The sequence below is a fragment of the Arachis ipaensis genome, chromosome B07 (genome assembly GCF_000816755.2).
Source record: "Arachis ipaensis cultivar K30076 chromosome B07, Araip1.1, whole genome shotgun sequence".
Classification (NCBI taxonomy): domain Eukaryota; kingdom Viridiplantae; phylum Streptophyta; class Magnoliopsida; order Fabales; family Fabaceae; genus Arachis; species Arachis ipaensis.
The window spans coordinates 47,892,817-47,964,905 of NC_029791.2; the positions used below are offsets into that span (position 1 = coordinate 47,892,817).

At 37.3% G+C, this 72,089-nt stretch overlaps 2 protein-coding genes, 1 long non-coding RNA gene and 1 pseudogene across 3 annotated transcripts; 1 reads left to right on the forward strand and 3 right to left on the reverse strand.

Moving 5' to 3' along the window:
• Positions 8,404 to 9,681, reverse strand: LOC107608301. Its single transcript, XR_001612798.2, has 2 exons — positions 9,382 to 9,681; positions 8,404 to 8,889 (listed from the first exon to the last, which is right to left on the reverse strand). It is a non-coding gene; the product is annotated as an uncharacterized LOC107608301 (long non-coding RNA).
• Positions 26,293 to 27,504, reverse strand: LOC107609324 (protein EXORDIUM). The gene has a single exon (XM_016311238.2). The coding sequence runs from the start codon at positions 27,410 to 27,412 to the stop codon at positions 26,465 to 26,467; it is 948 nt and encodes a 315-aa protein (XP_016166724.1). The 5' UTR covers positions 27,413 to 27,504; the 3' UTR covers positions 26,293 to 26,464.
• On the reverse strand, positions 31,477 to 32,794 carry LOC107607193 (annotated as a pseudogene).
• On the forward strand, positions 57,422 to 60,188 carry LOC107607195. Its single transcript, XM_016309170.1, has 5 exons — positions 57,422 to 57,640; positions 57,727 to 58,219; positions 58,514 to 58,698; positions 58,942 to 59,017; positions 60,028 to 60,188. Exons 1-5 carry the CDS (start codon positions 57,422 to 57,424, stop codon positions 60,186 to 60,188), a joined length of 1,134 nt encoding a protein of 377 aa, XP_016164656.1.

The window sequence follows — 72,089 nt, forward strand, 5'->3', positions numbered from 1 at the left end:
TGTTGTTGTAGGCGCATAAAACAAAATAATAAAGAAAACAATAAATAATTCACGTAGAAATAATAATGAGAAATCAGTTAAGGCTTTAAAGATGCTTTATCTTTCAAGATTAATACTTCTTACCAACCATTTTAACAATGAATGATTCATTCTATGGCAAAGCTGTAAGTGATTAACGCCATTGGTCATGGTCAATTAATCTCCCCTAATCCATATCAAATGCCATTGTCAATGGTGTTTTAATATGAACGAAGATGAAGCTCATGCAATTCACTCTCACTTGATCCTACTTAAAGTGTCACAGACAAGGTCAGATCTTTCGAATCGGAGAATAAAGCTCAATATTCTAGCCTTAGCGCCACAGGAACCTCATTACCCATAACTAATGAGATTTTATATCACATATCCTAATTAGCCCAGATAAGTTATTGGTTCAGGTGATGTATTCTCAAGCTGTAGCTCAATACTATCCGGGTCAGGACTTACAAGAACTCATGTAGAATAAGGAGTCATACTCTCGTTCCACCCCAGATTCATTAAGATGAAGAACGACAATATATCATAGAATGAAATCAAATATATATTAAAGGAGAAAAGTAATAATATTAATCCATAGGACAAGCAGAGCTCCTAACCTTAACATAGGAGGTTTAGTTGCTCATAATTTACAGAGAAAACTTAGATGTCTGATAGTAGAAAGTTAATTATTTATCTAAGTGATCTCCTCTTTAAATAGGAGATGCTAACCCTAAAAGATATTAATTTAAAATTAAAAAGTACAAAGATAAATGAAGCTAAGCTAAGGAGTGCTAAAATCCACTTTGGGCCCACTTTGGTCATGTGCTTCATCCAAGCCTAGCATTCAACTTGGAGAACTGGCATTGAGCGCCAGTTAGGGGGTGAATGTGCTACTCCCTTGGTCCCTTGGTGGCGTTGAATGCCAGCTTTGGGTGTTCAATGCTGGGCTTGGTTCTTCTTGGGCGTTGAACTCCAAATATAGACGTTCAACGCCAGTTATGGGCAGTGATCTGGAAGATAAGTATAGACTATTATATATTGCTTGAATGCTCTAGAAGTTAGCTTTTCAATGCCGTTGAGAACGCGTCAACTGGGCCTCTTCAGCTCAAGATATGCTTGTTGGAATGCACGGAGGTCAGGATTTGACAGCATCTGCTATCCTTTCTTCGTCTCTGAACAAGGCTTTGCCAAATTTGCCAATTTCACCCAAAAATCCCCTAAAATTGTAGGAGAAACACAAAAAATCAAAGTATCATCCCAAAGATGAATTTTGCACTAAAACATACTAAAACTTAATAAAATATAAGTAATATATAATAAAATGCTAAGAAAATGCAATGAAAAAGCATATAAGATATCCACTTATCACAACACCAAACTTAAACTGTTACTTGTCCACAAGAAACCAAGAACAAGTTACAACTAAAGAAGAGAAAAATACATAAGGTTCTAGAATTGTCAATAAAGCTCAGTTCCAATTACTGAATGGGGCTATTAGATCCTTACTTCTGAATAGCTTTGGCATCTCACTCTCCTTTGAAGCTTAGAACATTGGCATCCTTTGGAACTAGAATCCGGATGATATTAATGATTCTCTTCTTTTAGTTTTTCTTGATTCTAGAACACAACTTCTTTTTGGTGCTTTGCACCTTTGAGCCTAGCCGTGACTCTAAGCGTTTTGTTTTCAAGTATTACCACCGGATACATAAACACCATAAGCACTTAATTGGGGGAACCCTTTGGATTCAAATTTAGCTTTGCTTAAATTCCTAGACAGTGGTGCTTAGAGTTCTTAAGCGTACGCTTTTGCCTTGGATCATGACTTTAACTGCTTAGTCTCAAGCTTTTTACTTTACACCTTCACACCACAAGCATATGGTTAGGGATAGCAACTCATTTGAGCTTTTTAGGCCAATTTTGACCTTCCTAACCATTGATGCTCAAAGCATTAGATCCTTTCTCTCGTCTTTTTATTTTTCTACTCATTTTTATTTTTAATTTCTTTTTGCTGTTTTTTTTTTGCTTCAAGAATCAATATCTTTGATTTTTTAGAGAATTCATAATACTTCTCTAAATTCACCGTTCTTCAAGAGCCAATATGCTCAACTTCAATATCAAATATGTACAGTTAATTCATACATTCAGAAAGTAAAGATAGGGTCACCACATCCTAAGTAATTGGAATAACTCATGATATAACTCAAAACCTTGTGTACCTTTACTGCTTCTTTTTCAATAAAATTTTCTTTTACTGCTCCCTCCGGTGAATCATCTGGAGTGTTTGAGTTCCTCAATGTCTCGCCCCTGTCTCAGCTGCTCCTCCCTCATAATCCTCCGCATGACCATTCTTCAATCTCATGAAGAAAGGTTAAAACTTCCTTTGGAGCTAGGAATGTGAAGATGCCTTTTTCAAATTCAAAGAAGTTTTGTCCTTTCCCTCTCTATTAACTAAGCCAATGCCTAGGATGCCACGAACGAGAGCTAAATACCGGTTTAGAAAATTTACAAGTTTAAAAAGATCAAGTTTTCTCTAGTTCTAAATTAGCAATTAACACTATCAAAGTTTAGTTTAAAATGTCATAATTCAAAATAATAACCGGGAGTTTAATCCCAGGTCGTTCTCCCTTGAAATCACAATCGAGTACATTATCATTAATTATGAGAGATAAGGAGTTTGTTCGCAATTGATGAAAATGTAAATAGCAAGAAAGTAAAAAAAATAATTAAAATTTAAATGGCAAGGAACTTAAACTAAAAAGGAATCAAGGCAATTAACTAGAGGAGAAGAAAGTAAATTCAAGTTCTAAAAGATCTTGACAAGGGTTGAGGGTCTAGGATCACTATCCTTGTCACTAAGCACAATATGATAATTACAAAGAGAAAACCCAATTCATCAACTTTTACAAATTGAAGAAAGTCAATTAGACTTAATTAACCCTAAATTATAAGTCTGAACTAATTTACTAATTAAATTAGTAAAAGATTAGGGTTAGTAAAAATAAGATTATTTAATATCTCTAAATTATCAATCAACTTAGACATTAATGACTCAAGGTCACCCAATTTCTCAATCCAAGCCAAGAATATAAAATCTAGTCTATAACTAAGTGAAACATTTCATTAAACACTAAGTGTGCATTAAAATAAAGCAACATAATTGCAAGAATAATAAAGCTACAACTACTCAATTCAAGAAATCAATAACATCAACTCAAGTAAGCAACAATGAAGCATAAAACATCACATTCATTCATGAAAACATAAATTCAACAAGAGTTCATAAACTAAAATAGCAAACTAGAGGAAGTAACAAGAAATTCTAAGAAACTAGACTAGCAAAACAAAAAAAATTATAAACTAAGAACTATAATTAAACAAATTAAAACCTAAAAACAAGAGATAAATTCATAAGATACTCTTGAATTCTAGAGAAAAGTTAGAGTTTCAATATCTAAAACCCTAAAAAAAATGAGTATGTATGTCATAGTGTAACCCCTTCTCCATATCTTGGCTTCCAAATATCATCTCACACAACTATTGGGGGCCCTTGAGAAGCCCAAAATATGAATACACATGCTTCATTAATCAAGGCACTTGATATGACCTTGCACACGTGATGTATCTGCATCTTTAGTAGTTTTTTCTCATAATTTTAGTTTGTAAGCTACTTGTTATTTTAAGTAATCAATTCATTATTTAGTGCATATTACTTTGAGCGTGTGAATTTCTTTTGTTATATGAGAATCTTGAAATAAATCAAGCAAAAACAAGAAGGAAGAAGAGCAAGCAATAGCAACAAGCAAGACAAGAATAGAAGGACTAAACAGAGGAGTCTCTGAATTAAACAGAGAGCTCCCAGGGAACACCATCAACCCAAGGTGTAGTGCATGCACCTCACGCCTCAATACAAGCACCTCACACATCAGCACTTGTGCCTCACGCATCCACCACTCTCACTCCTAGGGGCTTCCCTTCCATGCTGCGCCTCACACCTTCCCTACTGCACTTCACGCAGCCATTGATGCGCCTCATGTGGCCATTATGCGCCTCACATAGCATCACAGATGTAAAACCCAAAAAATTAGTAAATGATTAGCCAGTAAGTTAATTATTAATCTAAGAAATTAGAAAAAATAAAATTTTATAGTTTAATATAATAGAGCTAATTAAAAAAAAATTTTGACACTAATTTTAAAGAATCTGGCCCAAGATTGGACCAAACAGGCCGAACCGGGCGAACTGGGTCCGTATTGGGCCCAAGGCCCAACCAATACCCATTAACACATATAAATATTAGCTTTTTCCCCCTTCCTTGGTGGGAAACACGCTGAAGTAGCCTTGGGAAGGAAAGAACATAGAGCACCAACACCAAACTCTTGGTTTGATTTTAATCCAACATAACCTTTCACTCCAAGCTTCGATCGCGCATCGTTTGCGATCACGCGACCACAGCGTCAAGCTCTACAAAGCCTGGTAAGGAATTTGGTAAGGAAGCCACGTTTTTATTTCCAATTTCTCCTCCCCCAATTTCGAAAATTTGCATGTTATGAGGTATTGAGACCTTTGAATTTTGATGTTATAGGATTTGATTAGCTTGAGAAATTAGCGAATTTTTGTTAGCTTGAGGCATGGTTAAGGTAAGGATCCTCAATCCCTAGTGAATCCATTAATTTATTGTAATTGAGAATTGATTTTATGCGTATGGATGTGGTATTATGTGTTAGGTAGTTTATAAATGGATTTGGAACACAATTGAAAAGGGTGGAAGCTTGAGTGGGAGCTTTGGGTGCTGAATTGTAGCGGTGGATATTTGGATCTTGCCTAATTGAGTTGCCTTTGGGTTATATAAGGAAATCAGCCAAGGTATGGTTTTGGTTTCTCGTATTTAATATATAATATTTCGTGAAAACTTAGGTTAGATGACTATAAGATAAGTTGAATATGTGCTTGGAGCATGTTTAATGATTTTACTTGTCTATATATGTTAAAATGATGAGGTATTTCTAGATTGATGATTTATTGATGTGAATGTGGTTGGTGTTGGTAAAATTGATTGATGAATGATGATTTTGATGCTAATGAATGAGGATTATAAATGTGAACATATGGATGTTGATAAATTGATAATTGTGGTTGTACATTTAAGGATTTGTGGAGTGAAGTGGTTCAAATTGAGGCAAGGTTGGTTGTGATTGAATATGGAGTTGTGTTGGGTAAGTTTGGAATCATTTTGAAATGTAGAATTTTGGCTTTGGTAAAGGAAATTGGTGAAATAGAGGTTTAGAAGTCTTTGGTGAAAACTTGGTTTTTGACTGAACTTCAGCAAACCATAACTTGGCTTTCGGACGCCCAAATTTTTTCAAACTTGTTTTATACAAAAATTGAGTCCGTGAAGTTTACGCTGTTCGAAGAACGGATGAAAATGTTTTAAAACAAACAAGTTATGCGCGTACAGAGGGACTTTCCATGGTTAGCTACCAGGACATGTTGGGCTGGCTATGTAACCGACAGTTGATATCAACAGTCATAGGACAGGCATACATTATGTGCATATTGTTTGAATTACTTGCTTGTGCATTAATTGGGATTGCCTAAATGATTTTAATATGTTAATTGTTATACTTGCTATCTGTATTAATTGTGTTTTAATTGTGTTTGTCTTCGCTTGTATTATTTGTCTGTGCTCTGGTGAATCTGGAGGATTGGAGGAGGTAGAAGGTGAATTGTAGAATTAGAGTTTCATGAGACAGTGAGTGTATTATAATTTGAGAGATTAAGTTAGGATTGAGTTAGAACCTTAAGAACCTTAGATATTTACCCCTACTTATAGTTTCTATTTTAGTCCCTTAAGATTTGTAATCTGAGTGTCGGAGTTCTAGGATTACCTCTGGCTTTCCCGGGACTTTATTTATTATATATGTAGGCACCTTAACCATACTGAGAATCCCGGTTCTCATCCCATACAATATTGTTGTTTTTCAGATGCAGGTTAAGAAGCACTACTATGTATTCTGGAGACATTGATGAAGCGAAGAACTCTTGGGACTCAGGGGCGTATTTTGTTTATATTTATATATGTATATAGATTATCCCCCTTGTATTTTATGTTTGTCCGTCTTAGAGGTTGACTCAGAGAAACAGGTTGTCGGTTTTCTGTTTTGGGTTACTTTGGAGTGTATATATATGTATATGTATACTCTGATCGGTCTTTACTTCGCAGGCCGAACCTAGAGCTTGTTAATTGTATTTTTTGGAACTCCGATCTTATATATTTATATTATCTTATCCACCTTTCTACTTTTATTGCTTCGTGAGTGCTGTGCTTTTCGATTTAACGATTTTGCTTTTCCCCTTTTATCATAAGGTTCCTAGTTATAAATCTTTTTCACTATATTATATATATAATTTTATTTTTAGAGGTCGTAATATCTGAATCTGTTGTTGGGAGTTCTAGGATCGCCTTCGGCTTTCCTGGGACATTATATGTTAGAGATGTGGGCATTGTTACTATGCTGAAAACCTCTGATTCTCATTCCATAATGTATTGTTATTTTTTAGATGCAGGTCGGGAGGCACCCTTGTGAGCATTTGGGACTCGGGCAAGCAAAGCATATTTTTGGGACTTATGTTTTATATTGTATCTTGTACTTCTACCCTAGATTTCTCCTATATGTATATATACTGGTGTGTCCCTCTTAGAGGTTGATGTGGAGAAACAGGCTGTTATATTTTATCTTTTGGGTTGATATGGGTATGTATATATATGTATATATGCTCTGGCCGGTTTTAACTTCGCAAGCCGGGTCAAAAGCTTTGCTATCTGTACCTTAGAACTCTTTTGTATATACCAATGATTAGTGTAGTCATATCTTGCTTCGTTTATGTTAACCTTTACGTGAGTATTGTGCTTTTCGATTTAACGCTTTTGTTTAATATCTTCCTTCAAAAGGCTCCTAGATAGAAATTATTTTCAACTATTACATATATATAATTTTACTTTTAGAGGTCGTAGCAATGCTACTTTCACATCTCCCTAGATTGGGGATAGTGAAAGATCCAAGGGTCTCGCGTGAAAGCCTTGATGTCCAACGTCCATTTTTCTACGTACCATGTTGAAATAGGGGATCATGCGTACGCATGGGTCATGCGTACACAAGGCTTCAATTTTGGTGTTGCACGCCTATGCTCCCATGTTGCACGTTGGAATGTCTTGTGCCCCTGGGAGGGTATAATTGATTGGCGTGGCATTCTTACCCTCCCAGGTTACACGTGAGGCTTAGTTTCAATCTAGAGAGCTCTCTAGATAGTCCAGAGAGCTTTCTGTTTGCTTCTCTCTTCTTGCTCTTTCTTACTGAAAGTGATACTTGGCCTTCTTTTCTCTTTAATCTTTGCCAATTCTCTTCTGAATTTCCTGAAATTAATGAATGCGCACTAACTCAAAGTATTGCTTAATAAACCATGAAATCGTTGTTTAACTTGCAATAATTCTTAGTTTATCGAACAAAATTCTAAGAGAAAAACACTAAAGATGCGAACGCATCAGTTTCAAACCTTTTTAGCTAGTTTATATCTTCTATCTTGCATAACTAATTTCAAAGTTTCTTTGTTGCAGTTGCACTTTATATGGGGCCCTGAGCACGATCTTACCATTAGAAAGATATTCGGCCATATAATGGGTCGCCAGCTCCAGCAGATGCTGGATGATGTTCGTCAGGGGCGGGACCAACGAACACAGTGGCTCCGACCAGACATAAAGAAGGCTCTGTTTGTTCATTGGGAGACCGATAAAGGGTTTCGGCATCAGCGTCTCACCAACAGAGCTAACAGGGTATCGTCCAGGTCATCCAAGTATACTGATGGCTCAGTGGCCTTCGTGAAGACAAACGCCAGGCTGGTATGTAAAGTGGCTTTAATTTTGTTAACAACTTTCTCATATTCTTCTGCATATCAACACTAGGCAACCTAATCATATTGTTTCAATGCAACATGTGTAGTCGAAGTCATTGGATCGCGAGGTGACGTTGGTGGAGACATTCAAGTACACCCACATGCTGAAGGAGAACAACGAGATATTTGTTGATCACCGGTCTCAAGACCATTATGTGAGTAAATATACATATGATTATCTTCTGCTATAAAATTATTAGAGGTTAAATGTATATCTATCGGCATACTAATCACAATAACTTGTATTAATCAAGGTTGTGAGAACCGGACCGGTCAATGAACCGGTAAGGCAATTGGTTCACTGGTTCAATGGTCCGACCGGGGTTCAACCGGAGTTCAACCGGTTTAATTATATATTAAATAAAATTATTAAAAATTAATGTATGTAATGCTTGATCACTATCTAGTTGTTCTATCTTCAAAAATAAAAATTTCTAATTAGTAATAACTACAAGTTACAAACACAAATTTACACAAATTAAATTCAGTTACAGCCAATGACTAAATATTGATTGTTGAATAGATTTACAGAATTTCTAATCACATCAAGAAGCAAACAATACATGCAGCACCAAAAATTCAAAACAGAAAATTATCAATTACATTCGACATCAAAAGTTCAGAAAACAAATTCAGAAGTCATAATCCAAACAATTAGACAATTAAATCAACAATTAACAAAGGGAAAGAGAGGGCTAATTCCATAATTTATAGCTTTGAAGATGCCCACAGCCTCATCAAGAAACTTAGCAAAGAAAGAGAGAACCTGAAGAACAAAGGGAAGAAACTCGACTGCTCAAGCATTTCACAGAGGTGAAAGCAAAGTCCCTAGAATACGCTCTTGTGAAAGTTAAAAGAACTCCTCCTTTGAAATAAGAACGATTATCCGGCTAACCCATGCTCTTGGAAGAAGAACTAAAAGGGCTGGTGCAGACAAATACATCAATTCATACAATTCATACAGCATTCAACATAATTAAATTCATCAATTCATCAGTTAATTCACCAAACTCAATATAGCAGAATTCAATACAACAGAATTGAACTTATATAGCAAAGTTCAAAATTTCAAAATTGAATTTACATCAAATTTATTCAAAATTACAAAACCTTTAATCCATATAATTAACAAAAAAAATTGAAAAGCAGAATAAGAACTCAAAAGAAAAACTGAAAAACTCTGCATCTGCCATCTGAAACTCTAAACTAAAATCTGCCCTAAATTCCTTACTGAATAAAAAAATCAATTGAAAATAAAAACCAAAAAATCCATGAACTCAATAACATCAGCAAGTCAACAACCCAGTTCATATAGAGAAACAAAATTCAGCAAGTCAACAAGTCAGCAACCCAAACCAAATAAACAAAATTCATTGAAAAACAAAGATATTATGTTAGAGACTTAGAATACTCAACGCGGAAGAGCACAGCCAGACGACGACGACCAGATGCCCGACGATGACTAGACGATGCCGATGACAAGGATGACAAGCCGACGACCAGATGCCCGACGATGACTAGACGGCCGACGACGACCAGAAGATCCCTCGTCTGCGACGGTGAAGCTTCGATCAGGCGTTTGTTGGAGGTGACAGTGGCGTTCCAGCCTTGGAGGTGGGGATTGGCTTCGAAGAGGAAATTAGGGTTGTGAGTTTGTGACTTGGGAGTCTGCGAAGAGAAGGGGGTTCAAAATAACCTCATCATAACAAATAACCTCAGGATTAGGGCTTCGTTGCTTTCTTCTTTTTTTTTCTTTTTTTTTTTACTTTCAAAACGACGCCGTTTAATAGTTTAATTTTCAAACCAAAAACCGCTAAAAAACCGAATGGTTCTCCCGGTTCATCGGTTAACCGCCGGTTTGACCGGTTTTTTACCGGTTTTTTGCCAGGCAGTTTTTGACCTTACCCGGACCGGCTAAGTGACCGGTTCCCGGTTTTTCCGGTTGAACCGGCCGGTCCAGTTCGGTTTTCAGAACCATGGTATTAATTACACAAGAGTCCTAAACACAGAGACTAGAGGCTATGAGTTAGCAGACTCAGCAAGGTGGGGAGGAGGCCACTGAAAGAGCTGGAAGATCGATGGTTTAGAAGTTATAATAAACTCTCGTTGCAAGTATAGTTACTAAACCAAGCAATCAACCTTTGTTACAAACGTTTTGGTTGTCACAAGTAACAAACCCCTTTTAAAATTGATAACCGAGTATTTAAACCCCGGGTCGTCTTCTCAAGGAACTGCAAGGAAGTATGTTCTTACTATTGGTTATGAAGATTGTAAATCGGGATTTTGAAGATGGGAAACAAGTAATTTAAATTGCAATTAAAATAAGTAAAAGACTGTAAAGTAAATAAATAACTATAAAACATACTTTTGGCAAGGTATGAGAAATTAGAAGTCCTATCCTAGTTATCCTTATCAATGATGATGAAGATTGAATCTTAATTCCACTCAATTAACCTTTACTAGAGCAAGGGAAGGTCAAGTGACTAATTACGTTGATCTTCAAATCCTAGTTAATTCCTAGAGAAAGATTGGGATTATTGAAGTTCAATTCAATTAGCAAAGATAACAATTATCAATCACGTTGAGTTTGATAACTCCTGAGTTACTGATTTCTTAACCAAGACCAAAAGAGAAAAAGTAAATCTACTGGAATAAAAATATCTTCAGACAGGAAGCAACAGTAACATAAATAAAAGAAAGCAATAATAAACTGAAATACCTCAAATAACATTAATTCAAAGAGTAATCTGTAACATAGAAGAATTCATAAACTAAATTGAGAAGATAAATAAAAAGGAATGTTTAACCTGATAAAAAGAGATAATCCTGAAAGCTAAAGAAATCCTAATTCTAAATCCTAAAAGAGAGAGGAGAGAACCTCTCCCTCAAAACTACATCTAATTCATGAATACTGACTAATTGGAGACTCTCCTCTGAATGGATGCATTCTCCCACTTCATAACCTCTGATCTGTGCCTTCTGGACTTGGATTTGGGCCAAAAAGGGCTTCAGAAATTGCTGGGAGCGTTTTCTGTATTTTCTGGTGCGTGGCCTCTGTCACGCGTCCGCGTGGGTCACGCGGTCGCATCATTTGGAGTTTTCCTTGCCACGCGGTCGCTTCAATCATGCGTCCGCATCATATGCATTTCGCTCAAGGCGCGCGATCGCGTTAATCACGCGGTCGCGTCACTACCATTTCGCGCTGGCATGCGGTCGCGTCATCCATGCGATCGCGTCATTGCCAGTTTCTTCAAAAACTCCGTTTTGTGCTTTCCTTCCATTTTTGTATGTTTCCTTTTCATCCTTTAAGTCATTCCTGCCTTAGAAGAGCTGAAACTATTCAACACACGAATCACGGCATCGAATGGAAGTAAAGGATAATTAAAATAATTACTTTTAAAGCATAGGAAACATGTTTTTCACATACATCACATAATAAGGAAGGGAAAGTAAAACCATGCAATTTATATGAATAAGTGAGTGAAGGATTGAATAAATCACTTAAATTAGGCACAAAATATATCATGAAATATGGGTTTATCAGCCACCAATGGATCTGCAGATACAGTCGTCGATCCCGATGTATTTTGGCGTGAAACAGCCTCAGCACCGTACAAGAACTGCGTATATGGATCAGGTTGTTCTTTGCAAGTAGCCTCCGCTCATCCACGTTGAGGCCGTCGTCAGGTCCTGCCGCCAATCGAGTCATCGAGCTCGAGGAAGGCGTGGATTTGAGGTTGCAGGTGCAGGAGCTCCAATGCAGCCTTTAGCAGTAGGCTCATAAGCTTAACGATTATCGGGAGAGGTATAAGGAGATCCTCAACCACGTCATGTCTACTGATAAGCTCAGGCTGGAGTTCTAGGAGTCGTGGGGCGAATGCAGCGTATGAAGGCTCAGATAGAGGAGTACTAGGCCTAGATGCACGCCACTGTCATCGACCTTGCTGGTGGCAGCGGTCCTGCTACTGGTGGCAGCGCTCCTGTTGATGGCATACAGACATTACCACCTTTTGCGCCACTGACTCAGAGCCATATAACCGACGACGACGACGTTGACGACTACCTAGATCTGTAGTTATTTATTTTTCATTTTATTGCTTCATTGTACATATTTGATGTAGTTGACTTTTAATATATTTGAACAGTTTATTATTTATTTTAATTAAATACCAGTTTTTCATTATTTATGAATGGAGTGCTAATTGTGTGAAAAAAATTAAATTTAAAATTAAAATTGACCATTTAATTCAAATTAAAAAATAAAAAATTGAGATTACCATTGGAATTACCGTAGGAATAATCTGATAGTAACAATGCGCGAAACAACATTTTTTGGCGCCAACAATATCGTCGTAAAAATCCGCCAGTAACCAATTGGTTTTTCAAGACGATAATCCGTTGCAACTACTGTCGGACAAAAATAATACGACAAAAAATATTTACCAGCGAGATTTATACCGTCTGATTGTTTCCGACGGTATTTAAATTACCGTCGAATTTTATTCATTTTTTCCAACGGTAAATCCTTCGGTACTCATTGTTTTTCTTGTAGTGTAATTTGAATTGTTCTATCGCATTTTTATCAATAACAGCCACTTCATCTAGGGTTATTTTCTTGACACGAGAATTCTCTGCTTCAAGGGAAATAAGTTTCTCTTCTACAACCTTAAGCAAAGCCGCAAGCTCAACAATCCTTGTTTCAACATCAGTTTTACCTTTCTCCAAGTTCTCACTCTTGGAGTCAAGGTTCTTTGTTTCTACAAATTTGTCAATCTCTACAGATTGGTCCTTCACCATTTGGTCTAGCTCCTTACATTGAGCATACATCGAAATGATGCTCTTATTCTTTTCATTAATCTGTTCTCATAAAATCAGGATCTTATCAGTCTCTCTTTGCATATTTTTGTAGTAAACAGGAGATCAAAGCATCCCTTGAACTCGGACAATGCTATCATTAGTTAGGATGGCTTCAAGTAATTTCTTTGTCTCATTATTTATTTAGTGCGAGTTAATGAAGATTGAGGGGTTGTAATCCTTTGCCAAAACACTTATCGAAAAGCCACCTTCGTTAACACCGTTCTTCCCATTCTTTTTTTTCTAGCGTTGAGGAGAAAGAGGTTTTGAATTGTTCACGTTAATCAACTTGGGAGTTTTCTCCCTTTCAAAATTTTGTGCTACATGATCTATTGTAGGAGTAGTGGACAAGTCGGCTTCATTAAGTTTAGAGCCTCCTTCTTGTGGTGCAGGCTCTAATAAGATTTTATGCCTTAGAGAAACTAACATCATGAATACGTCAGCCATTTCCATTGCAGCTTACGAAAATAAAGGCAAAATGTTAATGTTTATCAAGTAAAATTTATAAGATGATAAAAATTAAAGAATAATAATAAAAAAAAAAACTCTAGTTGTCTATGCTTTGTCAAGTAGCATACTCACCATTATGGACTAGCTTTAGATCTAAATCTTTTTCTTACCATTTAAATATATCAAGATGATAAAGACCTAAGAAAGTTAGTTAGCATGAATTATTGGCGATTCTGAATTAGAGTGCCAGTAAAGATCAAATTGTTTCTCACCTTCTAAGGTAAGAAAGAAAAGACAATTTTCTGGGCAGCTTGCAATTTAAAATACATCTCTTTAAACTTAGAGAAGGATGCTTTAGAAATCTTGAATACCTTCATGCTTCAATGGGCACAAAAGGAAACAAAATTCGCGACCACAGTTTATCGTGCCATTGGTATAGTTACCTTAATAATGTAAGAGAACACATTGCTGGAAATCAACAGCTCCAGTGTCTGACAAGCAATTTCAAAAGCTCTAATAATTGTCCAACTATTCGGGTGAAGTTGAGAAGTAGCTAGGATACTATGAGATAGGATCTCTTGTTGGAAAGTTGAAAAATGTACTTTAACTCCAAGTTTGGTAAATAGAACATCATATACCCATAACTACTCCCATATCACGCCATCTCAATGATGTAGAAAGCATAAACGCTCATGGGGATGAGGGGGAATAAGCCTATACTGACTATCGTTATAAGGGGGAGTAAACTATGCTGGTAAGATCTAAGATTTTTAAATATTGTGAGGTGATCTTAGATAGGGTCATGAGGACTTCGTCTGAGACTCAAGTGTATACATTCACCCCAATAGCCATTATAGAACTACAAAGAGGGTAAACTCGAGTTGGGGTAGAAGTAAGATCGGTTTGACGACTTGAAAAAGGCTGGCTTCACACCATTTTCCTAAGAAATCAATAAAGTAGCCACCATTATTTTTCCTTTTTGATATTTTCTGTCTAAAAAAAGCGCAAAAGAGAGAGAGTGGAATAAGAAAGACTAGTTTTAGGAAAGTTATGGCAATGACTATTTTTTAAAACATTTTTGAAAACATCTTGATGAAGTATTCATGGATGTATTTTTAAGGAAAGTATAAAATTTAAGAAAAATGGTATGCAAAAATGGTCATAGTTAAAAAAAAACCTAAGAGCAAAGGAAGAATGGCGTTCTTATGAATCTCAAAGGAGATTATGCAAAACCAAGCATATTCAAGCAGACACACTCAAGCATAAATTTGAAAAGGAAAAAGAAAAAAATGCAAAATTGGAGAAGAGAAAATAAAAGGATTTTATGTTTAGAAAATTTATGTTTATACACCTTATTACTTATCTTGTCCTTACCAAGGACTAGTTTCTTATACACATATTGCATTCTTGGCATAGATGAGATAAGTAAGGAAGGATAGCAGTGTATCTAGTCTGCAAACGAGATAAGACACTGTGATTCTTGTAAACATATCTCATCTATGCCAAGGACGAAATATGTATATAAGAAATTCGTCCATGGTGAAAATAAGAAACTTGTTTAAAAAAGCCCATATGTATAAACTCATCGGCAGGTGAGTTCATTTTTCAAATTTTTGAAATTCTCTCAACTTCCTTTTCGCTGGAGAAATTTTGTTTCCTCTGATCTTCTCGTTGGTTTTAATCCATTGACGAGATGCAAGCATGTGCACTTGTTGTGGACATCAACCAGTTGGATGTGACTACACACATTGCTAGAGCACTCGATCGTAATATTGGTAATCGAATTAGTTGATTATTTCAATATTATTGTAATTAGAATAATTTTGTTAGTTTAAGTTAGATAATAACGATAAAGTTTAGTTTATATATTTGTGTTATTGTTACTAAACTGATTTTGTTAGTCGAGGTTAGACAAGAATGATTTTAAAAAATATGACTGTTAGAATATTTTATTATAACTTTATTCTAATTGGTTTGAATTAGTTAGATCTATTGTGAGATGATAGATAATTGTTAAACAAAAATTATTAATTTATTTTGAAAAAATCAGCATGGTTTGGTATGATAATTTTTTAGTATTTTTTATTTGTTTTATTTAAAAAAAAACTAAAATCATTAGGATATTTTTATAATATTTTAGTTCATATTTATGTTATTTATTTCAAAAAATCATAGTTAATTCATTAGTGGCATTAGTGTTGGTTTTGTTGAATGTCACATGCTTTTGTTACAAAACAAAAGTCCAATCATATGTTTGCTCCTGAAGGTACTTCATCCTAAGCGAATTTGCCACACTATGGCACCTTCGTATATTCTATTGCCGTACCTCTAGGAGGTCGGATTTAAGTTTGCAGCAAGGCTCATGGATTTCTGTTTAGAGAATATCCTAACACTACATTTATGGAGAGATAGCATTTGAAGACACTCACATTCCACCTACTGTAGGACAAGTGTACCATCACTCTCCAGGATGTGGATATCATCTTGGGTTATGTACAATTGGAAACCCGGTCCGTGGTTGTCTGAGGGAATTTCAGATGTACCATTAGCGACCAACATGAGATTGAGTGGAAAAGCTACTGAAAGCCATGCCACTGTAGTAGCCAAAGGACAAGAAGGAGAACTTTTTCATTAGGATGATGTCGCTCAGAAAGAGGATGCAGCGAATTCCTGCCGATGCTTATCATAACACGTCGCGACAGTATATCCGATGTTATATCGTGATACTGATTGGCAGGTACATGATGACAGACAAATCCAACAATCTTGTCCATATCCACCCTGCTTGCAGACTTTGAGACATGTAGGAGGTGGTCCTCGGGATCAGTAGTCCTTGCTTGGACATGTAGATCCCTTAGCACTGTGGCTAATCAGACTATTACGGACATAGTTGGATGCCTCTCTCTGATCATGAGCTGGATATGCCATAGGTACCCTGTGTAAGGACTTGCACTCCTAGACATCCTTACCTTTGTCGTTGGTCGTCAAGTATAGATTTACATTTATGGTTTATTTGAATTTAATATATAGTTCATAATTTTAATTTTCATTTTTCTAATTCTTTATTTCTAATTGGTTGGGTTATCCTGATAAACCCCAATTTTGTGGTTTATCTTGTGCTTATTTTGGGAGATTTTATCACCTTTTCTGACATTTATTCAATGAAATAGCATGATTTTGTAATTCTCCCTTAAATTACGCTTAAGTGTAAAAACATGCTTTTCAATCCCTTAAATTGGTGATTTTAACTCACTTTAATTCTATTCGATGCCTTGATGTGTTTGTTGAGTGATTTTAATTCACTTTAATTCCATTTAACCCCTTTTTTTTATAAAAATAAATAACACGAAATAAAGCTGAAAAAGAAACGACCATACCATGGTGGGTTGTCTCCCACCTAGAACTTTTAGTTAAAGTCCTTAAGTTGGACATTGGACGAGCTTCCTGTTATGGCGGCTTGCGCTTAAATTCATCCAGAAATCTTCACCAATGTTTAGAATGCTAATAGCCTCCGGGGTCCCAAACTAGGCATGTGAAGCTTCAAACATATTCTCAGGCTCCCGGGGTGACGAATGTCAGAATAGATTCCAGGATTCCAAACCTTACTTTTAAATCCGCCTTCGTCTTGATCTATATTTTTCCATCCGGGCGGTTTAGAAAGTAGATTTTCACCAAGGTGACCAAACATTTTCCGAGATCCATTCGATAGATCATGATGCCAATCCGCACACTTCAAGTTGAAGCGTGGAACCTTATTGAACCTTGTGCACCAGCTCTGAGAACAAGCCATTTCCCTCTTACTCTTAAAGCCGCAGAGAGCTCTAAGCTGGCCATCTGTTTCAAGCAAACCATATTCAAGCGAAAAAGTAAAGATAAAGGTTAAGGATTGTACCCACTTGAAGCTTGTATTAGGCGATAATGGCCTTGGGATAGGTGTTTTCAGTGGTTCTGTGAGTTCTACTCCCTTGTGCTCTTCTGTGAATTTCTTCACTTCTTTGCAGACTTCTTCAATTGCATCCATGTCCTGATCAAAGCCTTCTATGTCTTCCTCGTCACTTAAGTCATAAACGGGAGGTTGAGAGAAATCTACCTCCGCATCGTCTTCGTATTCACTTGGGGAAGATTCTTCGATCTCAGAGAATTCACTTGCTGGTGCAAGTTCAGTATTGGGAGAACTTGACTTGAGATCATCATCATCAAGGAAACTTTCTTCTTGGATTATTCCGTTCAGTTCTTCATAAAAGACTTGCCTTTGGGGCTGTGTACTATCCTCCTTAGCATTAATTGTAACGTCCTTGACAGAATTCTCCACAACTCTGGATTCCCATGGAAGCTCAGCGTCTCCTAGGTCTTTAACCAACTCTTCTTCTTGTGTAATGACAGCTTCCTCTACTTGTTCCAGTACGAAGTCATGCTCTGTTCTGTCCACTGGAGTTTCTAGTATCTCCTTCATGCTACGCTCATCATTAGATTGTCCACGCGGAGTTGTGGGAGGTCCTTGAATATTCGAACGTCTAGAAGATAATTGACTTATTGCTTGCTCCAATTGATAAAGGATTGTTTGAAGTTGATCTACTGTTTCCTTGAGGCGAACCTCTGATTCTCGGGGTGCTGGATTTGGACGTGGTACATTGGGAAGTGGTGAAGTTTGGGAGTAATTGGGTTGGAATCGGGATAAATGAGGATCGTATGGTGGCGAATGGTGAAAAGAAGCTTGTGAGTGTGGTGGTTCAAAGTTATGTTGAGAGGATGGCCTATAAGCACAGGGTGGGACTTGTTGGTAATTACAAGGTTGTCTACCATGTCTATTTGCTTGGTATGCATTGTAGAATGGTCTTTGTCCATGATATTTTGGAGGGTGTTGTTGCCTAAAGGGTTGATCAGATCCTCTTGGCTCCATCCATCTTTGATTGCTCTGACCTTGATGCATGTTCCTGTTATAACTTTCATTCCTTTCAACAATATTAAAACCAAACTCGAAGCGAGAGGGGTGAGAATTCATAGTAGCTAATGGAAATAAAAAGGGAAAATAAAGACAAATAAACAAGTAAAAGAAAAATATTTACAATAACCAATAATAAGGCACACAATTGCAGTTCCCCAGCAACGGCGCCATTCTTGACGTTAGGATTTTTGCCAGTAAAGAATTTTATAAAAACAGTCGTGTTGTAGGTATAGTTTCTAAACCAACAGAAATCCCTTCGTACAAACGTTTTGGTTGTCACAAGTAACAAACCCCTAAATAAATTGATAACCGAAGTATTTAAACATCGGGTCGTCTTCTCAAGAAACTGCAGGGAAGTATGTTCTTATTATCGGTTATGGAGATTGTAAATTGGGGTTTTTAAGATGAGGAACAAGTAATTTAAATTGCAATTGAATTAAGTAAAAGACTGTAAAATAAATAAATAACTGTAAAATAAACTTTTGGCAAGGTATGAGAAATTAGAAGTCCTATCCTAATTATCCTTATCAATGATGATGAAAATTGAACCTTAATTCCACTTAGTTAACCTTTACTAGAGCAAGGGAAAGTCAAGTGACTAATTAGTTAGATCCTCAAATCCTAGTTAATTCCTAAGGAAAAAGTTGGGATTGTTGAAGTTCAATTCAATTAGCAAAGATAACAATTATGAATCATGTTTGAGTTTGATAACTCCTGAATTACTGATTTCTTAACCAAGACCAAAAAGGGAAAAAGTAAATCTATCGGAATAAAAATGTCTTCAGATTGGAAGCAACAGTAATATGAATAGAGGAGAGCAATAATAAATTGAAATACCTCAATTAACATTAATTCAAAAGAGTAATCTGTAACATAGAAGAATTCATAAATTAAATTGAAAAGATAAATAAAAAGGAATGTTGAACCTGATAAAAAGATAATCCTGAAAGCGAATAAAATCCTAAATCTAAATCCTAATCCTAAAGAGAGAGGAGAGAACCTCCCTCAAAACTACATCTAAATCATGAATAGTAACTAATTGGAGAGTCCTTTCTGAATGGATGCATTCCCCCACTTCATAACCTCTGATCTGTGCCTTCTGGACTTGGAATTGGGCCAAAAAGGGCTTCAGAAATCGCTGGGAGCGTTTTCTGTAATTTTTGGTGCGTGGCCTCTGTCACGCGGCCGCGTGGGTCATGCGGTCGCGTCACTTGGAGTTTTCCTTATCGCGCGGTCGCGTCAGTTATGCGTCCGCGTCATATGCGTTTCGCTTAAGGCGAGCGATCGCGTCAAGCACGCGGTCGCGTCGCTGTTAATTCGCGCTGGCATGCGGCAGCGTCGTCCATGCGATTGCGTCGCTGCCTGTTTCTTCAAAAACTCCGTTTTATGCTTTCCTTCCAATTTTGTATGTTTCCTTTCCATCCTTTAAGTCATTCCTGCCTTAGAAGATCTGAAATTACTCAACACATGAATCACGGCATCGAATGGTAATAAAGAGAAATTAAAATAATTACTTTTAAAGCCTAGGAAACATGTTTTTCACATACATCACATAATAAGGAAGGGAAAGTAAAACCATGCAATTAATATGAATAAGTGGGTGAAGGATTGAATAAATCACTCAAATTAGGCACAGAATATATCATAAAATATGGGTTTATCAGACATTGGTGAAGAAAAACTTGAACTTGAGGAAGCTTGGCAAGAGGTAAAGCTTGAAAAACCTTGCCAAGTGGTGGAAGCCTCTAGAAGAGGATGGACGGGAGTGGAACATGCCTTGTCAAGATCGTTGGAAAATCTTCCACCTAGGTTGTCATCTAATCCTTCATTTGAGTGGGTAAAACTTCTAACTCTTAGCTTTATTATCCCACTTGAATATGGTATTCGTGAAACGGATGGCCAACTTAGGGCGCTTTGTGGAATTAAGTGTAAGAGGGGGATGTTTAGTGGTTGGCGTTGTAAATCTAGGCTCATTATGGTTGGAAGCTCAAAATTGAAGAGCATGGATTGGTATAGTGCTCAATTGAATGGGTCTACGAGGGTAGTTTGGTGCTTCCATGAGAATTCATCTCTCTTGCCATCCGGAGGAAATCACCATGATCAACTCAAGGACGGGTGTGAAAACAAAGTGTGGGATCCCGAATCACACAAGGAAAATCAACTTTGGGAGCCTATGGTTTGTGAAGAACTCCATCAAAGTTTGGAGTTATTAACTTTGAATGATGAAGCGCAATGGAAGTCCAAGCATTGGTGGATGTTCAAGGATGGATTCAAGCACAAGCCACCTTGATGAAGAGCTCCCCATAAGTCCAACTTAAGGACAATAAACAAAAGTGCTAGGTGGGAGACACCCCACCATGGTAACATCTTTCCCTTTTTCTCTTTGTAAATATTGGTAATTTAGGTTTAATTTCATGTTTTGATTGCTTAGTTGAGTTTATCTGGGAGTCTAGTATGTTAAATAAGGCTTTATGATGTTTTGGTAGCTGTTTAGAGGTTTGGAATGTTTGGTTTGGTGCAAAAGCATAGAAAAATTTTGAAAAAAATAGAGCACCATCCACGCGCATGCGTGCTTCACGTGTACGCATGAATCAAGCAATTTCAGCCATCCACGCGCACGCGTCATGTACATGTACGCGTGGATCGAATTTTTTCACTTCCCAGCCATTTTTCCGAGAGTTGTGCCTGCACTGTGCGCGTTTTGTGCCTCTCGCGCAAAGCTATGCACGCGTACGCGCACCTCACGCGTACGCGTCGCTCTCGAAATAACCCATCAACGTGCACGCGTGCCTGACGCGTACGCGTCGCTTCCATTTCACCATTCCACGCGCACGCGCCAATGACGTGCACGCGTGGGCTGTCCTGCATCAGCCATCTTCCTTTCTTCTCTTCTTTCCATTTCTTTCCTTCTTCTCTCCTCTCTTCTTTTCTTTCCACCCTTAAAACATCATCCAACACTACCAAACATCATATAACACCATTTTTCTTTTAGTTAGTTAGTTAAGTTTAATTTTTGTTTAATTTTTGCTTTCCATTATAAGTGTTGGATTACTAATCTTGTTTACTGTTTACTGCTGCTGCTTATTGATAGGATGTTAGTTAACATCATTGTTGTTATTATCATTGTTGGGTTCCTTCGTTGAGGTTACAATTTATTACTTGGTTTTGAGTTTTCATGTTGAACATTTCTGAACACCAAGTATATGTTACATTGCCTTTAAGCTTCTTAACTCTTTTGAATTGCATGTTTTGGCCACCATGCATTCATCATCTATTGTTAGGAAATTGAATATTATCATTGTATTTTTTTAGGTGATACTTGTTTATGATTTACCCGTACACATATCACCTATTTCATGCATTGAAATTGTGCGGTTGAGAAATTGGATCGAAAGCTTATCTAGTGACATATTTTTGAGCTTTTCAAGTTTTGTGGACCATGCTCGCTATGTGATTGATTTTCACTTCTATATTCTTTTCTCTAAGTTCCATAGCATCCATGTGTTCCACCTCTATGTCACTTAGGTGTTGCAACAACTTCAATATGTGTCATTGTTTGATGTGTGAGCTCTCTATACCATTTTGTTCATCAAGTTTACTTCCACATCAATCAACGCACATGCATTATCCAATTTCACAATTGCTTAATTTTCGCTTGAATGCTTTTATGCTTCTTCACTACTTGTTTGGTTGCCTTAACTTACAAGCCTTTTAAAGTATCTCAAGCACACTAGAATGAGTGAAGTGCATATTTTCCTTTGTGCAATGGTGACATAACTTTTTATACTAGTGTGTGTGTGTATTCTAAACCGCGCGCAATTTTAGAATCCACACACCTATTTTTCATCAATGTCACACAAATTCACTCACTCCATTCTAGTGGTTCTTACCTCATTCCAACAATTCACGCTTCCTTGCTCTTGTATTTTCTCATCTTACGATGTTTATTTTGTTTTTCATGATTGATGCACCACAAGCAAAAATAGAAGCGGGAGGAAAAACACGCAGCAACCGATTGACCTACCAGCTGAAGGTGGCAACTCGGAAAGTCGCCGTACCCCCTTGCTCATCTTTGAGTGTACCGAGGACGTTGCAAACTTTTAAGTGTGGGGAGGTCGTTTGACCACTCGGCATTTTCGGGTGACAAGTTTCTAATCCCAACACTTTTGCATTTTATTTTAAGATTCTTAGTTGCATTTTCTCATTTTTCATATGTATATAATAAGCTTAGTCAAAATCATGATATTTTCCAAGGATTTTATCTATAGGGCACCCCAATTGATTGAAATTTTCTTTTAGAACTTGCTTGAATTATATACTTTGTGGATCATGTCTTGAGCCAAGAACACAAGCATGTGAGTTTTGAGTCAAATTGGGTGGTTACATCATATAACCACTTATTTTCATTATTGTGTGCATTGTTCTCTTCCTAGGATTGTAATCTTTAATTTGTTTGATTCTTTATGTCCATTATTTTGTGTATACATGCATGTACATGATTGAGGCCATAGTTCAAATAGCTCACTTACCCAGATGGCCTACCTTTTATCTTCCATTGTTAGCCAATCTTGAGCCTATGCTTAACCCATTTGTTCTTAATTGTAGCACATTACAAGCCTAAGTGAAAAGTAATAAATATCCCTTAATTTGGATCTTTGATCAGTTTAGGCTAGTGAGAGTGTTTATCATTTAATTTTGGGAGAATTGGGAACATTGGGTAGAGATAAAAGTGTGTTTTTTTATTTGTGTTGAAAATCTTGGGAATTGGGTACATACTCATGTATTAATCATGTGTAAACCATATGCATTGATGTTCTTGTATATATTTTAGTTTGAAAAGAAAAAAAATTTAATAAAAAAAATAAAAATAAAAATAATAATAATAAAAAAATAGAAATAGAAAAAGAAAGAAAAAGAATTGCAATAAAAAGGGGACAAAAATACCCCAAAGTGAAAGTTCAATAAGAGTCAAAGCATATGTGTGGTAATCAAAAGAGAATGCATAAGTATGTGAAAAAGTGAAGAATGGGAAGTTAGGATTGTTTAGAATTGTATAGGTTGTCATAGGTTAGGTGGGAAGTTTAAGATGATCAAAGATTCAAATTTCTAGCTCACTTGACCATATGCATCCTACCTTGACCCTAGCCCCATTACAACCTATGGGAAAGTCCTCATGATATTTGTATGCATGCATGAAATAATTGTTGATTGTTAGATGAAAAACAAATCTTGGAAGGCATGATTAGGGGAGAATTGAGTGAATCAACCCCATACACTTGAGCGACTAGAGCGGATACACATCCGGTGAGGGTTCGATCGCTCAATTACATGTTTCCACCCATGATTATCTCTTCTTGCAAGTTTTCAAAATCTCTCAATGATTTAATTCAATTGCGGGTTGCTTTGATTGCTATTGCCTTAGCCCTTGTGTTTGTATATGTATTCTTGGAAATTGACCTGTTTTGACCAAATAAATTCATTCATGTAGATAGATTGCATATAGATAGGTTGCATTTAGTTAGTTTGCATTGAATAAATGTTGATACCCCTTTGCTTCTTTCTTGATTTTAGCATGAGGACATGCTTAGTTTAAGTGTGGGGAGATTTGATAAACTCGAATTTTGTGGTTTATCTTGTGCTTATTTTGGGGGATTTTATCATCTTTTCCCACATTTATTCAATGAAATAGCATGGTTTTGTAATTCTCCCTTAAATTACGCTTAAGTGTAAAAACATGCTTTTCAGGCCCTTAAATTGGTGATTTTAACTCACTTTAATTCCATTCGATGCCTTGATGTGTTTGTTGAGTGATTTCAGATTCATAAGGCAAGTATTGGATGGAAGAAATTAGGAGAAAAATATACAAAGTGGGGAATGCATGAAGAAACAAAGATTGAGAATACTTCAATGGACGCGCACGCGTACAAGGCGCGCACACGCAGAAGTGGCATCGCATAGCGACGCGTACGCGTATGTGGCGCGTACGCACAGATGAGAAAAGTTGGCCAAGTGACGCGCACGCGCACATGGCGCGTACGCGCCGATACTCGCACGTGACCCACTTAAAGGCAAAACACTGGGGGCGATTTCTGAGCTGCCCAGGCCCAAATGCAACTTGTTTCTGAGTGTATTTCATGCAGAATTGAAGCCTAAGCAAAGGGGGGAGCAATTGTTTGTACTATAGCATCATGTAGGTTAGTTTCTAGAGAGAGAAGCTCCCTCTTCTCTCTAGAATTATGGTTCTTATGTTAATTTCTCTTAGATCTAGGTCCAATTTCATGTTTTCATCTTGTTTCCTTTATGAATTCTTGCTTCTACTCTTTCAATCTCATGATTTGTAGTGTTAATTTCACTTTTATGCCTCTTTTATGTTCATGAACTCTTGTTAGATTTGGATCTTTTCTTTAATGCAATTTAAGGTTTGATGTTATTTTATGGTTGATTTGAGTTGTGATCTTACTTTCCTTGCAATCGGTAGTTGGTAGATTTTATTGATTCTTGCAATTTATGATGTTTACTTTTCTTGCACACTAGGTGTTTCTTAAAATGCTTTCACTAGTTTTTTAGTAGTTTTCTTGACTCTTGGCCTAGGCTAAGGGAATTGAGTGACCTTGAGTCATTGGGCCTCAATGAATTGGTGATTTGAGAACCTTTGATGGTCAATTTGATATCCATTGATACTAACCCACTATTAATCTAATTAGTAGATAGGTTGGGACTTATGGGTTGATGTGATCAAGCCTATTTGACGTACTTCAAGCTTAGGAGTAGATATTACGTACTTAAAGCTTTTGGAGGTAGACTTAATAGGTTGGCCTCTCATAATTGTCAATATATGGTTTGTTGACAAGGATGGTGATCTCAATTTCTCATGTCTTAGCCAAGAGTTCCACTTTCTTTTATTTAGTCAATTGTTATTTTACTTTATTGTCATTTATTTTTCTTGCCAATTATAAACCAAAACCCCTTTGTCCCTTCATAGCCAATAATTGACCACTTCATTGCAATTTCTTGTGAGACGACTTGGAGTCTAAATACTTCAGTTAATTCTTATTGGAGTTTGTTATTTGTGACAACCAAATTTTTGATTGGGAGGATTGTTTGTTGGTGTAGAACTATACTTGCAACGAGAATTTATTTGAGAAATTCTATACCATCACAACAATTCGCTCATCATATCCACAAAAGAATCGGGACCACTTGGAGGGACATCTAATTCGCTGGCATTATAGGTTGGACATGATTCGGTTGGATGAGGTATGACATTTATGGTTGCTATCGTTGTTGACTTTAGTAATTTCTTTTGTTCGTAGTTACGTCTAATTACTAATTCGAGTGAGTGTTTGTAGTTTTGATGAACACTGTATGACCTGTTTGAGCTACAGACACTGCTCCTAAATTGGATGCATAGTAGAAGTAAGGTGTACAATTGGAGGTCAGTGGTCCTTATCATGTGCTTCAATTATGTGTACGTCCACCAAATAGACAAAGTGAAAAGGCAGTTGGGTTTGGACCGGCCAGTGCCAACTGCTACTGTTAATGTGGATAAATTTTTGAAGATCACTGACAAGGGCGATGATGTGTGGTGACAGTTGCTCCTTAATGACCTTAGATCGACAGCTATGCAGCCTCACAATGATATTCAGCTCCCACTGAATGCACTCGTACCAATGACATACAGGTCCTTATCACAAATATTTTGTCCTCATCATGGATGTGTTTCTTTTACACAGATTTCGTCGTTGCCATAGATAAGAGATGTTTGCAAAAATTTCAATGTCTTATCAACCAGGTCGGGTCAAATAACCTAAATTTTGGCCCTAACTTTGTGGAATAATTTAATTAGGTCAACTTTTTTATTTTTTGAATTGACCAAGTCTATATGAAGTCGGACCAAATTTAACCCAAATTGACGGGACAGAGACTGAATTTTTGGATTAGATTGAGCTATAAAAAATAAAAACCCTCAAAATTTGCGGTCAAACCGACACACACCTTATTTTAATTAGTTGATTTCCATATTTGAATTCTCAATTTGTCTAAAAATGAATAAATATTAAATAAATGAATAAAGGAAAAGTTAAATCCAATCAATAATGGAGCTCAATTTCATAATTTTAAGTTATATAACAAAAAAGAATGAACAAATCAAAGAATGAATCTCGCGTCTGCCTATTGTAATAGTGGAAATATTTGACGTCGTGGAAGGCACGATGCTGGCTCGTAAGCGCAGTTTCAATTCATTGGTGTCTAGACAAGTGTCGAACAAGCTTGGGTTTTGGGATCCATCAGAGCAGGCAAGAGGTACTTCCTACCATTGACGCCATTGGCATTGAAGCTAGCACCAGTTGTGGGGTCCACCAAGAGGTTCCCAGCAGAGCCGGGGTACGCACCTTTACCATAGACGCCGGCGCAAGCGGAAGCTGCTTCTAGAGGCGCCTCCTTGGGCCCTTGGAAGTACCCATTCCCGAACGGGTTGGTTGCAGTGCCAACTAAGAGGCTCGCCACGTTGATAACCATGCCGTCCAAGCCCACATCGTTGTTGGGCGCCACAAGTGGTGGGCTCTGTGGGCCGTAAATAGGTTGGTGGAAGGGCCACGCGCATTGCCCAGGGCACTGTGTCTCCGAGTTGCCAACCCAAATGTACGCGAACTTGTACCTCTTTCCGTTCACGCGCGCCACGTTAGAGGAACCGTGGGTCCCGCACCTGCTTGAACAGAACCCCTCCACTGCCACGTCAGCAGCTGTTAGCACCACGTTGATTGCGTTGCTGTGGGGTCCCTTTGATGCAAGCTTCACGATTTGGTTTGTGGTGAGCGACTTGCCCAGAGAGTAGTTCTCGTCCAGAATTTGGGTGCCTAGTGAAATGCCAAGCTTCTTGTTGGTGCTGCTATAGTATTTCTCGGTGGATTTCCACCACGTGGAAACGGACGGTGATTTTGGTGTTTTGGAAGTGGAAGGGGAAGAGAGGGAGGTGATTAAGTCTGAGATTATGGCTCTTTGTGATGGTTTGAATTTTCCGTACCAAATGAGGTTTATTGAGATCTTGCCATTCAATAGAGGGCCCTTGTGGTATTGGAACTTTAGCAGTTGATCTGATGAAGTCTCGGAGAGTGTTCTAGCTGCTGAGTTCAAATGGAGAAGGGAAATTGCGAGAAACAATGTAAAGAGAATTCTTGAGGACCCAAGTGAGGCCATTTTGTTTGTGGGAGGCTTTTGTGTGGAATGTTGGGTGAGAATGAAGTGAGATGTTTGCTTGTAAAATGAAGTGACGAGAAGAATGGTTGGGTATATATAGTGAGTAGGATGGAGAGGGAGCGCGTAGTAGTGAAGTCAAAACTATGGGAGTTGATAATGAGTTAAATGAGGGGGCGGGTTAAGTGGTAGAGGGTTCCACGGCTGCTGCCACTTGCCAGCCAGGTTGATAGCGTGTGTGTTCTAATATAATAAATAAAGAGGAAAATTCAGTGGGTTTGTGCGGCGCTAGAATGGATCAAGTTAGGGCTGAATTTATTAATTGGTTTTTATGGTGGCCATGCTGTCATGAGTAATTGAGTAGTAAGGAACTAAGGATACAGGGCATGGCCAGCTAAGGGGTGCATAGATGATAGATATGGACAATGAATGAACAAGCATTGCACAGGGCAGGTATGGGAGGGGTCGGACAAGAAGACAAAATTCTGTTCCATTTGAAGAAGGGCAACCCCTTTTTTCCCTCAAGCTGTCACGGGAGAAGACANGTTTAAAAATTAATTTATCCAACCTGGATCGTAGAAGAATTTCAATAGATGCATATTTGATGTACAAAATGTCAAAACAAAAGCACTCATTATTTTAAACGAATCGTAACTAATGCAAATGCGATGTGCTTGCACGGACTTGATAGAAGTATGCGTGTTCATATAAGATTCTAACTTTACGTATTAGTTTAAAATCAATCTTATAATCACATACGTTAAATAATTTAGGTAATGACATATCACTCCTACTTTTATAATATCACTCTATACATAATGTTTTATATTGTATATTGGTATAAATTTATAAAAAAAGTGAAATTATCAAAATAAAAATAATAACAATTTTTCATATTTTATTTACACTAGGTGTATGATATTTTTTGGATATAGAAATACGTATTTATACTTTATAATTTAGGTAAAATATATTTTTTGTCTTTGAAATTTGACAAAAATTTTAAAAAAAATCATAAATTTTATTTTGTTTTAATTTTGTCCAAAAAATTTTCGATTTGCATCAAATATATCCTTGATGGCTAATTTTTCAAAAAATTTAAGACCGATTCAACAACGATTTCATAAGAACAATCTCTCAACACAAACAAATCAAGCATAATTTTTATGCATTATTGTTAGATTGGTCTTAAATTTTATGAAAATTTAGCCATCGAGGGTATATTTGATGCAAATCGAAAACTTTTGAGATAAAATTGAAACAAAATAAAACTTAGGGATATTTTTAAAAATTTTGCCAAACTTCAATGACAAAAAATATTCTTTACCCTTATAATTTTTTTTATTATACTAGTGTAAACAAATTTGATTATTCATTTATAACAAATTTGATTATTCTACTATAAAAAAATTGATTATTATGTTGATAAATTATTTAATTAACAAAATATGTCAATCAATATATATAAATATATTCTAATATATAATAGCTAATTTAATTATGGGCTTTCAATATGTACAAAATATTTTTATTTTTATTAACAGTCCGACACAACACTAAAAAATTTACAAAACAATTAGAATTAAATACTTTTTTCGTCTCTAAGATTTGAGGCGAAAATTAAAATCGTCCCCAAACATTTTTTCTTATTAAATTCATCCTCAAAGTTAGAAATCGTTTTAAAATCATCCTCCTCTATCCCAATTTTATTTTTTTAGACAAAATTATTCTTGAAAAAAATAAAATTAAAAAAATCTCTTCCATCCAAAACTATACTCTGAGTAATCCCAAATTTTCAATATTTTTTATCACTTCCACAATCTCAGCATACCTTTCCTAACATTTTCAAATTTTTTCTTTCATTCTCATTAACTTCAACAACAATAATAAAACCAACAAGAATTAATTTAAAACTCTGAACANNTGAGAGGAGAGAGAGGAGCAAAACGAAGGTGAGAGATGGAAAGAGAGGGAAGCAAAATTGGAAGGAGAAGAGGAAGGAGGGTGTAACCCGCCGAGGGGGGGGAGGAGAGAGAGACTTTTGCCGTTGGTTCGCCATTGCTGCTGTCGCTAGAGCCCGCCAAGTATGGATGTTGTTGCTTTCACTATTGTTATAGCTGTTGTTGTCATGGTTGCCACCAAGCTCCTTCATGGTCCGACAAACTGGTTGTAGTGATGCTAAAGTCCTTTGCCGTTCCTGACACTACTGAGGGATTCCATTTCCATTGAACCGGTTATAATTCTCGAATTGTGCAAAGCTTTCTCTTTTTCTTTTCAATGCTCCATTCTCTATCAATCACAAGCTAAATTTCATGTTTTTTTAACACTATAATAATTATTATTGTTGTCTGAATCTATTAGGTGATTGGTATTGTGATAGATTCAAATTGATGTATGAAGAATTGAGATTGGTGTTAGAGAGAAATAGAATTTTTTGAAAAGGATTATAATTATTATTTTATCGGGATAAATTTAACAAAATGTTATATTTATAACGTTTAAGACAATTTTGAGAATAAAAAAAAAACGATAGAGGCAATTTGAATTTTTGTCTAAGAATTTAAAAACAAAAAAAAGTACTTAATTCTAACAACTATTATTCTAGAGTAAACAAATCTAAAACTCTCGTTACATTATGACCCGCAAGTAATGAGAAAGAAATATTAGTAAAAATGAAAAGTATAAGGAACCAAAAGCTTATCAGCCAAAAACTAAATAAAACTACATTAATTTATATTAATAATTAATTAATTTTAAATTTTTTTAAATTCAAAATTTAAAAATTTTTAAATTGATTAAATAAACCTAATTAAAACCTATAAAAACCTTCCTCTTTTCTCTCACATTAACTTACCCACCTCTAACAATCACACACATAGACCCCTCTCTCTCACCGTCAGGTCCTCTCCGCCTCCCCACCACGATCCACTTCTCTTCTATCACTGATATATGGCTCGTCGGATTCGCCACCGTAAGGAGATGTTGTGGAACGTAAGGAATGGATAATCATGGTAGAAGAGTGTGATTTTCAAATATATCATAGGACGTGGCATGGATACTATTGATGGTTATTGCTGAAGGGAGGCTGTGGCGTTCAAGGTTTTATGTGAAGCATTACATGTTTGGTGATAAGTAGAATGCAATGCGACTTCAAGTGAGAAGGGGCTGAAATCCGTGTATACTGGGTTTTGTTTTTATTAGGGTCTAGGGATAGTTATTATATTAGTAGTTAAAGGGTATAGATGTTGACAGTGATGTGGGAGGTTGTATTCATATTTCTTTTGGTTCTTTATGTTCTTTTAGGAGTTTCTTGACTGTTATGATCTAGTTCTCTTCTATTGAATGCGTTCTTTTGTGTTTGGACACACTCTTTTCTGGGATTTCATCACATTGTATGAAGAGATTCTACCTTGTACACAATTATTTTGGGATATTAGGTGCTGTTTTGATAAACTACATACTTGATCTTAGCTAAAAGAAGTCATTGAACAATTACAGAAATAAAAAAAAAATATTCATTTAATATGAAAAAAAATATCCTAATACTTAACGAAAGAAACATCTAATTATATTTTAACAAAAATAATTAAATATCTATAAAATTTAAAAAAATATAAAATTCTTAAAGAAATAGAGACATTCACATTTGCAATACAAAAAAATTCGAAAAATATATAAAAGAACATCCATTTAATATGAAAAAGAAACATTCTAATACTTAGTAGAAGAAACATCCATATATATTAACTCGTAGAGATTTTGAATTCATCCAAAGGTATTTGGCTGGGTTTTGGCTAATATGATTTTGGTTCCCTAGCTTTACTCTAGTAAAAATTAAAAGCATAACAACCATAAGCTTAAAGAATGACCAAATTAATTTAAACTACCATTAGGATTACATTTAAACGTAATCATTTTTAACCGTAGATTTAATTGTATCTTTATAATTGTTATCAAATTATTTTCTAAACCTTTACATTTTTATTATACTAGACTTTTTATATTATAATTAAATTATTTTCTAATGGTATATTCAAAGTTTTTTTGAATAGTAAAATTCAACTACTACTATTCACTACAAGAAATTATCAGTATAAGAACTGCTTTAGCAATTGTTTGACCACATACAAAAAAACGATTGGAGCTTACTACAAAAGATTGGTACATTGTGATTTGTGAAGGCCATTATTCAATAATAATATTTTGAACTCCCAGACTAAATATTCTACTAAGGAGAAAAAAAAGACTAAATAGTCTAGCCATTTTCTATTGAGGGGGCACCAAAATAAATTGAACACATCAACCACAACATCATAATTTTTCTCATTCAATGCTAATTGTAGCACCTTGAAAATCTCTGCAACCTGGTCCACTGCATTTTCACCCGAAAACAATGGTTGCCAAAATTCTATTTGTATATCAGTTGACATATAGGCAGTAGATAATAACAAAATCAAAGATTGTTTGCATGATTTGCAGTAAAAGCCACGTTGTAATACCCAAAGAAAAAGCAGATATAAACCAGGCTCAAAAGTAGTTCAGCAAGGACACAATCAGTTGACCAAATATCAGTTGAAGTAGCATACTCAGTAGCACTAAATAAGAATGCTGGTGCGCGATAGAACTGGGAACATATATATGATATATTAGTTTCTCCTTTGACCTGATTATACAGAAAAAAAAAGTATCAGTTAGATCCTCTTTATCTACATTGTTAAAAAGTTAAAAGTTCATTACAATGGATAATACTTGGTTAATATTCTAAGAGAATTACAGGAGAACCTACGCAAAGTTGTTAAATATAATAATGCAAGCAATACAAGAAAAAATAATATGTTGGATTAATATATTTATGCCAACATACCAGCATTTTTGCATTTCTAAAATCACATATCTTAACCTGTTTGTAATAAGGTCAACCAGGGAAAATACAAGAATGACATCAGAGCTGGAAATAATAACTACTTATGGAAAAGAACTATTACTTATAAAGTCCATTTAGAAAGCATATTAAGCCAATCAGTATATTTTGTGGCTTCAAATTTCTGTGGCATACTCCAAGAATTGTGTGGATATAAGCCAGCCCCATGAAAATCTGGATGTGTGCCAAATATGTATGAAAAGTGAAAAGGAAAGAATTATTTCCTTCTTTTAAATTTTAACAAAAAGTTTAAGACTTTTCTGGTACATATAAAGTTTAACATAGATAAGAGGCATTCTTTGGTTAGTAGTGTTATAAAACTTCAAGACTCAATACATAGACTCGGGAACATATTCCATCACCAAATTAAGGAACAGTTCACCGGTACTTATAGTGGAAAAGAAATGATGCTTCTGACAAACGATATTTGGATGATCCATTATGCACATTAACTCTAGTTCACGACATCTTTTGTCCTGTAAAACTTTCTTGATGGCAACTTGATAAATCTCAATTTTGTGGTTTATTTTGTGTTTAATTTAGGGGATTTTATCAACTTATCTCACATTGATTCAATGAAATAGCATGCTTTTGTAATTCTCTCTGAATTTGTGTTTAAGAGTGAAAACATGCATTTTAGGTCTTAAATTTGCCAATTTTAATTCACTTTAATTCCATTCGATGCCTTGATATATTTGTTGAGTGATTTCAGATTCATAAGGCAAGTATTGGATGGAAGAAGTGAAGAGAAAAGCATGCAAAGTGGAGAATTCATGAAGAAACGAGCATTTGGAGTATTCAGAGCGACGCGCACGTGTGACAGACGCGCACGCGTGACAGACGCGCACGCGTGAAGAGATGCATCGTCAAGGCATCGCGTACGCGTGACAAGAAAAAGCCAGACGACGCGTATGCGTGACCTATGCGTGCGCGTCACAATCAGCACGTGACCTCATTAAAGTGAATACGCTGGGGCAATTACTGAGCTGCCCAGGCCCAAATCCAACTCATTTCTGAGGCCATTTCATGCAGAATTCAAGATGGGTCAAGGGGGGAGCAATTAGATTAGGTTAGCATCATGTTGTAGGTAGTTTTCTAGAGAGAGAAGCTCTCTCTTCTCTCTGGAATTAGAGTAGAATTAGGTTAGATCTCCTTTTGATTTAGGTTTAATTCTTGTTTTCATCTTGTTAATTTTTTCTTTTATGTCATTTTTGTGTTGATGAACCCTTATTGATTTTCATTTTTATTTAATGTAATTTATGTTTATTGTTCCTTTATTGTTTAATTGTGTTGTTATTCTTACTTTTCTTGCAATTGGGTAGTAGTAGATTTTGTTTTTCTTGTCTTTTTACCATGCTTTCCTTTTATGCCTTCCAAGTGTTTGACAAAATACTTAGTTGGATGTTATAGTAGTTTCTGAGCATTCTTGGCTTGGAAAGAGAAATTAGGCAATCTTGAGTCATTAATACCCAATTTAGATTGGTGATCTAGAGTTGTTCGTGATGAATGGATTTTTTATGGTATAGAATTTCACAAATAAATTCTCGTTGTAAGTATAGTTTCTAAACCAACAAATAACCATTTCATACAAAAGATTGTTTGTCACTAAAACAAACCCCTAAAATTATAAATCGAAGTATTCAAACCTCGGGTCGTTCTCCCTAGGAATTGCAATAAAGTGTTCTTGTTGTTGGTTATGAGGTATATTTTGGGGTTTTTGAGATAAGAAACAAGAAATATAAATGGCAATGAAAATAAACTAACAACTAACAAAGCTCTTGACAAGGTATGAGAACTAGAAGTCCTATCCTAGCTATCCTCCTCAATTGTGACCACAATTGTCCCTTGCTCCCACTTAGTTAACCTCTAACCATGGAGGAAAGTAAAGTGGATGAATTAACTTGAGTCCACAAGTCCTAGCCTAATCTAGATGAAAGACTAGCTTTAGTGGCATTCATATCAATTAGCAACTTCTAATTATCAATCAACAAAAGCATTAGATAACTCAAGAGTCACTAATTACTCTACCAAAGCCAAGAGGAGAAAATTCTATACTAAAATTCAACCAAGCATTTTATCAAACACTTAGAAGGCATAAAAGGAAAGTAAAATGAATTAAGCAATTCAACAATAAAGGAACATGAATCATAAATTGCATTAAAATGAAAATAGAAGAAACAAAGTGCATCAACATAAAAGTAGAGAATTACAAGAATTAAATGATAAACTAGAAAGAGGAAATGTAGAAGAAGAAGAATTACAAAAGGAAAAGTAAATCAAAGCATGAAATTAACCTAGATCTAAGAGATTCTAATATAGATCTAACCTAATCCAAATCCTAGAGAGAAGAGAGAGCTTTTCTTTCTAAAACTAACTTTTCCTCCAAAAACTAGACTAAAACTAAAATATGAAGTAGAGTGTAAAAGTGTGTTGATTCCTCTTCATTCCTTGGGTTAAATAGCATCAGAAGTGAGTTGGATTTGAGCCTGGGAAGCCCAGAATTCGCCCCCAGCGGATTCACTTTAAGTGGGTCACGTGCGAACATCGACGCGTACGCATACGTCACGTGTACGCGTCGCTTGACAATTTTCCATCCTAACAGACCGGTAGACTTAAACCTTGTTCCTACATGACCCGATCAATTCGATCAGGCATGGCTAACCCAATAACGAAAGTTTCGTAAGGGAACTGGAGCAGGCTACCATGAGACAAAAGATCTTCTTTCTAAAGAGATTCGATTCGGAACTATGACACGATGGAGTTCGAGTTGATTTTTGTTTTCTCAGGGGAAAGTATGGAAGGGTAGCGAAAATTAATAAAATAAATTAGAACAACTTATTAAGTATCTTTTTTATAGAGAAAGCGAAAAGATAAAATTTGAGCAAGGTAAACAATAGTAAATTTTGTTAGAATTGATAAAAAAACAAGTAAAAGGGGTTCGAAATATAATATATATTATATATATATTATATATATAATAGGCTGGTAATCTACTATCTAATCTAATATAGTATTTGTAAATTATCTAAATAGAATCTCGAATTTCTATTTCTATAGAAGCTGTCTGATTTCACTTGCCAAATGGTGATTCAACATAGATTCTACATCTTAGAACCATGCCAATTTTGGAGCAGCTTTGTGATAATGAAACCAACCAGCAAAAAGCATTAAGGCTGCAAATACTAATGCACCAATTGCGGTGCAATACGGGAGCTCCCCTAAGTGTTCCAGTGGGCGGAGTAATCTTATTATTATTAGAAGAACATGAAATTTCACCTTAACGACGAGACCTATTATCATTTTTCGCATGTCCTCGGAAGTTTAGAGTAGGTGAAAATTTGCCCAATTTATGGCCTACCATACGATCTGTTATATAAATAGTTAAATGTTCTTTTCCATTATGGATAGCAATGGTATGGCCAATCATTGTGGGGAACATAGGAGTTTGTCGCTAGGTATTTGACCAAATAGGATCGTCCAGTTCCTATAGAACCTATCACTAAAATACCCCTGAGGGGGGGGGGTAGGGCTAAGCGGAGCGAAAAGGGTTTCCCATGAAATGTTCTATTAGCTTAATTTTTAGTTGCGAATAAATTCCGAATTTTTTCGGATATTTATTCCAATTGACTATTTCATCGAAAACTTACAGCAGCTTGCCAAACAAAAGCTAAAAGAAAAAAGAGTAAGGGTATTACTGGCATAATATCTACAATTGGATTCAAAAAAGCATAGGCTTCGGGTAATTTTGCCAACAGAAAACTACTTGAATAAAGAGCGGAGTTAATATGAATACAGACCAAACTAAAGATATTAAGCATAACAAACAGGAAATATTAGAAGTATTGTGCAAAGATTCAGAAAAATTAATAATTCTATTTATATGTTCACTCTTTTTTTTTATTAACTGAAGCCTTTACAAAAGAGATAAAACCGACGAATTTATAAAAGTATTGTGCAAAGATAAAGCCTTTACTTCATAGATTTATAGAATCGGTTACTATAACTAATTTACTAAATCGCGCAAAAAACAAAAAACCCAGAAATATTAAGTGATTAGTCGATCTTTTATTACGCGTCACCATGCGACCTCATCATTTCACGCGTGCGCGTCTGCTGCGCGTGCGCATCGTTGATCTCATCCCAAATCCTTTCTTTTCCATGATTTCTCTACTTTGCATGCTTTTCTCTTCATTCCTTTGATCCATTCCTAGCCTTCTAAACCTGAAATCACTAACACACATCAAGGGATCTAGTGGAATCAAAGGTGAATTAAATTTAGCTAATTAAAGGCCTAGAAAGTATGTTTTCGCACTTAAGTACAAATTAGGAGACAATCATGAAACCATGCTATTTCATTGAGTAAATGTGGGTAAAAGGTCATAAAATTCCCCTAAATCAAGCACAAGATAAACCCTAAATATGGGGTTTATCAACCTCCCCACACTTAAACCAAGCATGTCCTCATGCTTAAACCAAGAGAAAGCAAAGGGTATCAACATTTATTCAATGTAAACTAAGTAAATGCAATCTACCTATATGCAACTATCTAAATGGATGCAATTGCTTGGTCAAAATAAATCAATTCTCAAGAAAGCATATATAAGCACAAGGGCCAAAGGCATTAGCCAATCTAATCCACAATTGAATTGAGTTATCAAACATTTTTACAAACTTGCATGAAAAGAGACGATCATAGGTGAAAACATGTAATTGAGCATTAAACCCTCACCGGATGAGTTTGCACTCTATTCGCTCAAGTGTTTGGGGTTGATTCACTCAATTCTCCCCTAATCATGCTTTCCAAGATTTGTTTTTCATCTAACAATCAACATTTATTTCATGCATGCATACAAGTATCATGAGGTCTTTTCATAGGTTGTAATAGGGTTAGGGTCAAGGTAGGATGCATATTTGGTCAAGTGAGCTTGAAATTTGAATCTTTGACGATCAACTTAAACTTCCCACCTAACCTATGACATCCTATACAATTTCAAAGCTAACCTAACTACCCATTTTTCATTTTTTCACATACTCATGCATTTGCTTTTCATTTCACAACTCATATGCATTGATTGTTATTGCTTCACCTTGCTTTGGGCCATTTTGTCCCCTTTTTATTTCTTTTTTTTCTTTTTCTATTTTTCTCTTTTTTTTCCATATTATTTTTCTTTTTTCTTCTTTTCTTTTTATTTTGTTTTTTTTCTCATTTTTCTTTCTTTCAAACTATATACAAGAACATCAATGCATAAGGTCTATACATTTAATCAATACATGAGCATGTACCCAATTCCTAATATTTTCAACAAAAATACAAAACTACCTTTTTATTCAACCAATGTCCCAAGATTTCCCACACTTGAATGTTACACACACACACACTAGCCTAAGCTAATCAAAGATCCAAATAAGGACATTTATTGTTTTCTGCTTCAAGGCTTGTAGTGTGCTAAAATTAAGAACAAGGTGGGTTAATCGTAGGCTCAATTTTGGCTAACAATGGAAGATAAAAGGTAAGGCTATTTGGATAAGTGAGCTAAATGAAATGATGGCCTCAATCATATAAATGCATGAATACAAGGAATAATGGACATAAAGAATTAAACAAATCAAAGATTACAATCATAGAAAGAGAATAATGCACACAAGAAGGGAAAATAAGTGGTTATAAGATGTAACCACACCATGAGGCTCAAATCTCACTAGGTTGTGTGTTCTTAGCTCAAAAACATGATCCACAATATATATAAAATTCAAGCAAGTTCAATGAAAAGTTTTCACTCAAATCAATTGGTGCCCTATAGATAGAAATCTTGAAAAATCTCATTATTTTAACTAAGCTTATTGTATATATATGCAAAATATGAAAATGCAACTAGAAATCCTAAAAGTCCTAAAAGTATGAAATGCAAAAGTGTTGGGATTAGAAATTTGTCACCCAAAAATGCCGATTGGTTGGACGACCTCCCCACACTTAAAAGTTTTCACTGTCCTTGGTGCATTCAAAGATGAGCAAGGGGGTACGGCGACTTTCCGGATTGCCACCTTCAGCTGATAGATCAACCGGTTGCTGTGTGTTCTTTCTCTACTTCCACGGTTGCTTATAATGACTCATCCTAAAAATATAAGGTAGGATAGTAAGAGAGGTAAATGTAAAAGCAAGGAAGCATACATTGTTGGAATGAGGTAAATCACTAGAATGGAGTGAGTGAATTAGTGTGACATTAATGACAAATAGGTTTGTGAATTCTAAATTAGGCACCTTTTAGAACACACACTAGCATAAAAAGTGATGTCACAATTACACAAAAAGGAACATGCACTTCATTTATTCTAGTGCGCTTGGGATGCTTTAAACTTGTGGGTGAAACAACTAAACAAGCAATGAAGAAGCATGAAAGCATTCAAGTCGTAAACATATGGATGCATATAATCATGAAACACAATGCATTAAGATAAATGCACAATATCAACCATCAAGAACTTGCCTAATCGAAGCAGAGGATTCAAATTACATGGTGGCCAATTCATGCAATTCAAGAAGAGTTACAAGCTCGAAGGCAATTCTCATCACTTGGTATTCTCAAAAGTTAAGCATGAAGTGCTTAAAACCAAGTCGCAAAATATAACCTCAATCAAGGAATCCAACAAAGATTCTAAACATAATGATGTTAAGATAACATCCTTTTTAGTACTCAGCAGCAATTGATGGTAAACAAGCTTAACAATCTAACACTTACGAAGAAAAATAGAAAGTTAAATGAAAATTAAACTGACTAACTAACTACCTAAATGGTTACAAGTGGTATTTGGAAGTGTTGGAAGAGGGGTAAGAGAAGGGAGGAAGAAAGAAGGGGGAAAGAAATGGAAATAAGAGAAGAAAAGAAATGTGTGAAATAAGGTAGTCCACGCGTATGTGTGCATCACGTGTCTGCGTCGATGGGTTATTTCGAGAGTGACACGTACGCGCCGTGTACGCGTACGCGTGAGTTGGCTTGCGCGAAAGGCACAATGCGGGTGTAGTGTTCGCACAATGCGGGTGTAGTTTTCGCACAACTCTCGGGTTAATGTATGGAGGAATAGAACTTCTACATCCACGCGTACGCGTAGGTGACATGTGCGTGTGGATTGGCTGAAACGCTTGGGGCACGCGTACGCGTGTAGCATGCGTGTGCGTGGATTGATGCTCTGTTTTTCAAAAATTTTCTATGTTTTTGCATCAAACTAAGCATGCCTAACCCCCAAACAGCTACCAAAACACCATAAAACCTTATTTATCATCATAGACTACCAATTAGACTCAACAAACTCAACAAAACATGAAATTAAGCTAATTACCAATATGTACAAAAGAGTAAAATGAAAAGAATTTACCATGGTAGGGTGTCTCCCACCTAGCACTTTTGTTTATTGTCCTTAAGTTGGACTTATGGGGAGCTCCTCATCAAGGTGGCTTGTGCTTGAAGCTATCCTTGAACACCCACCAATGCTTGGCCCTCCATTGTGCCCCAAGATTCCTTATTTGTTGCACCAAGTGTTGATGGAGTTCTTCACAAGCTTGGGGCTCCCAAAATTGATTCTCCTTGTGCGATCCAGGATCCCACACTTTATTTTCACACCCGTCTTGAATTTGATCATTATTAGTCCATCCGGGTGGCATGACTTTAGAATTCTCATTTAAGCGACCAAACATCCTCCTAAACCCAAGCGATCTAGCTCTATACCAACCCTTACAATGCCAACCACTAACCATCTCCCTTTTTCTCTTAAAGCCACAAATATTTCTAAGTTGACCATCCGTCTTAAGCAAATCATATTCAAGTGGGATAATGAAGCTTAGAGATAGGAGGCATACCCACTTGAATGAGAGAATAGATGGTGATGGCTTGGGGAGAGGTGTCTCCAATATCCTCACAAACTCTACTCCCTTGTGGTCTTCCTTGTCAATCTCCACCTCTTCATAAACTTCCTCAATTTCGATCCTTTGTTCATCCATTTCATCTAACTCTTCTCTATCACTTAAATCATAAACGGGAGGTTGACAGAAATCCACCTCCACATTGCCTTCTATCTCATTGGGAGAAGGTTCTTCAAGTTCAAAGGATTCACCACCAAGAGGATTGGATGCATGATCTTCATCACCAAGGAAACTCAATTCTTGCTTCATTCCCTCCAAGTCTTCATTCAAAAATTGTTTTGGAGGTTGTGCACTCTCCTCCTCAACATCAAATTCAATCGTCTTGGAGAGATTTTCTATAATTTTAGCTTCCCATGGCGGTTCCGCATCTCCTAGGTCTTCAACCACTTCTTCTTTTTCTTCAATGATCATAGGCTCCTCCAATTGTTCTAACACTACATAACATTCCTCCTTTTCCACCGGAGTTTCCAATCTCTCTTTCATGCTATGCTCTTCAATTAATTCTCCACATGTGACCATGGGAGTGCTTTGAGTGTTCAAGCATTGGGAGGCTAAAGTGCTTACTACCTTGGTCAAGGTAGCCACAAATTCTAGTGTCTCCCTTTGCATTTTTCCTTGCCCTTGAAGTATAAGGCTAAGGATTTCATCCATTGAGGATTGGGGTGGATAAGAGGGTTCATTGTCTTGGAGAAAGGGTTCATAATAGGAAGGTGGTTCTTCTTGGTAAGGGTATGATGGTGTATATTGAGGTAGTTCTTGGGAGTATTGATATTGGAATGGTGGTTCCATGTATGGCTCATATAGTTCAAAAGATGGTTGGTAGGAGGGATATGAATTAGGGTCATATAGAGATGGTTGGTGAAAAGAGGCTTGTGAGTATGGTTGAGAGTTATGTTGAGGGTATGGCTCATAGGCATATAGTGGTGGTTCTTGAAAGTCACAAGGGGATTCACCATAGCCATTTGATTGGTATGCATCATAGAATGGCTCTTGTTCATAGTCTATTGGTGGAGGTTGTTGCCATGAAGATTGATCATATGCATATGGCTCTTCCCACGTTTGATTGTCCCATCCTTGATACACATCCTCATTGTAGTCCTCATTTCCTACAACATAGTTAGACCCAAACTCATAGCCAAAGTGAGAACTCATGGTAGCAAGAGAAAAGGAAAATAAAATCAAATAAGAAACAAAGAAAACCAAATCCTAAAACTAGAAAGAGCTAACAAAAGCAAACATATTCACACTATTCACATATATACAATAACCAATAACACAACACCATTGTAAATCCCCGACAACGGCGCCATTTTGATGAATGAATTTTTGTGTGGTTTAGAATTCACTAATGAAATCTCGTTGCAATATAGTTTCTAAACCAACACTAATCCTTTCATACAAAAGACTGTTTGTCACAAGTACAAACCCCTAAAATTATAAATCGAAGTATTCAAACCTCGGGTCGTTCTCCCTAGGAATTGCAATAAAGTGTTCTTGTTGTTGGTTATGAGGTATATTTTAGGGTTTTTGAGATAAGAAACAAGAAATATAAATGGCAATGAAAATAAACTAACAACTAACAAAGCTCTTGACAAGGTATGAGAACTAAAAGTCCTATCCTAGCTATCCTCCTCAATTGTGACCACAATTGTCCCTTGCTCCCACTTAGTTAACCTCTAACCATGGAGGAAAGTCAAGTGGATGAATTAACTTGAGTCCACAAGTGCTAGCCTAATCTAGATGAAAGACTAGCTTTAGTGGTATTCAAATCAATTAGCAACTTCTAATTATCAATCAACAAAAGCATTAGATGACTCAAGAGTCACTAATTACCCTACCAAAGCCAAGAGGAGAAAATTCTATACTAAAATCCAACCAAGCATTTCATCAAACACTTAGAAGGCATAAAAGGAAAGTAAAATGAATTAAGCAATTCAATAATAAAGGAACATGAATCATAAATTGCATTAAAATGAAAATAGAAGAAACAAAGTGCATCAACATAAAAGTAGAGAATTATAAGAATTAAATGCTAAACTAGAAAGAGGAAATGTAGAAGAAGAAGAATTACAAAAGAAAAAGTAAATCAAAGCATGAAATTAACCTAGATCTAAGAGATTCTAATCTAGATCTAACCTAATCCTAATCCTAGAGAGAAGAGAGAGCTTCTCTCTCTAAAACTAACTTTTCCTCCAAAAACTAGACTAAAACTAAAATATGAAGTAATGTGTAAAAGTGTGTTGATTCCTCTTCATTCCTTGGGTTAAATAGCATCAGAAGTGAGTTAGATTTGGGCCTGGGAAGCCCAGAATTCGCCCCCAACGGATTCACTTTAAGTGGGTCACGTGCGAACATTGACGCATACGCGTATGTCACGCGTACGCGTCGCTTGAAAATTTTCTATCCACGCGTACGCGTCATGTATGCATACGCGTCGCCATGTGACCTCATCATTTCACGCGTGCGCGTCTGCTGCGCGTGCACGTCGTTGATATCATCCCAAATCCTTGCTTTTCCATGATTTCTCCACTTTGCATACTTTTCTCTTCATTCCTTTGATCCATTCCTAGCCTTCTAAACCTGAAATCACTAACACACACATCAAGACATCTAGTGGAATCAAAGGTGAATTAAATTTAGCTAATTAAGGGTCTAGAAAGCATGTTTTCACACTTAAGTACAAATTAGGAGACAATCATGAAACCATGCTATTTCGTTGAGTAAATGTGGGTAAAAGGTCATAAAATCTCCTAAATCAAGCACAAGATAAATCCTAAATATGGGATTTATCAGTTAGTTAATATTGTTTCTATTGACTCTAATCTCTTGCTAATTCAATTAGTAAGTTGATTAGGACTTTTGGATTGAGATTAACTAGTCTTATTTGACTTTCTCTCATGTGAAGATAACATTATACCTTCTTCCAATATTGGAGATGACTAAATAGGATTAGCTCTTGATAATTATTGTAATATAATTAGTGACTAGGATAGAAAGCCTAGATTCTCAATCCTTTCCATGAATGCCTCTATTTAGCATTTGTTATATTTAGTTGTTTGATTTACTTTCTTACCATTTAATTTCTTGTCCCCTTATTTGCAAACCCCCTTGGATACTATAACCAATAATGTGCATACCTCACTGCAATTCCTTTGAGACATGACCCGAGATCTAATACTCTCGGTATTTTTATTGGTTTGCACTCGTGACAAACAAATTAAACTTTGATTTGAGGATCGATTGTCGGTTTGAGCTATGCTCACAACAAAATTATTTTGTTAAATTCCAAACCGGTATAAATCTTTACATCAAGTTTTTGGCGCCGTTGCCGGAGAATTGCAATGTATACTTGTTATCGGTTATTGTATATATTGTGAATATCTTGATTTTTGGTTTGTCTGTTAGTTTTTGTTAGTTTTAGTATTAGTTTTCTCTTGCTACTATGAATTCTCATCCCTTTGGCTATGAGTTTGGTTCAAGCTATGTTGTAGGAAATGGAAGCTTCAATGAGGATATGCATCAAGGATTTGGGAATCAAAGGTGGGAGGAGCCTCAAGCATATAGACAACCTTCTTGGCAACAACCTCCTCCGGTTTCTTATGGGTACAATCCAACTCCTAATGCATATCAACCTAATGGATGTGGTGACCCTCATTGTGGTTGTCAACCATAACCACCACATGCATATAATTCTTTCCCTCAACATAGCCCTCAACAACCTTACTAACAAGCCCCATACCACCATTCATCTCCATATGACCCTAATTCTTGTCCACCATACCAACCACCTTATGAGCCATATGAACCATATATAGAACCACAACCATTCCAACACAATTACTCCCAAGAACCACCTCGATATACACCATCTCCATACCCTTACCAAGATAAACCACCTTCCAATTATGAACTCTTTTCCCCAAACAATGAATCCTCTCTTCCACCACCTCCTCCAATAGATGAAGCTCTCCAAACATTCTTGCAAGAACAATGAAGAGATATTAGCTCTTATATCCAAAGGCAAGAAGAGAAGCAAAAGGAGATAAAGAAGCTAGAAGTCATGGTTGCTACTATGGCGGAAGCCATTAACCACATGACCTCTCACCTAAGCTCATGCATCCCAAGTACTCCCATTGAAGAATGTGGAGGATCAACCAAGGAGCATAGTGAGGGAGTGAAGTTGAAGCTTCAAGGTGAAGAAGAGGAGTTAGAGCAAGAATCGCAACCAAGGGAGGAAGTTGAGACAATTGAGCCGAAAGGAGTGGTTAAAGATTTAGGAGATGTTGGAAGTCCATGGGAATGTGGAAGTTGTCAAGGAAGAATACAAGGGAGTAGAGTTTGCAAGGACATTGGAGACACCTCTCCCCAAGCCATCACCATCCATCTTTTCCTTCAAGTTGGTAAATCTCTTATCTCTAAGCTTTATTATCCCACTTGAATATGGTTTGCTTAAGACGGATGGGCAACTTAGAGCTCTTTGTTGCTTAAAGAGCAAAAGAGAGATGGTTAGTGGTCGAAAACAGCATTCAAGGTTCATTATGGCTAGATCATCAAGATTGCCATGCAAGGTTTGGTGTAGAGCTAGATTGCTTGGGTCTAGGAAGTTGTTTGGTTGTTTGAGTGAGAATTAGAATTGCTTGCCACCCGGTTGGAATGATGATAATCAACTTAAAGACGGGTGTGAAAACAAGGTTTGGGATCCCGGATCACACAAAGAGGATCAGTTTTGGGAGCTCATGGTTTGTGAAGAACTTCATCCAAGCTTGATGCAAATGACATGGAATGATGGAGCTTATTGGAGATTCAAGCATTGGTGAAAGTTCAAGGATGAATTCAAGCACAAGCCACCTTGATGAGAGCTCCCCATAAGTCCACCTTAAGGACAATAAATAAAAGTGCTAGGTGAGAGACACCCCACCATGGTAACATCTTTTCACTTTTCTCTTTTGTATATATTGGTAAAATTAGTTTAATTTCATGTTTTGTTTAGTTAGTTGAGTTTAATTGGTAGTCTAGTATGTTGAATAAGGTTTTATGGTGTTTTGGTAGCGGTTTGGAATTTTGGAATGCTTGGTTTGGTGCGAGAACTTGGAGAAATTTTGAAAAAATAGAGCACCCAGCCACGCGTACGTTGACCCCAAGTTTTTCGACCACTCACGCGTACGCCTCGCCCACGCGTACGCGTGATGTCCAAATTTTTTAGGGCCAGTACAAAAACCAGAGAGTTGTGTGTGGAGTGAGCTGAAATTGTGCCTCTGGCATAATTTTCACGCGTACGCGTCATTTATCTCTCTCTTCACTCACGCGTGCATGTTGCCGATGCGTACGCATCGCACCTCATTTCTACCATTCACGCGTACGCGTGACATGATGCTTACACGTGACCCCTTCCCTGTTTCACCCACCTTTTTTTTTCTCTTCTTTCCATTTCTTTCCTTCTTCTCTCCTCTCCTCTTTTTTTTCCAACCTTCAACCATCATTCAATACTACCATTCACCATCTACCATTATTTTCTTTAGTTTGTTAGTTGTTAGTTAGTTATTTAGTTAGTTTGATTTATGTGTAATTTTCTATTTTTCATTATAAGTGTTGGATTATTAATCTTGTTTGCTATCTACTGCTGTTGATTACTGATAGGATGTTATCTTAACATCATTTTTCTTAATAGTCATTGTTGGATTCCTTGTTGAGGTTATAATTTGTTACCTGGTTTTGAGTTCTTAATGCTTAATGTTTTTTAGATACCAAGTGTATGACATTGCCTTCAAGCTTACTAAATCTTTTGAATTGCATGTTTTGGCCACCATGTGATTTAAAGCATTTCATTATTATTAGGCAATAATGTATTATCAATACATTTTTTATTAGGTGATGCTTGTTATGATTGATCCTTAGTCACATCACCTATTTCATCCATTGAGATTTTGGAATGGAATTGGATCGAAAGCTTACCTAGTGACATATTTTTGAGCTTTGTAAAGCTTTGTGGACCATGCTTGCTATGTGATTGAGTTTAATCTCTATCTTCTTTTTTCTAAGTTCCATAGCACCCATGTGTTCCACCTCTATGTCACTTAGGTGTTGCAAACAAATTCAATATGTGTCATTGTTTGATGTGTGAGCTCTATATTTCATTTGGTTCACTAAGTTTACTTACACATTAATCAATGTCCATTCATTATCCAATTCACAATTGTTTGATTTTTGCTTGAATACTTTTATACTTCTTTATTCCTTGTTTGGTTGTCTTAACCCACAAGTTTTCTTTGAAGTATTTCAAGCACACTAGAATGAGTGAAGTGTATGCTTTCTTTTGTGTAATTGTGACATAACTCTCTATGCTAATGTGTGTATTCTAAAACCGCATGCAACTTAGAACCCACACACTACTCTTCCTTGATGTCACATTAATTTACTCACTTCATTCTAGTGGTTCTTACCTCATTCTAACAATTTACGCTTCCTTGCTTTTGCATTTTCTCATCTTACTGTGCTATTTTCTATTTTGACTGGGTGAGTCATCATAAGCAAAAATAGAAGTGGAAGAAAGAATATGTAGCAATCGGTTGATCCACCAGCTGAAGGTGGCAATCTCGAAAGTCACCGTACCCCTTGCTCATCTTTGAATGCACCGAGGACGGTGCAAACTTTTAAGTGTGGAGAGGTCATCTGACCGATCGGCATTTTTACGTGACAATTTCTAATCCAACACTTTCGCATTTTATTTTTAGGCCTTCTAGGATTTTTTGTTGCATTTTCTTATTATATATATATATATATATATAATAAACTTAGTCAAAATTAAAAAATTTTCCAACGATTTTATCTATAGGGCACCCCAATTGATTTGAGTAAATTTTTTTTAGAACTTGCTTGAATTATATATATTATGGAACATGTTTTGAGCTAAGAACACCTAAGCATGTGAGTTTTGAGCCTAATTATGTGGTTATATCATATAACTACTTATTTCCATTCTTGTGTGTATTATTCTCTTTCTATGATTGTAATCTTTGATTTGTTTGATACTTTATGTCCATTATTTTGTGTATGAATGCACTTATATGATTGAGGCCCTCATTTTATTGAGCTCACTTACCCAAATAGCCTCCTTTTATCTTCCATTGTTAGCCAACTTTGAGCCAATGCTAAACCCATTTGTTCTTAATTTTTGCACATTACAAGCCTTAAAGCGAAAAACAATAAATGTCCCTTGTTTGGATCTTTGATTAGCTTAGGCTAGTGAGAGTGTTTATTATTTAATTGTGGGAGAGTTAGGAACATTGGGTAGAGATAAAAGTGTGTTTTTATATTTTTGTCAAAATTTTAGGAATTGGGTACATACTCATGTATTAAATGTTTAAACCATATGCGTTGGTACCTTTGTATATAATTCATCAAAAAGAAAAAAAAAGAGAAAAACAAAAGAAAAATAAAAGAAAAAAATATATAAAAAAAGAAAAAGAAAATAATAAAGAGGGGATAAAATGCCCCAAAGTGAAGTTCAATAATAACCAATGCATATGTGTTGTGATAAAAGAAAAAGAGAATGCATTAGTGTTTGAAAAAGTGAAGAATGGGTAGTTAGGTTTGCATTAGAATTGAAAAGGTTGTTGTAAGTTAGGTGAGAAGTTTAAGTTAATCAAAGATTCAAATTCTAGTCCGCTTAACCAAATACAATCATACCTTGATCCTAACCCCATTACAACCCATGGATAAGTCCTCATGATAAATGTATGCATGTATTGAATAATTGTTGATTGTTAGATGAAAAACAAATATTAGAAAGCATGATTAGGGGAGGATTGAGTGAATCAACCCTATACACTTGAGTGACTAGAGCGGATACACATCCAGTGAGGGTTCGATTGCTCAATTACATGTTTTCACCTATTATCATCTCTTTTCTTGCAAGTTTGTGAACTATTTTTAATAACTCAATTCAATTGTGGATTTGACTTGGTTGTTAATACCTTTAGCCCTCATGTTCATATACGTATTCTTGGGAATTGATTTATTTTGACTAAGTAATTGCATGCATATAGATAGATTGCATGCAAATAGGTTGCATGTAGATAGTTTGCATTGAATAAATGTTGATACCCTTTGTTTCTTTCTTGAGTTTATCATGAGCACATGCTTGGTTTAAGTGTCGAGAGGTTTGATAAACCCCAATTTTGTGGTTTATCTTGTACTTAATTTAGGAGATTTTATTAACTTATCTTACATTTATTTAATGAAATAGCATGCTTTTGTAATTCTCCCTGAATTTGTTCTTAAGAGTGAAAACATACTTTTTAGGCCTTAAAATTGCCAATTTTAATTCACTTTAATTCCATTTGATGTCTTGATATGTTTGTTGAGTGATTTCAGATTCATAAGGCAAGTATCAGATGGAAGAAGTGAAGAGAAAAGCAAGCAAAGTGGAAAATTCATGAAGAAATGAGCATTTGGAATATTCAGAGCAACGCGCACGCATGACAGACGTGCACGCATGAAGAGATGCATCGTCGAAGGCGATGCGTACGCGTGACATGACGCGTACGCGTGACAAGAAAAAGCCAGACGACGCGTATGCGTGAATCATGCGTACGCATCACAACCAGCACGTGACCTCATTAAAGTGAATATGCTGGGGGCAATTTCTGAGCTGCCCAGGCCCAAATCCAACTCATTTATGAGGCTATTTCATGTAGAATTCAAGATGGGTCAAGGGGGGCAGCAATTAGATTAGGTTAGCATCATGTTGTAGGTAGTTTTCTAGAGAGAGAAGCTCCCTCTTCTCTCTGGAATTAGGGTAGAATTAGGTTAGATCTCCTTTTGATTTAGGTTTAATTCTTATTTTCATCTTGTTTTCCTTTCAATTTCTTGTTATTACATCTTTGCTCTCTTAGTTCTTCTTGTTAATTTTCTGTTTTATGTCATTTTTGTGTTGATGAACTCTTGTTGATTTTTATTTTTATTTAATGCAATTTATGTTTATTGTTCCTATATTGTTTAATTGTGTTGTTATTCTTACTTTCCTTGCAATTGGGTAGTAGTAGATTTTGTTATTCTTGCCTTTTTACCATAATTTCCTTTTATGCCTTCCAAGTGTTTGACAAAATGCTTGGTTGGATGTTATAGTAGTTTTTGAGCATTCTTGGCTTGGAAAGAGAAATTAGGCAATCTTGAGTCATTAATACCTAATTTAGATTGATGATCTAGAGTTGTTAGTTAATATTGTTTCCGTTGACTCTAATCTCTTGCTAATTCAAATAGTAAGTTGATTAAGACTTTTGGATTGAGATTAACTAGTCTTATTTGACTTTCTCTTATGTGAAGATAATATTATACCTTCTTCCAATGTTGGAGATGACTAAATAGGATTAGCTCTTGATAATTATTGTAATATAATTAATGACTAGGATAGAAAGTCTAGATTCTCAATCCTTGCCATGAATGCCTCTTTTTAGCATTTGTTATATTTAATTGTTTGATTTACTTTCTTATCATTTAATTTCTTGTCCCCTTATTTGTAAATCTCCTTGGATACTAAAACCAATAATGTGCATACCTCACTGCAATTTCTTTGAGAGACGACCTGAGATCTAATACTTTCGATATTTTTATTGGTTTGCACTCGTGACAAACAAATTAAACTTTGATTTGAGGATTGATCGTCAGTTTGGGCTATGCTCACAACGAAATTATTTTGTTAAATTCTGAACTGGTATAAATCCTCACATCACTACTGCCTCCCTATTTTCCAAGAATTTTTCCTAAAAGAAGGAATTATTATAAGATGCAAAATATATGGAGATTTCAGCATAACAGTGATGAATAAAATCAAGTATTGGCATACCTGAAAAACTATTTCAAATGACTTAATATACATGACATGTTCTTCCATGTAACTTATAGGTTACAAAAATTCTCATAGCAATGATGTTAAAGTTTTAATAAAAGATCTATCACAATTCAGATGTGTAATGTCTAAATCCAAAAACATGAAGGTATAATAAAACTTTTACAACTCAACGAAAAAAATTGTAAAACCTAGAAAAATGATAAATGATTAATTAATAAATTAAATATGAGTAAAGTAGATTAAGAGATTAAAATATATAATTTAGGGAGATAAAATATTTAGAATGTGAATTAAAACATTAATTTTAAAAGTTTTGGTCCAAAATTGGGCCAACGAGCTGAAACAATTGAGTCGGGCCCATGTTGAGCCTAAGCCCAAGGCTTATAAGCCTTACACTTTAACAATTTAGTACCACTACACCCCATTTCATTAGAGAAGCTGAAATAGAGGAGAGAAGAGAGGGAGAGCAAACCCTAACCTTCACCATCTTTAAGTCTCTATAATTTTTGCTACGAAACTCCGATTGAAGAGCTGTTTGCGGCCATGCATTGCTCTCTTCACCATCTTTAATTCTATGTAAATATTGCCATGAGTAAATTCAAAATCTTTACCCAATTTTTTAATTTCTCTACTGTTTTGAGTTTTTGGGTACATGATATTGAAATATTGTAATTTTGGTTCTTTAGGGATACTCTAGCATGGATTTTAAGTGGGTTCCATCCTATATTTGAGTGGTTTTAGGTAAAAAAGCTTTTCTCCTTTGGATTTTTCTAATTCTATGAACCTTAGGTTGAGGAATTGTAATTTTTGTGGTGAATAGCTTGATTGTTGAGTTGATTGTTGTGGGTTCATGCCTTGTTGATTGGTGGAAGGTTGGTTGGCTTGTATTTATGTGAAATTGATTCGAGGACCACTTTGGGGAGGATTTTGGTGAAGGTTGGAATTGCCAGAGAAAGAATTCAAGGGTTTGGAACCGCCATCATTAAGATATGGGTCTTAATTTCGGATAGGCACCATGTACAACTATGCGAAAACTTAGGCTAATCGCTCCTAAGATAGAATTGAAAGGAATTGGTTGATATTGTGTTGATTAGTTGTAATTTTGTTAATGAAGTGGTTAGTGATTGTTATAAATGTGTATATAAATAACTTAAATTGAATATGAGTTGTGGTATGCTTGATTATGATGGATATGGATATGGAAATTTGGTCCAGAGGCTGAGATAGGGTGAGATATCCCCTATATGGTAAGTCACAGTAAGTGATGGATTGCTGTGATTGAATTGATGGTTGATAATTGGTTGGTTGTGAATTTGGATGTATGAGTATCGTGCATGTGGTTGTGAATGGACATAGTTGGTGAAATATGTTAAATGAGTTAGAATTGTTGTGATTAGGTTTGGGATAGTTGAGACTTGATGATTGAGTATCTAGAATGTTTAGAAATGGTATTTGAGTGATTTGAACTAAGTTGGACTTGAGAATTTGTCAAAATGAGCATTGTGCAATATTTGGTAAAAACAGAACTTTGACCAACTTCAGCGCGCCATAACTTAGTGCTCGAAACTTGGATTTGTGTAAAATCTATCTTAAATTGAAGCTATTGAAAAGAGCTTCAAAATGGTTTAAGAATGACGTAGGGAAATTGTCGGTTCGGAATTTTCACAAAAATAATCTCGTCGAAGTATAGATCCAAACCAACAATTAACCCTCAATCAAAGTTTAATTTTGTTTGTCACTTAAGTCAAACCAATAAAAACCAAGAGTATTTATGAGGGTGGTGATTGCTTCATGATTTGACCATGGTTCTTTTTTTGCCATGCTTCAAAAGCATAGCGATAGAGAACAACAGGCACGCTTTTGAAGTGTGGCGACATAGTTTCGTTATCGTGACATTTTTAAAGGGTGCCCATTTCCTCTAACTCTTTCGGTACGCTTTAAAAGCTTGACCACAAAGTAAAAAGAAAATTAGGTTTTCCATCTTTAAAACAATGAGTTCAGAGCTACATTATGCATACACACAACAAAGAGCCCTACGCTTTCTTTTCTTCGAAACACACATTCCTTCGAAGCAATGGCCTGAAAATATTCGAAGAACCCTAACAAACACTCTCATCGCCGGCGCTCAGCCTCTCTCCTCTATCGCAATGCCTCCATCGGCGCTTCCTTTCCTGGTGCTCCCGCCGTCGCTGCTCCTTTCGTCTCTCCTGTACGTATTAAACCCCTAACCCTCCTTTGGCGGTGACTCCCTTTGGCAAGGCCTCCCTCCTCGGTGCTCACTCTCTTTTGCAAATCCACCATCGACGCACCCTTGCCACCGCTCCCTTCCGTCGCTGTGAACCCCTAACCTTTCGGTGCCCAATTACGGAGTTGTGCTGTGCATGGTGCTAATGAACGCCGTGGAGGTGCAGGATAAGGAAGGTCATGCACTGGGAATCGCACTTTACAGTCTGGTGTTCTCTTGGATCAAGCACGGCTGCTCCCCCAATGCTTACTACCACTTCATCTTGTGTCTTCCTCCTCCTTCTTCTTTGCAGAAATCCAAGCTTCGAATAGCTCCATCTTTCTTTCGCGGTTCTCCTGATTCACTAGTACTTCATCTATTATCTCTATAATAAGTTTCTTCAATTCTGTCTTTTTGCTTCTGTGCTTTGATGAGACAGGAATTGTGCTATTTTTTACAGATAAATAGTGGGTTTGTAATATCAGTAATCATTTTCAGAAAGGACTTCATAAGATTGTACTTTTATTTTAATTTTAAAAAAGAAATACAAAATCTAGCTTGGATTCACCACTAGTTTTCTTCGCTCTTGTCGCTGGTTCTACTTGCCGTCACTGCTGGCTCGTGAGTCGCCATTGTCTGCTCACCTTCTAGTTTTGGCTTATCCAACGGCTTGGTGAGGGTGAGTTACCTGCTCCCCTGCTTGTGTTTAGATTCTTCATTACTTAGTTAATTAATTTGTTGTATTAGTAGTTACTTGATTCGGGGTTTTACATTTTAGATAATTAGTTTGTTTATTGATTTTTAATGGATGATTTAGTAATTAGGTTTTAAATTTAGATTTTTAATTTAGTTTGTTTATTGATCGACAAAACATTTAGAGGGAGGGAATTTGTAATGCTGAATTGAACACCCAATAATTGTTGAAGTTATCTCAGTTATTGATATTTGTTGTTATGACTCTTCTTTCTTGAAACATTGACACTACCAACCATTGACTAAGGAGACCTACATTGTGATGATGCATTTGGAATTTTCAAAACAAGTGTAATTACAATAGGTGTAGGAGCAATTGCTGCATTTGAAACACTAATAATTAGTTGGTATACAAATTCATTGTAAATTCATTAAGTCTATCACTATTTTTTCTTTTTGAAAAATTCTATGATGTGAATTGAATAAAATGTCCACAGTACGGATCATGTGTGGTTTGCTTCCTTGGATAACGATTCTCGTTTTGTTGGTCCAAGCTGAACTTTATATGCAAACTTTTCTGTTTCATTTTTTTGTTAAATGACTTTTCTTCTGTATTTATAGTTTTTGTTTATTTCTCTTTGGATCTTCTGTATTTAATGTTTTTTACCAGAGTCCTTATTCAGTTCGTGCACAACTTTTGTTGATTTACTTTCCTATTGATGATCTTGAGATTTTTTAATCCGAACAAGACCGCTGGATGTTGTTATGTAGCAGATGTGGTGTATCTTATGGTGCTTGCATCCAAGTAGTTTGGCTTTTGAGCTTTTAATAGAAGAGTACTTTAAATAAGCATTTTCTACTTGGAGCACTAAATCTTCATTAAGGCACTAACTGAACCATAAAGAACAACCGGTAGTGGTCAAATGCACAATCATGTGCATGATATTCTTTTTTTTTTTTTTTGAAAGACTATGTGAGACTTAATTGTATTTTTCTTTATTTCAAATATCAATTTTGTAAAACCCGGGTAATTAATGAATAATTGACTCACAAATTAAAATTTATTCTAGAAAATTAGAAATGTGATTTTTATGGTTTAATATGATAGAGAAAATTAAAACGAAAATTTTGACACTAATTTTAAAGAAATTGGCCCAAGATTAGGCCGAACAGGTCGAACCGGGCCCAAACCGGACATGTGGGCCCAGCCCATTCACATTAAATGAATGAGCTTAGCTCCTTCTCTCCCCATTTGGCAAGATGAACACGTTGAAACAGCCATGGGAGAAGGATGAAGAAGCAAACCCTTGGTTTGATTTAAAGTGCCATAACTTTTGATCTGGAGCTCCGATCGCCGCACCATTTGCAGCCACGCGATCGCGGCATCGAGCTCTACAAAGCTCACAAATTTGTTCTTGAGGTAAGCCACGAATCCCTCTCTGAATTTCCAGCCCTTAATCTCAAAAATTTAGTGGGTAAAGTGTTGAGATTTTTGAGTTTTGATGTTATAGGATCCAATTAGCTTGAAGGAAAAGCTTCTTCCTACCTCTTTGATCCTTGGGCTTAGTAAGATTCTCAATCCTAAGTGAAATGCTTGAAGTGTTGTGTTTAGTTATTGAGTTGTTATGTTTTGGATGTGATATTGTGGAATAAGTAGTGTGTATATGTATATTGGAGCGTGATTGATGGTTTTGGAAAGCTTTGGAGTGGAGCTATAAGCTTGAAAATCTGTTGGTAAGGTTTTGGAACCTTGAAAGTTGAAATTTGAAAGTTTTCCAGGTTGAGAGGGGAATTGGCCAAGGTATAGTTTCAGTTTCCTGTATCTAAAATATAATGTAATGTGAAAACTTAGGCTAGTGACCCTAGGATAGGGATTAGATTATTGGTGTTGATGATTGGCTCGAAAATGATAATTATGCATTTGGCTAATATCCTTGCAGGTTATGAATTTGGTGTTCTTGTTGATGGTTGTATGAATTGTTCATGACATAGATTAGGTGTGTATAATGATTGGTGAATTTGTAGTTGATAATGTATTTGATAAGGATATTTAATGACTTGTATTGAGTGTTGTGAATTGGAAATATTGGGTTGGAGTTTGATGACAATAGAGTCTTGGTTGGATGTGGATATAATGTGGGAGTTGATTATATGGATTGGAAATGTTTGATGTTGAATGGCTGAGTTTTGGTTGGTTTAAAAGGATTTTGGAAGTTTTGTGTTTTGAAATTTGGAGGTTTTGCAAGTTTAATGAAAATTGTGATTTTAGTTCAATGGCTTAGCAGCTTTTTAGGTTTCTGCTAAGTCCGCGTACATGTGATGCCTGCGAGACGCGACCAATGGCTACTGCCTTAAGGTTTCGCGTACGCATGGTGTGGGTCACGTACGCGAGAATAGTATTTTTGAGGTTGCGTACGTGACCACCTGACTCGCGACGTAAGCAAACGATTCGGGTTGATAAGTTCGCATACACGACCCAGTGATGCATACACGAGAAGTCCAGCTTGGACAGGGTGCGTACACAAGAAGGAACATGTGATGTGAGCATATGCTAATGCCTATGCTCCTCGCATACGCGAGCAAGAGGCCGCGTACGCGAGCCCCTGTTTCTCAACAACTATGCTTTCTGATTTTATGCATTCCTCCAGTGTTCAAAACTCTGTTTTCTCTTGTTTAAAGCCTAATGGGTGGTTAGAGGATTATGAACCTTAGTGAGGGCTGTGAGAAAGGTAACTTGTGAATGAAGAAAAAGGGAAATCTATGATAATCATGATTGATTATAGCATGAGTTGTTGAGGAGGATGGTGGGAGTGCTGTGTATGATATGAGCCGAATGGCTGTATGTGATGATGGATTATGGCTGGTTATGAATTATGATTATAAGTCAGATGGCTGAGATAAATGTTTATTTATGGCTGAGTATGAATGCATATATGCTGATTAATTGATATTGTGATTGTTGCACTTCCACCTATCTGAGATACGAGTTTCCCTGGGTGAAAGCAGTGGCTAGCCACCACGTGCTCTAGGTTGAGACTCGATACTCTGCTGACCCTATGTCGTAAGTGTGGCCGGACACTGTAAAAGTTCCAGATGAGCTCACCCCCGTGAATAAACACCAGTGTGGGTGTTGTGTATATGTATGTTGATAATTATGATTGAGTATAACTCGAGTTGGGGATGCGCGGCAGAAGGACAGTCCAATGGTTAGCTACCAGGACTTGCCAGGTTGGCTTTATAACTGACAAATGAGACTCATCAGCCACTAGGATAGGCATACATCATATGCATTATATGTGATTTGTTTGGAGTGCCTAATTGACTGCATAACTACGTACTATTTGTTTAACTGCTGTATCTGCTTCCTATTTGTGAATTTCCTTGCTTGATATAATTGTGTTTGCGATATCAAATTACTGGTGGCGGTTGGGAGGTTTGAAGGATTTGGAAAGGAGAGATTTAGTTAGACTGAAGATCCTTAGTTAGTTGCCTATTTTCATTTCTCCTGGCTTAGTTATGTTTATATGCTTTAATTATGAATTGGGAGTTCTAGGATTGCCTTCGGCTTTCCCAGGACATTATATGTTAGATATTTGGGCATTTTTACCATGTTAAGAACCTCCGGTCCTCACCCATGCATATTTTGTGGTTTTTAGAAGAAGGACGTGAAGCTCCTCGCTGAGGCATGTTGGAGACTTCTGTTTTAGCGAAGATCCTTAGCTTCCAGGACTTTATTTTGGTTTTATGTACTTACTTAGATACTTATTATCTCCACTGTTTACATGTAGTCTGTATCAACTCCTCTTAGAGGTTATTTTGCAGACTCAGGTTTTGTAACTCTGTATTTTGGGTTTTCTTTTGGGTTGTTCCTATATATCTATATATGTATAACTATGTGCTCGGATCAGTTACCTTCGCGAACCGAGACCTGAGATTTGCTAGTTGTATCTTGGCACTCTATTATACATATATCCGTGTCGGCTTACTTTATCTGCTTTGTTTACGTTATCGATCGGAGTGTTGCGCTCTTCAATTTAACGGTTTTGATTTACCCATTTTTCTTCAAAGGCTCCTAGTTATACATATTTTTCACATAACTATGTATACTAAACTTTATTTTTAGAGGTCGTAATACCTCACGACCTCTGTTTTATGACTTAAGCATAAGACTCTGTGTGGTAGGGTGTTATATTATGGTATCAGAGCAATTCGTTCCAGTAGAGCCTGAGGGACGGACTGACTATGCTTCTGTGCATTCTCTCTATGTGTATTTATGTGCTATTAGGATATGTGATTGATATAACTGGCATAAATGTTCATGATCATGCATTTGGGACTTTGAAGCACTAGACTTCTGATATTGAGACTGATCAACTCGATATCGATTGTTTGGTGTGTATAGGAACCAGATGGTGCCTCGTGGACACGGTCGAGGCCGTGGGAGAGGTTATAGTAGTACTCAGGGACTGGAAACAAACATGAATAACCCAGTGGACGTCATGGCTACGTTAGAGAATATGGCTGCAGCTATGCAGGCCACTGCTGAGGCGTTGGGACAGCAGATGAACAACAACGGTAATGGGGGAAACGTCAGAAATGGGCCAATGACGCTGTCAGCATTTCTGAAGGTTAACCTGCCGGTGTTTAAAGGATCCACAATCCGACTGAAGCTGATACCTGGTTTCAGGCCATGGAACGAGCACTGCAAGCACAGCAGGTGCCTGAGGAACAGTGTGTCGAGTTTGCTATCTATCAGCTCATTGGGGAAGCGCTACATTGGTGGCAAGCTACACGATGTCTTCTGCAGCAGGGTGATGACCCTATTTCCTGGGATGCTTTCCAAGTTGAATTTTATAAGAAGTACTTCCTGAACTCTGTTAGGACAGTGAAGGAACTTGAGTTACTACAGCTGAATCAGGGTTCCATGTCCATTTTTGAATACACCAACAAATTTGGGGAACTGTGCAGATTTTCTCGTGTTTGTCAGGGACCTCCTGAATACTTTGAGGAATGGAAGTGTATTAAGTACGAAGGAGGTCTATGGAGCGACATTTTCAGTTCAGTAGGGCCAATGGAGATCAGGACTTTCTCCGAGTTGGTAAATAAGAGCAGAGTGGCCGAAGACTGTGTGAAAAGGACGGCGGCAAAGAAAGGAAGTCACAGGGGGCCCTTTCAACAGAACCAAGGAAGGAGCTTTTCTCCTAGAGGTTAGCCTTTCAAGGGTGAAAGCTTTGCACCATAGCAGACTCAGGGTCAGGCTAGTTTCAGAAGGCCTAACAATAACAACTTTCAAGGGAGAAGGTTTGGGAAGCAACCTCTGAATGAGAAAGCTTGTGCTAGATGTGAGAGTCATCATCCAGGTGCTCCATGTAAAGCCAGTTGGGGCTTGTGTTACTCATGTAGGAAGGCGGGGCACAAAGCCTCAAACTATCCAGAGAAGCAGAGACAGGGTATTGGAAGAGCACAGTAGCCTGGTCGGGTGTTCACTACCTTGACTGTAGGTGCCGAAGAGTCCGATACACTTATCCGAGGTAAATGTGAAATGACTGGTCAAACTTTAAATGCTCTATTTGATTTGGGAGCAACTCATTCATTCATTGCATTTGAAAAGGTTAGCGAGTTAGGATTGAAAAGTGTGGTTTTGGGTTATGATCTGAAGGTGTATAATGCCACTCATGAAGCCATGGTGACTTGGTTAGGATGTACGCAAGTTTTATTTAGGGTTAAGCAACGTAATTTTATCCATGATTTAATTTGCTTGCCGATGACCATTTTTGATCTTATCTTGGGGTTGGTTTGGTTGTCTAAAAACCATGTTTTGTTGGATTGCTTTGAGAAATCGTTGTATTTCATGCTAGAAGGATTAGAAGGGTCGGTTATAGTGAATGGCTGTTATTTAAACTATGTCGTAGTAAATTGTTTGGGACAGGAGTGTCAGGGTGTTATGTTGTTGGCTACGAGTGTGTCGGGTGAGGAACAAAGTTTAGAGAAAGTTCCGGTTGCTTGTGAATTTCCTTAAGTGTTTCTGAACGACATTGACGAATTCCCTCCTGCCCGGGAGGTTGAATTTGCAATTGAGTTGGTACCTAGAACGGGGCCAATCCCGATTGCCCCTTACAGAATGTCACCTTTAGAAATGGCCGAGCTCAAGGCTTAGTTGGAAAATTTAATGAGTAAACGCTTTATCCGCCCTAGTGTTTCTCCATGGGGAGCGCCGGTGTTACTTGTGAAGAAGAAAGACGAGAGTACGCGTCTCTGTGTAGACTACAGGTAACTGAACAAGGTCACAATAAAGAATAAGTACCCGCTGCCGAGGATTGACGATCTCATGTATCAGTTACAAGGAGTCAGAGTTTTCTCTAAGATTGATTTGCGATATGGTTATCACCAAATAAGGGTGAGAGATGAGAACATCCCTAAGACCACTTTCAGGACTCGTTATGGTCATTACGAGTACACTGTAATGTCTTTTGGGTTAACGAATGCTCCTGCAGTATTTATGGACTATATGAACAGAAATTTTTGCCCATTTTTGGATAAGTTCGTTGTCGTCTTTATTGATGATATACTAATTTATTCTAAGACCGAGGAGGAGCATGCGGAGTACTTAAGAGCTATGTTGTAGATTCTGAAGGAAAGAAAACTCTATGTAAAACTATCTAAGTCTGAATTCTGAAAGAGCGAGGTGAAGTTTCTTGGCCATGTAGTGAGTAAGCAAGGGATAGTAGTAGATCCTTCTAAAGTGGAAGCAGTGATAGATTGGGGGCAACCGACCTCAGTAATTGAGATAAGGAATTTTCTGGGCTTAGCTGGCTATTATCGGAGATTTATCAAAGGCTTTTCTCAGATGGCTTTGCCATTGACAAAGTTTACCTGCAAGGATGCACCGTTTGTTTGGACTTCTGAATGCGAAGACAGTTTTCAAGAGTTGAAGCAAAAGTTGACCACTGTACCGGTGTTGGTGTTACCTGAGCCGGATGAACCATTTGAGGTGTACTGTGATGCCTCACTAAAGGGTCTGGGGTTCATGCTGATGCAGCACCGGAATGTGGTGGCGTATGCCTCGCGGCAGTTGGACCTCATGAAGTTAATTACCCGACGCACGACTTGGAACTCGCTGCAGTTGTGTTTGCGCTAAAGGTGTGGAGGCTTTACCTTTATGGGGTTAAATTCTGAGTTTTCTCTTATCACAAGAGTTTGAAGTATCTCTTTGATCAAAAAGAGCATAATATGCGGCAGAGGAGACGGATGGAGTTGCTAAAAGACTATGACTTTGAACTGAGCTACCATCTGAGAAAGGCGAATGTTGTGTGGTGCGCGTGTACGCAAAACCCACACTATTTCGTATAACAGCAGCAGTACCAGCAAGTGCACTGGGTCATCCAAGTAATATCTGAGCGAGTCAGGGTCGATCCTACGAGGATTGTGGCTTGAAGCAAGCTATGGTTGTCTTACAGGTCTTAGTCAGGTGGAATCAGAAGTTGGATTAAGAAGTTAGCTATTAGGAATTATATGATGGGAATAGAGTTGAGAGTTGGAGTTGCTTTATCTATCTGAAGTAACTTTGGTACTACTGTCTTCTTTGCTTGTGAATGATCTTCTTCTATGGCAGGCTATAAGTGATTAAAGCCATTGCCCATCGTCATTGATCTCTTCTGCTATAGGTTGAACACGGCCGAGGCCATTGGCCGTGGTTACTCAATCTGACAAAGGGTGAAGCGCATAACAGTCCATTCTCTTGGCGATCCTACTCAAAACGCCACAGAAAATGTTGAATCTTCCGGATCAGAGAACGCTGCTTCTTTGGGTTCTAGCCTATACCACGGAGACCCTAATCTCCCCGGAAATCAGCTGAACTGGTGTCTTGAGAAGTTCCCAACGAAATTGAGGATTAACCGTCTGAGAGATGTATAAACATAGCTGTTGGCTCGTGCTTTTCTTCCAGGTACTCTCACGAACCCAAGTAGACGTGGGTGTTTGTCATGCATGTTCATCTTAATGTGATGAATAGAGCCAATTTGTCAGATTGTCCTGTTCATCATGATGAAGATTGGATACACATCTTAGAGATAGATCAAACACGGATCGAAGAAGAAACAATAGTATTTTTATTAATTCATAGGACTCAGCAGGGCTCCTCCCCTTAACCTAGGAGGTTTAGAAACTCATACTGAAGGTAAAAAAGATGGAAAAATGTGAATATGGCAGACCTCCCTCCATGGAAGGTGTAAAAGGTTCTAAAATCTCCTGAATTACATAAATAAGATCCCTTAAATACTAAACAGATGACTAGTAAAGGTAAAATAGTCTATTTAGTGCTAAAATCTACTTCTGAGGCCCACTTGGTCAGTGTTTGGGATGAACTTTAATGAGATCGACGTGCTATGAGGATCCTTGGGCGTGGAACACCAGCTAGGGGGTCCTCTTTGGGCCTTTGGACGCTGGGCTCTGCTCTTTGGGCGCTGGACACCTAGAAGGGGGCAGGAGGCTGGCGTTGGACGCCAGTTTTGGGCCTTTTAATCTGAAGAAAAGTATAGACTATTATATATTGCTGGAAAGCTCTAGAAGTCAGCTTTCGATAGACATTGAGAGCACTCTATTTGAGCTTCTATAGCTCCAGAAAAGCTATTCCGAATGCAGGTAGGTCAGATATGGACAGCATCTGCAGTGCTTTCTCTGTCTCTGAATCAGACTTCTGCTCCAGCTCCTCAATTTCAGCCAGAAAATATGTAAAATTGCCCAAAAATACAAAAACTCATGGTAGAATCCAAAAATGTTATTTTAACACTAAAACCTATAAAAACTTAATAAAAACTAAATAAAAACTACTAAAAACTATATGAAAGTGATGCCAAAAAGCGTGTAAAATATCCGCTCATCACAACACCAAACTTAAGCTATTGCTTGTCCCCACACAACTAAAAACATAGTAGGATAGAAAAGAAAATTAAGATACAATAAATTTCTAAGTTTGAAATGAAGCTTAGTTAAGATTAGATGAGCGGGACTTATTAGCTTTTTGCTTCTGAATAGTTTTGGCATCTCACTATCCATTGAAACTCAGAGATGTTGGCATCTTTAGGAACTTAGAAACCAGATGATATTACTGATTCTTTAGTTAAGCTTAATTTGATTCTTGAACGCAGCTTTTGGAGTCTTGGCCGTGACCCTAAGCACTCTGTTTTCTAGTATTACCACCAGATATATTCATGCAACAGACACTTTACCTGGGTGAACCTTTTCAGATTGTGACTCTGCTTTGCTAGAGTCCCCAGATAGAATGTCCAGAGTTCTTAAGCACACTCTTTTTGCTTTGGACCACGACTTTAACCGCTTAGTCTCAAGCTTTTCACTTGACACCTTCACGCCACAAGCACATGGTTAGGGACAACTTGGTTTAGCCGATTAGGCCAAGATTTTATTACTTTGGGCCCTCCTAACAATTAATGCTCAAAACCTTGGGTCATTTTACCCTTGCCTTTTGGTTTAAAGGGTTTACTGGCTTTTTCAATCTGCCATCCTTTTCCTGCATTTTTTGGGCAGAAATGGATTTTTTCTTTTATATATTTTTTTATTTTTTGCCATTTTTTCTTCTTTATGAATTTTTCAGATCACCAATAATACTTTTCTTTTTTTCTTATTCTTTCAAAAGCCAACATTCTAAAGTTTCAACTTCAAATATGAACTGTTTATTTCATACATTCAGAAAATAAAAGCAAATGACACCACATCAAACTAATTAAACTAATCTTATTTTAATCTTGAAATTCATGCATCTCTCAATTCTTTTCAGATAAAAATTTTTATTTAAGCAAGGTGAGAGATATATGGAACATTTTACATCTTTAAGACATCAAATATAAATGATCATGCAACTAGGACAAGAAAAAAGATAAATAAACAGATAGAAAACAGAAAAATAACAGGAAAAGAGTAAAAGAGAACGAATCCACCTGAATGATGGTGGCCAGTGCTCCTCCTTGAGGATCCCATGTAGTGCTTGATCTCTTCTATGTCACTCTTTTGTCTTTGTTTAGGCGGCTACACAGGCTCATGTGCATGCTCTCTAGTTTGCTCCATCCTCTTCTTCTATACTTAAGAGTGGTAGAAGCCACAAAGTAGAGCTTTTGCAACACCAAACTTAAGAGTTTTGCTCGTCCTCGAGCAAAGTAGAGTAGAAAAAAGTGGGGTAGGTGGAGCTTTTCTGGGACCTACATGTCTTGAGAGGCTGGGAAATCCAGTTTTCTTGCTTTTCTGCATTGGCGTTTGAAAGCCCAGGGGCTACTCCCTGGCTGGCGTGCAACGCCAGCAATGCTCCCCTCTTAGGGCGTTGAATGCCCAGGAGGGCTTCCTCGCTGGTGTTCAACTTTAACACTCCACTTGGAGTGTTCTGTTTTCACTGTTGTGAAATCTGTCTCTTGACTGATGCACATGATCATGACTCTAACAACTAAAAGAAAAACAAAAAATAAAAATAAAATAAAAGGTTGAGTAAATTTGGGTTTCCTCCCAACAAGTGCTCTTTTAAAGTCATTAGCTTGACCTTCAGCTCCTTAAGGAGGTGAGTAAGGGCTCAGATTTTTGCCTCTCAGTGAATTTTCTGCCTGTCCTCTCATGAATGAGCTCTACATGCTCTAGAGATAAGACATGGTTCACTGTATGTGGTAGGACTAGATTCTTAGTGAAGACAACTCTCATGCTAGGTGAGAGGCCTTCAGTTGGGACCTTCTTGTCCTTCCAACCTTTAGGTACTTTCTTTTTAGTACCTTTGTGCTTAGAGCTTGTTGAGGGCTACCCAACAGCAAACATAGAATTGATGTCTAGGGGCTCTGCAGAGCTCTGCACAGAAAGAGAGGGTTTGCACACTAGGTGTTGTACTGTTATCTCTCTTTTAGAGGGAGAATTGGGATGAGGTATCTTGAATAAGATGTGATTCTCTCCTAACTTTAGGGTTAGTTCTCCCTTAGCCACATCAATGATAGTATTAGCTGTGGCTAGGAAAGGTCTTCCAAGAATGACACATTCATCCTCATCCTCTCCTATGTCCAAGACAATAAGATTTGCAGGGATGTAGTGGTTTTCAACTTTAACCAAAACATCCTCCACTAAGCCATATGGCTTCTTCATGGTCTTGTCTGCCATCTCTAAAGAGATGTGTGCAGCTCGTACCTCAACGATTCCCAACTTCTCCATTACAGAGAGCGGCATGAGGTTAGTGCTTGACCCTAGATTGGAGTACCGCACAAAGACGCGTGCGCGTGGATGATGCGTACACGTGACACGCCAAAATGACCAGCGACTCGTATGCGTGACTGACGCGTACGCATGACATGCGCGATCTGCAAAAATAATAGAAAATACTGGAGGCGATTTTGGGCCGAGTTTTGACCCAGTTTTCGGTTCAGAAACACAGACTAGAGCCAGGGAACGTGCAGAGACTCAATACACATTCTCATTAGCATACTTTTAGGTTTTTAGATCTGAATCTAGAGAAAAAATTACTCTTCCTCTAGGTTTTCTTTACATTCATAGTTTATTAGTTTATTGCTTTTGCTTTGGATATTGAAGAGTCATCACCTCCGTTGAAGATACTATTCTAGTTTGTTTCCTTACTCTTTTATTTATTCCATATTCTTAATTCTTGTTTAGAGTTACAATTGGATTATTTTCATGGATTGTTAATGTAAAGGATTACTTTTATTTTTAATTAAATTACAGTTATTGTCTATCATGCCTTTCTTTTATTCCCTTTTTAATTCTATGCAAGTAATTCCCATGTTCATGGAGTAGACTCCCAACTTGACATGGGGATTGATTAAGAAGAGACACTTGAGTTGGAATGCTCAAGTGATTAGTTAAATTGGAAGTTGTTGGCTAATTCTGTATTTACTAACGCTAGACCTTCCCAAGGAAGAGGACTAGGATTTGCGAATAAGAGTTAGCTCAATCACTTGACTTTCCTTTATTTAGTAAGGGTTAACTAAGTGAAAACAACAACCTCTTTATACTACACTTGAGAAGATTCCAAGAAGGATAGAACTTCCGATTAATCATTCCCCCAGTCAAGGCTTTTTATTTAAAATATTATAAATCTCTTTTAATTTTCACTGCTTTAATTTACAATTATTTATTTACCCATTGCCCAAACTCAAAATCACCCAGAAACTCCTGATTAATAACTTAGCACCCTTTGTAGCAACTCGTTGGGAGACGACCTGGGACTCATACTCCCAGTATTTTTATTCTAAATTTTTGTGACAACCTTTCTAAATTGATGAGGCGGATTTTTGCTGGTTAAGGGCTATACTTGCAACGCTGTTCTTATATTATAATCTCTTAATTGGCCGACTTCCACCACACGTCAATTTTTGGCGCCGTTGCCTGGAAGTTGCAATTGTGTGCTAAATTATTAATTAGTGTACATATTTTTATTTTATTTGCATATTTTATTTTATTTTATTACCATGAGCTGTATATTTCTTTCATTGAATGACGCGTTCACTGCCTGATCCGAGCTTAGCTGCATTTGATCCTGAAATTGAAAGAACTCTTTCACGTATTAGGCGAGCTCGGCGTCGGTTAGCCTCTGAGGGTGGTGAAGTGATTGTTATCGATTCACCAGTCTCATCTGGGGGCGAATCTGAACCGCCATCTGAGGAAGAAATAAGCTCCTTTACTACTGATTCAGTTGATTCACGTGCAGATAACATGGCAGCACCTAGGAGGATTACTCTCTAGAAAGCTGGAGCCCCAGATTTTACACTGCAACCGTATCAAGTAAATCATCCAACTCTGGCTGCAGATTTTGAACTAAAGACTGCACTAATCAACTTGATGCCCAAGTTTCATGGCTTACCTGCTCAGGAGCCCATCAAGCACCTTAAGGATTTCCAGACAGCCTGTTCTACTTTTAGGCGTCATGGTGCAAATGAAACTTCTATTCTGTTAACCGCCTTCCCATTTTCTCTTGAGGGAAAGGCGAGGGAGTGGTACTACTCCCAACCTGAAGCAACTGCCACCAACTGGGATACGCTCAGGAGAGAATTCTTGGAAAAATACTTTCCAGCTGAAGTTACAGATAGATTGAGAAAAGAGATTTCCTGTATTATTCAGGGTTAATTAGAAACTCTCTATGAGTACTAGGAGTGCTTTAAGAATCTTTTGGACGCATGCCCCCACTACATGATTGACAAGTTGGTATTGATCAGCTACTTCACTTAAGGCATGAAGTCTCGGGATAAAACTACACTAGATGGTGCTAGTAATGGTTCTCTGAAAAAGTATAAGACCGCAGATGAAGCATGGCAACTGATCAGCGACTTAGTTGAGTCCACTAGAAATCATAGGCAGAGGAACAGCCACTCAAAGACTGTTGCAGAGGTTTCATCTAGCAATGAGACTACTGCCATTACACAAGCTATATGTGAAATGACCAACCTACTGAAGCAGATGCAGTTGAATCAACAACAACAACAGTCTCCCCCACCACAACAAAGCCAACAGCTGGTGCCCCAAAGAGTATGCGGAATATGTGCTGATTATAGTCATTATATTGATGAGTGCCCGTAGCTCCTCATAACTTCTATGACCGCCCGAAACAAGGATACAATCAATAAGGCGGGAATTATAACCAAGGGTGGCAGGACAACTCTATCCAGGGTTGGAGAGATAATTCCAACCATGGTTGGAGGAACAACTATAACAGAGGAGGCAGAGAAAACAATAGAAATCAGAGGTGGAATTACAATAACAGACAGCAGAATCAGAACCAGTCTCACAGAGCACCTCACCTTAGGCAGTCCCAAGGACCCCAGCACAACCAACAACATGCCCCGCAGATCACTTATCCCCCTTCCTCATCAAATGACGAGATGCTTCGTTCTCTTGTACAAGGACAACAAGACATACAGACTACACTGAACTCTACCCTAAATGGTCTGAATGCCACTTTACAAGCTCTCATCTCCCGGATAGATTCATTACCTGCTTCCACCAACCAGCCTTCAAACTCCAGTGGAATTCCTTCTCAACCCTTACCCAATCCTAAGGGTGGCATCAATGCCATCACTTTGAGGTGCGGTGGTGGTGGTTGCAGAGGAGGGAGGTGGTTGCAGAGAAGAGAAGAAGAAGAGGGGTATGGGGGCACGACGTGTAGGGTTTCGCGTGAAGGGGGTTAGTATTTTTGAATCCACGCAAATGCATGGAGCACGCGATCGCATGACTAGGGTGAAATGGGTTTGACGCGGTCACGTGATTGACACAATCGCGTGGGTTGGGTAAAAGATGAGTGATGCGGACGCGTGAGGCACGCGACCGCATCGCTGTAAATTGTGCTAGACAAACACTTCCAACGTCGTTTCAGCGCAACTCTCTATCTTCATTTAGGGGGCCATAATATCCACGCGACGCGGACGCTTCGCTCACGCTTTCACGTGGGATGAGTATTTTGTGAGTGACGCATTCGCGTCAGGGACGCAAACACGTGGGCCGTTTTGTGCTAAACGCACACCAGCCGCGTGATTCCAGCCCAACTTTCTGGGCGTTAGATCTTTACGCCGATTTCCTTCTCATGCCCACGCGTGGCCTGCGCGCTCGCGTGGGGTGATCTCTCTTTTTTTTAATGCAATTATGCAGTATGCAATATGCAGTGCTAATGTAGATGCTATGAATGCTTCCAGGTTCAATGAAAATAAAATAAAATAAAAACAAACAACACGAAATAAAATTGAAAAAGAGAAACGATCATACCATGGTGGGTTGTCTCCCACCAAGCACTTTTAGTTAAAGTCCTTAAGTTGGACATTTGATGAGATTCCTGTTATGGTGGCTTGTGCTTAAATTCATCCAGAAATCTCTACCAATGTTTGGAATGCCAACAGCCTCCGGGGTCCCAAACTAGGCATGTAAAGCTTTTGAGCAGCTTCAAACAGATTCTCAGGCTCCCGGGGTGACGAATGTCAGAATAGATTCCAAGATCCCAATCTTTGCTTTTAAATCCGCCTTTGTCTTGATCTATCTTCTTCCATCCGGGCAGTTTAGAAATTGTATTCTCACCAAGATGACCAAACGCCTTCCGAGACCCATTCAATTGAACTTGATACCAATCCTTGCACCTCGAATTGAAGCGTGGAACCTTATTGAATCTTGCACACCAGCTCTGAGTACGAGCCATTTCCCTCTTACTCTTAAAGCCGCAGAAAGCTCTAAGCTGGCCATCTGTTTCAAGCAAACCATATTCAAGTGGAAAGGTAAAGATAAAGGTTAAGGATTGTACCCACTTGAAGCTTGTATTAGGTGGTGATGGCCTTGGGATAGGTGTTTCCAGTGGTTCTGTAAGCTCTACTCCCTTGTATTCTTCTATGAATTCCTCCACTTCCTTGCAAAATTCTTCAACTGCAACTGTGTCCTGATCAAAGTCTTCTATGTCTTCCTCGTCACTCAAGTCATAAGTTGGAGGTTGAGAGAAATCTACCTCGACATCATCTTCGTATTCACTTGGATAAGGTTCTTCAGGCTCAAGGAATTCAGTTGCGAATGTAAGTTCGTGACTAGGAGAGCTTGATTCATGATCATTACTGCCTATGGAATCAACTTCTTGGTCTGTTTCGCCCAATTTTTCACAAGGTGTATGCCTTGGAGGTTGTGCACTATCCTCCTTGGCATCAAATTCGAACTTCTCGGCGGAATCCTTTATAGTTCTCGATTCCCATGGAGGTTCAGCATCTCCTAAATCTTCAACCACTTCTTCCTCTACAACTATTATGGCTTCCTCCACTTGTTCCAATACAAAGCCATGCTCCTCATTGTCCACCAAAGTTTCTAGTGTCTCCTTCATGCTACGCTCTTCTTTTGATTCTCCACATGTAGCCATGGGGGTACTCTGAGTGCTCAGATGTTGGGAAGCTAATTTATTTACTACCTCAGTTAAGGCAGTAGTGAGTTCCAGTACTTTTCTTTGCATCTTGGCTTGCCCTTGAAGAAGAACACGAAGTTTGTCATCCATTGGAGGTTGGGGTGGATATGAGGGTTCATTGGTTGGGAGAGAGGGCTCATAATACAGAGGAGGTTCTTCTTGATAAGGATATGGGGATGGTGAATGTTGCGATGGTGGTTCTTGGGAGTAATTAGATTGGAATTGTGGTGGATAAGGGTCATACGGTGGTGAATGGTGAAAAGAAACTTGTGAGTGTGGTGGTTCAAAGCTATGTTGGGAGGGTGGTTCATAAGCATAGGGTGGAACTTGCTGGTAACTACAAAGGGATCCACCGTATCTATTGCCTTGGCATGCATTGTAGAATGGTCATCGTCTGTGATACTGTGGAGGGTGTTGTTGCCTAAAGGGTTGATCAAGTCCTCGTGGCTCCATCCATCTTTGGCTGTTCTGACCTTGATGCATATTCCTGCTATAGCTTTCATTCCCTTCAACAATATTAGAACCAAACTCAAAGCGAGAGTGGTGAGAATTCATGGTAGCTAATAAGAATTAGAAATGACAACAGAAACAAATAAACAAGCAAAAGAAAAATATTTACAATAACAAATAATAAGGCACACGTTTGCAATTCCCCGGCAACGACGCCATTTTGAAGAAGCAAAACTCTCGTGCGATCTAGAATTTTCGCAAATAAATTCCTGTTGTAAGTATAGCTTCTAGACCGACAAGAATTCCTTTCCTACAAAAGTTTTGGTTGTCACAAGTAACAAACCCAATAAAATTGATAACTGAGTATTTAAACCTCGGGTTGTCTTCTCAAGGAATTGCAGGGAGGTATGACTTATTATTAGCTATGAAAAAGGTAGAATTTTGGGTTTTAAAAGGTTTGAACAAGGAAAATAAATTGCAGGAATTAATAAATTAATAACTAATAAAACTCTTGGCAAGGTACGAAAATTTGGAAGTCCTATCCTAGTTATCCTTATCGATGGTGATGAGAATTGAGTTTTAATCCCACTTAGTTAACCTTTACTAAAGCAAAAGAAAGTCAAGTGGACTAATTAGTTTGATCCTCAAGTCCTAGTCAATTCCTAAGAAAGGACTAGAGTTAGTGGAATTCAATTCAATTAGCAAAAATAACAATTATCAATCACGATGAGTTTGATAACTCAAGAGTCTCCAATTAATCAATTAAAGCCAAGAATATAAAAAGCTAAATAAGAATCATAAATCTGAAATACCTCAATTTATATTAAATAAGGAAAATCCTAACATGAATGGTTCGTAAGCCAATTTGGCAACATAAGTAATCAACAAATAAAAGCATTAAAGTATCTGAAAGTAAAAGAGAAATATAAAGTAAAAGGAATATTGAACCTGTGACTGAAGATGAATTGAACTAAACTAATAGAAATCCTAAAATCCTAAATCCTAAGAGAGAGGAGAGAGCCTCTCTCTCTAAAAACTACATCTAAATTATGAAAAGTGAATAATGGAAGGCCTCCTTATAAATGGATGCATTCTCCCACTTTATAATCTCTAATATGTGTTTTCTGGACTTGGATCTGGGCCAAAAAGGGTTTCAGAAATTGTTGGGGGCATTTTCTGCAGTTTCTGCATGTGGCGTCTGTCACGCGTCCGCGTGGGTCACGCGATCGCATCATCTGGAAGTTTTCCTTGCCACTCGTTCGCTTCAGTCATGTGTACGCGTCATTTGTATTCTGCTCAAGGCACGCATCCGCGTCAGTCACGCGTTCGCGTCGTTGCCTTTTCGCGCTAGGCACGCGGCCGCGTCGTCCATGCGTTCGCGTCGCTGCCCCTTTTCTTCAAAACTCCATTTTTGTGCTTTCCTTCCAATTTCATATGTTTCCTTTCTGTCCTCTAAGCCATTCCTGTCTTGGGGAATCTGAGAATACTTAACACACAAATCATGACATCGAATGGTAATAAAGGGTGATTAAAATTAATATTTTTAAAGCATAGGAAACATGCTTTTCACATATATCATATAATAAGGAAGGAAAAGTAAAACCATGCAATTTACATGAATAAGTGAGTGAAGGATTGAATAAATCACTTAAATTGAGCACAAAATACATCATAAAATATGGGTTTATCAAATTCATAGAGAGTTTGCATTGTGATGAGTGGATAATTTATACGCTTTTTAGCATTGTTTTTAGGTACTTTTTAGTATGTTTTAGTTACTTTTTGTTATATTTTTATTATTTTTTAAATAAAAATCACATTTATGGACTTTACTATGAGTTTGTGTGTTTTTCTGTGATTTCAGATATTTTCTGGCTAAAACTGAGGGACCTGAGCAAAAATCTGATTTAGAGGCTGAAAAAGGACTGCAGATGCTATTGGATTCTGACCTCCCTGCACTCGAAATGGATTTTCTCGAGATACAGAAGCCCAATTGGTGCACTCTCAATTGCGTTTGGAAAGTGGACATCTTGGGCTTTCCAGTAATATATAATAGTCCATACTTTGCCCGAGTTTTGATAACGCAAACTGGCGTTTAAACGCCAACTTTCTACCCTATTCTGGCGTTAAACGCCAGAACTGGCATAAAAGCTGGACTTAAACGCCCAAACTGGCACCAGAGCTGGCATTTAACTCCAAGAAAAGTCTCTACTTATGAATGCTTCAACGCTCAGCCCAAGCACACACCAAGTGGGCCCGGAAGTGGCTTTCTGCATCATTTACTTATTTCTGTAAACCCTAGGTTACTAGTTCATTATAAATAGGACCTCTTGCTATTGTATTTTTATCTTTAGATCATTTTTGAGACTATCTTTTCACGTTTTGGGGGCTGGCCATTTGGCCATGCCTGGACCTTCATCACTTTTGTATTTTTAACGGTGGAGTTTGATGACAAGTCATCTTAGCCTAGTTTCACTAGCCTTTTTCTTTTGTTTTCAAGTGAATTATGCACTTTCTTGAGCCACAAGCAAGCCAATTGGGTAGATTTTCATGTTTCCTTTGATTTAATCAACCATAGATAAATTAATGCAATTTCATGAGGATTTATGCTATAATTGCCACATATTATGAAAGAATGACAATCTCATGATTTTGAGCATAGCTTTGATGTGTTTGGTTGATTAATGATAGGTGAAGAAAGCTTGGAGGAAGGT

Excerpts from the sequence above, each read along its gene's own strand:
- LOC107609324 (XM_016311238.2), bottom strand. The coding sequence starts at position 27,412 with ATGGCCTCACTTGGGTCCTCAAGAATTCTCTTTACATTGTTTCTCGCA.
- LOC107607195 (XM_016309170.1), top strand. The coding sequence starts at position 57,422 with ATGGTGCCTCGTGGACACGGTCGAGGCCGTGGGAGAGGTTATAGTAGT. Across the intron at positions 58,220-58,513 it reads AAGGAGCTTTTCTCCTAGAG|GTGCCGAAGAGTCCGATACA; the intron begins GTTAGCCTTTCA and ends CCTTGACTGTAG. Across the intron at positions 58,699-58,941 it reads ATGCCACTCATGAAGCCATG|GAGTGTCAGGGTGTTATGTT; the intron begins GTGACTTGGTTA and ends TGTTTGGGACAG.